General features: G+C 47.1%; 2 protein-coding genes across 5 annotated transcripts; both read left to right on the forward strand.

Moving 5' to 3' along the window:
- Positions 1-15,854: 15,854 nt before the first annotated feature.
- Positions 15,855-47,629, forward strand: LIPA (lipase A, lysosomal acid type). 4 transcript variants are annotated; one of them, XM_013050125.2, is made up of 11 exons: positions 15,855-16,010; positions 19,288-19,396; positions 21,994-22,111; positions 35,588-35,786; positions 36,861-36,970; positions 38,437-38,573; positions 41,260-41,361; positions 42,129-42,275; positions 43,258-43,329; positions 45,460-45,531; positions 46,166-47,629. In XM_013050125.2, exons 2-11 carry the CDS (start codon positions 19,295-19,297, stop codon positions 46,397-46,399), a joined length of 1,293 nt encoding a protein of 430 aa, XP_012905579.2. In that variant the 5' UTR covers positions 15,855-16,010; positions 19,288-19,294; the 3' UTR covers positions 46,400-47,629. The 4 variants fall into 4 exon arrangements, with proteins under 4 accessions (XP_012905579.2, XP_012905580.2, XP_044929779.1 ...); XM_013050126.2 differs by lacking the exon at positions 15,855-16,010 and adding an exon at positions 16,127-16,388; XM_045073844.1 differs by lacking the exon at positions 15,855-16,010 and adding an exon at positions 19,010-19,035.
- A 6,816-nt stretch (positions 47,630-54,445) lies between these two features.
- On the forward strand, positions 54,446-56,471 carry CH25H (cholesterol 25-hydroxylase). The gene has a single exon (XM_045073847.1). The coding sequence runs from the start codon at positions 55,443-55,445 to the stop codon at positions 56,253-56,255; it is 813 nt and encodes a 270-aa protein (XP_044929782.1). The 5' UTR covers positions 54,446-55,442; the 3' UTR covers positions 56,256-56,471.
- The last annotated feature ends 14,290 nt before the right edge of the window (positions 56,472-70,761 follow it).

Genomic DNA, 70,761 nt, shown 5'->3' on the forward strand with positions numbered 1-70,761 from the left:
AACATTGCCATGATCAAAATAAAGATATTCACTCCCTCAAAAGTTCATTTATGCCCCCTTGGGAATCCAGCCTGCTCAATTCTCCAAAAAAAATTCCCTTCCTAAGCAAACAGTAATATTCTTTTAGTCAATGTGGATTAATTTACATTTTCTAGAATTTTCTACAAAAGGAAATCATATAGTGTGTATACTGTTTTCGTCTTGTCTCAACATAGTTATTTAAAGAACCATGTGTGTTGCTGTGTGCAAAAGTAGTTCACTTTTTTTTTTTAATTGCTGAGTAATATTCCACCATATAGATACAAATTTGTTTCTCCTTTTACCTGTTGGCGGACGCTGTGAGGACCTATTTTACTGTCCCTGCTCCCCTCCCCCAGGGGACTTAAAAACAAGTCCCAGAAACCAGCTCCAGGTGTGGAGGCCAAGAAAAACAAGGCTGTACCCACCTGGAGTCTAGCCCTGACATAAGTACAGCCATCTTGGCAAAGCAAAAGTTGGCACCTTGAACTGTAAGAGTGGGTTAGCATAAGAATGGCCATCCTGAAGGCTGGGAAGCCATTTTACTGAGCGTCCCTAACCAGCCCACAGGGCACACATAACTTGAGATAAGAGAAAGTAGCTAAAACCTGAAAAAACAATTTTATCCTATACCACCAGGGAGGTTAGGTGATGGTGCCATAGGGACCAAATGTTAAAGAAAAACAAATAGTTAACTTGCAGAGACCACAATCCTGCAAGACAGGAGTCTCCCTTGGTTTGCATATGTTCTGGTGATTTACAACAAAAAGGGCTATCTCTTCAATGGCCCAGTTTCCAGAGACAAAGGGCTCAGTTCCTCAAGGCCTAAGGTCACACCATAAAAGGGAAGGGGGCGGAGGCAGAAGGAAATGTAAATAAAGTTAAATTTCCTTTAAACCTAAATCTCCCTTAACCACCAGATGGCTCCAGGGTGACGCTGGGGTGGCAAAAGGTTAAACAAAGTTAAACTGTCAAAGTGGGGTACGTGATATGTATGTAGCTATGAAAAAGTGCCTTGAAAATGCTATATAAACCCTGGGCTTTGAGTGCTTGGGGTCCTTGTTGAAACCCGCTGTGCCAGGTGGATACTTGGACCCCAGCTTGCTGGAAATAAACCTCTCTGTGTGACTTGCATTATTGAGAGTGTTCTCTGTCTAATTGAGGGGTGGTCGACTCCGTACCCTAATATTTGGAGGTCCCACTGAGATTTAAGACCCTCCTCAGAGAGACAGACAACTCCCCTATACCGAGTTTTAACTAAAGGAAGGAGGATTGGCCACCTCCATCTGGAGAACTTAAAAGTTCTCACCTGGAGGGACTTAAGGTCCCTATCTGGATCTGGTAGAGAATTCTCATCTGGGGGCCAAAGGGTTATGAGCCTGGAGCTCCAATCTGGAAGTTGTGGGAGATGTCCTGTTATGCCCCAATAATGGGTCTGTGATTAAAGGAGCGAGACTGATACAAAGCGAAGGTCAAGCAAAGCTTTAGTTCGCACCAAGCATTAAGAATCTAACCAAACGTTCGAGACTGTTTTAATGACTCCAGTGTGATTTACCCCAAACCAGTATTTCTCTACTAAGGTTATGCAGAGCCCCCCTCTTCTTTTATCAGTAACAGTAGGTTAAGCCTCCCTTACCACCTGACATTGAACACATCTATCAACCATATCTTGAGCCATATGCCCTAATTTGAAACCTATAACTGCTTGCCCATAAGCTCTTTAAATTTGCGTGTCCCCAAATGAGTGCCCTGATGTATTTGGCTTACTAATTTTCTTCTAGTCTTAGACTATAAAGGAGACTGGACTAATTTAGTCCACTCTACCACAGTGAGTCCTCCCTTAGTCAGTTCATAGAGGTCACGCCATCTCCACCAACCGCGGTATCCACAGCCTGAAGTAGCCCAATGTCCCAAGAAACTCCCTCATGGAGACCAAAGCCTAAGTAAGTGGTGTGGCTCTTACAAAGCTGTGTTTTCATTGCTGACACCCAATACCTTTTTCCTGCAGAGTCTTTAAGAGAGCTCTTGTCCCCCGCAAGCATGACCCATAGTCCTCAGCGGCTATTTCTACTATTCCCACTAACTCAAGTCAGATTCTTCCTTTCAAATTCCTCAATTTTCTGAAGTTTCTCCCTTATATCTGGGGCTGACTGACTGGCAAAGGCAAGATCGCCTACACGAGTTATCGTCCAACTTCTCTGAAGTTTACCTTAAGTTATCTAGCTTAGGTAAACAAACATTTAATAACAATCTAATCTAGAATTTAACACCCATAAAGCCATGTTATTAAAACGTAATTTTTCTCTCAAAAATAACCCTCATTTCCAGAGATAACCAAATCAGGACTAACTTGTTTGAATAACAAGTCCAGTTTCAACAAACTTGGCTTAATTGTTTACATAAGCTCAGCAAGAACAGTAAGTAAATAGATCTTTTAGAATCTGCTTTACTGGAACTTTTTATAAGAAATCTCTAGGTTGAGGGCGCCTGGGTGGCTCAGTGGTTAAGCCGCTGCCTTCGGCTCAGGGTCCTGGGATCGAGTCCCGCATTGGGCTCTCTGCTCAGCAGGGAGCCTGCTTCCTCCTCTCTCTCTCTCTCTCTGCCTGCCTCTCTGCCTACTTGTGATTTCTCTCTGTCAAATAAATAAATAAAATCTTAAAAAAAAAAAAAAAGAAATCTCTAGGTTGAACTTTTAGTAGCCTCTCCAGGCCAGAAGCCAAGCCACGTACTTGCCATCAGACATGCCTGCAATACCTGTCGACTTGGGCAAACTCCTGAGGTGCCCAAGGTATCTTGAGGCCCCTGCTCCTACCAGGGAGTGACATTCTTTACTCACCTGGTGAGGCTGCTGGGAACTCTGTAAGCAAGTTTATCAGGCCAAGAGTTCCAAAGGGTTTTATGGCTCCAGGTTTTACAAAGTCAACCTTAGTTCCTTCAAGCTGGTCATATCTGAGTCTTTTCAAATATGACATTCCAGTCAAAGCCTTGGTAAAATAACCAGTGTCCAATGCTGTCCTGTTACAAGGAGAATAGATTCTTACTGAACTTATACAAATGACTGATTGCCAAGGAAGAACTTATTGAGCCCTTTTGGTTTCAGAGGCTACCATAGAAAAGCTGAATGCCTTGATTCATTTACAAATGAACACCATTACATCTCTATAAGTTACAGGTAACTTAAGAAAAAGTTTCCCTAATCTAGAGGAGCAAACATTACAGAGCCAGTAATGTTTAAAACATGAAGAGACACAACATTACAACCCTTCAGTTCATCTAGTCCCATGTTATTAATTCTGGCTTAGTCTGAATGTAGCCCTTACTTCTGTAAATCTTTACCCATTTCAGTTCCAAGATTTTAACATATCAAATCTTCCCATATGAATTTTCTTTAAGGCGGAATTCATCTTATAAGAGAACTAAAGCAATTACAAATGAAAAAAAAAAAAAACTCAGAACAGATATAGTTAAATATCAAGTGATGACCCTTATCAAGACATTAAAATTTTAGGAAATGTATAGAACCTCTAAAATAATTACAGCATTTACCCAAATGCAACCCAAGGTTTATCAGTAACTTAGCTTATCAAGGAAGCCTTATGAGCCAAAGAGATCTCATTTACAACTCTGGGCAGGCAAAGAAAACTTTGCCCTTTTAAACAGAGAGAAAACCAGCTTTTCTATACCAGTGTCTTTCCTTTTTTTATTTTTAAGTGTGCATCATTGAGAGAGGAGTTTTCTGGGTTTCCCTCCCATCATAAATGATGTCACAGACAAAGGGAGGGTCATCTTTCAGATGCTGTCCCGCTCGCATCCCTCGTGGGAACTTAGGAGCGTCTTAGGTAAGGTCTGTCCATATAAACCCCAGACCAGGCTACTCCGTGGAGTAGATGACCGTTATGCCATATGACGCCCTGTGCAGCCCACTCAGACACATTCACACAGTCAGGCACTCTTCAGATTCAAACAGGTTGGACACCTCCCTCCACCAGGTCTCCCGTTCCATTCTGTAGGAATGGATCTAGCTAATACAGTGGCCCCAGGCCCGTTTTTCTTTCTTAGTCAAACAGGATCAGGCATCTGGTATTTTTCTCTCCTTTTTTACCTATTTCCTACTTTTCTACAGTTGTTTCGCTTATTTCCATCAATCTTAATTACACTTAGCAGAATTTTGTACTCTTAGAAATAACTTAACCTCTACTGAAGATTAAATATAAACCAATTGTGACTTGTTACAACAGAATTCTTTAGATGGCAAATTTATCAATTAGTTAAAAACAAAACATGTTTACCAACAGATTTCAAAAGCACAAACCTAGTTCCAGCAACCAGCGCTCTAGCATTTTATCCCATTTGGTTGAAGTTTCAGGTTAACGACGACTTTGAAAGCTACTTTAACAATTACCCATTGAAACTCTGAGACAGACAAATAACCATCAGTTTAGTTATCTCTTTGCTAACAGATTTCAACACAGATTTTAACACAGTTTTGACCTTAAGTAAAAACTCTGAAGTTTCACATTTACTACTGTTAACTCAAAAGACATGTTTATCCTAATTAACCCAACAAGCTTAACTTAGTTCAAATACTGATTTACGTTCCACCTGGGCCCACTCCACTTCGAATGTTTACCTGAGACCCAGGTGGGAAGATCCGGAGGGGGGGGTTAGGTCCAGGGGCACTCTTCTTGTTTCTCAACAGTGAAGAACAGAACAAAGCGCCACCAGAAGGCAGAGAAAGGGTTCCCAGTTCTGGGGATCATCAGCTCCAAGAGAGGGGCACACACCATGCTTTCCCGCCAGCAAGGGAGAGGGGCTAGGCAGTCTCCCTCAGGCCCGAGAGGGCAAGGAATGTCCCCAAAACAAAGTTGTTTCAGCAGCTGCTTGGGAATATTCCTTAAAGTCTCTGCCTCAAGTTAGACTAACCCCAGTTGGCTCCAGTTATAGCCATTTGAAAGTCAGAGTTCCCTTACTCCGTTTGCCCCATTCCTTCAAACACAACAAGCAGCACAGCAGACAACAAAAAGTCAAGACAAAGACAACCGCACGCCCAGCAGATCTTACCCAGAACCTGCCACTGGTGTGGACTTTTTGATCTTCTGGCCGTCCAGGGGGGCTCGAACCCCCTGGCCACCTAGGGAAACTCGAACCTCTGGTGACCACCTGGGGGACTCGAACCCCCTGGTGATCTACCAGTGGAGGGAAGGGGCATCCCCCCATCCTCTCCAGACCTGGGGAGCATGGCCACGTCCTGCTTCACCCAGTGGGCTATACCCAGCCCTCCACCCAGAGAGACCAACCGATCTCATAGAGTACCTGGAAATCAGCGGATCCCACAGAGTAAAATCTGTGAGATCTTACCTCGAGACTTTTCCCAGAAATTCTGATGCTGGCTCAGTTCTCGTCGTTTAATCCCAGACAGAGCCCCCATATGTTATGCCCCAATAATGGGTCCGTGATTAAAGGAGCACGACTGATACAAAGCGAAGGTAAAGCAAAACTTTATTTCACGCCAAGCATTAAGAATCTAACCGAATATTCGGGGCCGCACCTCTTACAAGAGAGGGTGACCCCTCTCTGTTTCACAGAGTAGCTTTTAAGGGCAAAGGCCATGCGGTCGGGCCTGGACACGCACAGGTGGCCAATGAGATTGTAACACACACAGGAAACTCCACAGTGATGGTAGGTGACCAATTGAGTTACAATTTACCCTAGTAGACATTTGAACCAGCCTATTACACCTTGATTGGGATTGGCACCAAAAGGGCTCCCAAAGGGCGGGGCCCATACTCCTTGGTAACCACGGAGACAGTATGCATGTCCCCCACTGATCCAATGTCTCCACCTGGCCTGACCCACCTTTGTATCTGGGCTTTGTTACCTGTAAATCCCCTGGGGGAAGGGGAGCAGGGACAGTTTCTAAATAGGTCCTTACAGGGACATCGCTCAGAGGACGAGGTCCTCATTGTGAAGAGAGCCCGCAGCGGGTTTGGCCGAATTCTCCCTTAGCTTCCTTCCAGTTTTGTCTTCATGGCTGCGCCGGATCATTTGTCCTTGTGAGTGTGTTCTAGTTCATTGTTATAAGTGTATTTGTCTTGTTGTGGACTGAGGACGTGATGGGACAGACGCAGATGTCTGTCTCTGATGATTGACCACTTCTTAGACGTTAGGGAAAGAGCTCATAACCTTAGCACGGACTTACGAAAGGGAAAGTTTTGGACTTTACGCATGTCTGAATGGCCATCTTTTAATGTTGGATGGCCCCAGGAGGGCTGCTGGGTTTGTAGTTGTCTTTGTCCTGTCTCTTTGTAGTCTGTTGTGGTGTTTGTTATATTTGCAGGAATGGGGCAAACAGAGAATAGAGAGACTCTGACTTTCATCTCTCTTTTCCTCCTAAATAGATGTGGGGCTTCTCCCCCACTCATTTCGTGTGTTTAAGGCTATAACTGGGGCCAACTGGAGGTAGTCTAACTCAAGACCGAGACTTAAGGAATGTTCCCAAGCAGCTGCCAAAACAACTTTGTTTTGGGGACATTCCTTGCCCTCTCGGGCCCCATGGAGACTGCCTAGCCCCTTCCCCCTTGCTGGTGGGAAAGCATAGCGTCTGCTCCTCTGTTGGAGTTGATGAGCTCTAAAACTGGGAATCCTTTCTCTCACTCCTAGCAGCACTTTGTTCTTCTGTCTCCCCCTTTTTGTTTCTGCACCAACATGCCTGGGGCCTGCATAACTGGCCTCTAGACCATCCTTAGTGCTTCCTGCACCACAGCTCCTTCTCTCTTCGCTGTCAAGGAGCAAGAAGAGCACCCGCTGGACCTAACACCCCCCACTCCAGATCCTCTCACCTGTGTCTCAGGTAAACATTCAAAAGTTTACTGAAGGTCAAATAAGCTTGTCTTATTTGTTAAAATCTGTGTTAAAATCTGTTAGCAAAGAGACGACTAAACTGATGGTTAATTGTCTCAAAGTTTTCATGGGTAATTGCTGAAGTAGCTTTCAAAGTCTTTGGTGACCTGAAACTTTAAAGCTTTGCTTGGATGACAAATAAAATTAAGTTTGTTGGACATCTAGGTCTTTTCCAGATAGGATAAAGTGCTAAAGCATTGAGTATTGAACATAGGTTTGCGCTTTTGACTTCTTACTTCAAAGAAACTAAGAGTATTTAAATCTGTTGGTAAACATGTTTTACACTTAACTAATTCTGTTTAACAGTTCACAATTGGTTAATACTTAGTCTTCACTAAAGATTAAGGTGTTTCTAAGAGTACAAAATGCTAAGTGTAACTAAGACTGATGGAAATAAAGAAAGCAACTCTGTGGAAAAGCAGATGATATGTAAGAAAGATTTAAGGGATGGAAATGCATTTTATTAAAGATAAAAGGTAATTTTGTCCTAAATGAGATGGTTGTTTGAAGGAAAGGACTTGGGACAAAACCTGAATGCAAAAGAAAGTTGTAGAAGGTTTGTGAAGGGAAATCTTTGGAATGGAATTTAGGATGGTCAGGACAGACTAAGATTAAAATGAATGGGTTTTAACCAAATGGGATAAAATGCTAGAGTTCTGGTTGCTGGAACTAGGTTTGTGCTTTTGAAATCTGTTGGTAAACATATTTTGTGCTTAGCTGATTGATAAATTTGCCATCTAAAGAATTGTTTTAACTGTTCACAATTGGTTAATACTTAGCCATCACTAGAGGTTAAGGTATTTCTAAGAGTACAAAATTCTGTTAGGTGTAATTAAGACTGATGGAAATGAGAAAAAGCAACTCTGTATGTAAAAAGTAGGAGATATGTAAAAAGAGAGAAAAACAGCCCCGAGGCCACTGTTGGAACCAGACCCATTAGTAAAGAACGGAAGGGGAGACTGATTGCCTCCCATTATCCAGGGATACCCAAAGGGGAGGGTATCCAAACTGTTTGAATCTGAAGAGTGCCTGACTGTGTGAATGTGTCTGTGTGGCTCCACTGCTTTGGCTACGGAATCTGAGTGGGCTGCACCGTGAGTCTTGTGGGGCATCATATGGCATAATGGTCATCTACTCCATGGAGTAGCCTGGTCCGGGGTTTATATGGACAGACCTTAGCTAAAACGCTCCTAAGTTCCCGGGAGGGACCCGAGCAGGACAGCATCTGCGACATCATGCATGATGGGAGGGAAACCCAGAAAACTCATGTCTTAAGACTGCATGCTTAAAAAAGGAAAGAAAGACACTGGTATAGAAAAGCTGGTTTTCTCTCTGTTTAAAAGGGCAAAGTTTTCTTAGGTTAATTGTTCTGTTTAAATGGTTTTCTCCTTGCCTGCCCAGAAAATTCAGTTCCTATTTTTTTGTTTTATCAGGTGTTTAACATCCCTAATTATATTTAGGCATGTGTTTTAAAACTTTCTAAGGTTTTAGCAATTGTTGACAAGATTTAAACCAATGTTATACCTTGGGTTAGATTTGGATAAATACTGTAGCCACTCTAGAGGTTCAATACATTTACTAAAATTCAATGTTTTGACAAATACAGGTCTTTGATATGTTAAAATCCTGGGAACTGAAAGGGGTAAAAATTTACAGAAATAAGGGCTACATTCAGACTAAACCAGAATTAGTAACATGGGACTGGATGAACTGAAAGGTTGTAATGCTATGTCTCTTAATGTTTTAAACATTACTGGTCCTGTAATGTTTGCTCCTGCAGACTAGGGAAACTTTTTCCCAAGTTATCTGTAACTTATAGCGATGTAAATGTGCTCATTTGTAAATGAATCAAGGCATTCAACTTTTCTCTTTATCTGAACCCTCTGAAACCAAAAAGGTCTCAATAAGTATTCTTTCTTCCATGGCAATCAGTCATTTGCACAAGTTCAATAAGAATCTGTTCTCCTTGTCACAGGACAGTATTGGAAACTGGTTATTTTACCAAGGCTTTGACTGGAACGTCATATTTGAAAAGACTCAGATATGACCGGACAGCTTAAAGAAAAGAAGGTTGACTTCATGAAACCTGGAGCCCTAAAGCCCTTTGGAACTGTTGGCCTGATACCTTGCTTACAGAGTTCCCAGCAGCCTCTCCAGGTGAGTAAAGAATGTCACTCCTTGGTGCAGAGCCTCAGGAAGAGGGATTCGCCCAAGTAGACAGGTATTACAGGCATGTCTGATGGCAAGTACGTGGCTTGGCTTCTGGCCTGGAGAGGCTGCTAAAAGTTCAACCTAGAGATTTCTTATAAAAAGTTCCAGTAAAGCAGATTCTAAAAGATCTATATGATTACTTACTGTTCTTGCTGAGCTTATGTAAACAATTAGGCCAAGTTTGTTAAAACTGGACTTGTTATTCAAATGAGTTAGTCCTGATTTGGCTATCTCTGGAAGTGGTTATTTTTGAGAGAAGAATTATGTTTTAATAACCCACCTTTATGGGTGCTAAATCCTAAAGTTGATTGTTTTCAAATGGTTGTTTACCTAAACTAGACAGCCTAAGGTAAACTTCAGGGACGTTACACAGTAACTCGTGTAAGCGATCTTGCTTTTGCCAGTCAGTCAGCCCCAGATATAAGGAGGAAACTTCAGAAAATTGAAAGATTTGAAAGGAAGCATCTGACTGAATTAGTGGGAATAGTAGAAATAGCCGCTAAGGACTATGGGTCATGCTTGTGGGGAGACAAGAGCTCTCTTACAGACTCTGCAGGGAAAAGAGTATCCGATGTCAGCAATGAAAACACAGCTCTGAGGGAGCCATGCCATTTATTTAGGTTTTGATCTCCGTGAGGGAGTTTCTTGGGACGGTGGGCTACTACAGACTGTGGATACCGCAGTTCGTGGAGATGGCATGACCTCTATACGAACTGGCTAAGGGAGGACTCACTATGGTAGAGTGGATGGCTAAGGCAAAAGGACCATTTCGGGAATTACAAACAGCCTTACTGAGTGCCCCAGCACTGGCCATCCCAGATGTTACCAAGCCCATCCACTTGTATGTGGATGGGAAGACAGGGGTAACTGAAGGAGTTTTGACTCAGACTCTGGGGCCTCAGCAAAGGCCAATAGCTTATCTTTGCAAGAAGCCAGATGCAGCAGTGGCTGGGTTCCCCCTTACCTTCGCATAATTGCTGCCACAGCCCTCCTGGTCAAAGATGCAAATTAGACTATTGGGGGATTGGGCTAAGACTAGAACAGGAAAGTTAATTCTTCCTCGAAGACTAGGAAGAAAATTAGTAAGCCAAATACATCAGGGCACTCATTTGGGGATACACAAGCTTAAAGAGCTTATGGGCAAGCAGGTCCAGGTCTCTAAATTAGGGTGTATGGCTCATGATATGGTTGATAGATGTACTCAATGTCAGGTGATAAAGGCAGAAAGAACTAAAATGGAAAGAGGGAAAAGAGATAGAGGTTTGGGTTACCTGTGGCGGTCAGGTCAGACAATGACTCTGCCTTTGTGAGTTCAGTCTCACAGGTATTGGTCAAAGCTATAGGCACTAATTGGAAACTACATTGTGCCTACCTGCCCCGGAGCTCTGGGCAAATAAAAAGAATGAAACAGACTCTCAAAGAGACCTTGGCAGAGTTAATTTTGGAGACTGGCGGTGGATGGGTAGATTTCCTTCCCTTCACCGTCCTCAGGGCATGATGTACACCCTACTTAAATAAGGTGAATGTTCTGGAGACCCCCACCCCTTTGCCCTTGACTACAAGAGGTTGGTGTAGCAGAAATGACTGATCAGTCTGTACTCCAGTCCCTGCGGGCATTCAGGGATCCGGACTGCCCATACTGGGACGGAGACGGAGGTGGAGCCACATCCTTACCAACCTGGAGATTTGATTTGGATACCAAGTGGGAATCCTGGAGTCCCGCTGGAAGGGACTGTTTACTGTCATCCTGACCACCCCCATGGCAATAAAAGTAGAAGGCGTCAGGACCTGGATTCACGCGGGTCATGTCAAATGAGCCGAGGATGAGAACGCCCCCCAGAGGTGGATGCCACTGCTGATGGACCCTGCTGATCCTGGACTGAAACTAAGACTCAAAAAACAATAAGTTCATTAAATTCATTGTTCCCCTGTTGTTAAGATATAGGCGGGAAGTATAAGCAAGTGCGAAATAACAAAGGGGGGGGGCTTAACATACTGTTTCTGGGTAAATCACACTGGAGTCATTAAAACAGCCTAGCAGCCATTAAAACGGGGTACAGAACTGGCTGAAGAGTCTAAGATTTGACTAATGCCCAAAGAAAAGGGGGGAATGTAAGGACCTATTTTACTGTCCCTGCCCCCCCCCCCCCAGGGGACTTAAAAACAAGTCCCAGAAACCAGCTCCAGGTGTTAAGGCCACGAAAAACAAGGCTGTACCCACCTGGAGTCTAGCCCTGACAAAAGTACAGCCATCTTGGCAAAGCAAAAGCTGGCACCTTGAACTGTAAGAGTGGGTTAGTATAAGAATGGCCATCCTGAAGGCTGGGAAGCCATTTTACTGAGCGTCCCTAACCAGCCCACAGGGCACACATAACTTGAGATAAGAGAAAGTAGCTAAAACCTGAAAAAACAATTTTATCCTATACCACCAGGGAGGTTAGGTGATGGTGCCATAGGGACCAAATGTTAAAGAAAAAAGTTAACTTGCAGAGACCACAATCCTGCAAGACAGGAGTCTCCATTGGATTGCAAATGGTCTGGTGATTTACAACAAAAAGGGCTATCTCTTCAATGGCCCAGTTTCCAGAGACAAAGGGCTCAGTTCCTCAAGGCCTAAAGTCGCACCATAAAAGGGAAGGAGACTGAGGCAGAAGGAAATGTAAATAAAGTTAAATTTCCTCTAAACTTAAATCTCCCTTAACCACCAGATGTCTCCAGTGTGGCAAAAAGTTAAACAAAGTTAAACTGTCAAAGTGGGGTACGTGATATGTATGTAGCCTTGAAAATGCTACATAAACCCTTGGCTTTGAGTGCCTGGGGTCCTTGTTGAAACCCGCTGCGCCCAGCTAGCTGGAAATAAACGTCGCTGTGTGACTTGCATTATCGAGAGTGCTCTCTGTCTAATTGAGGGGTGGTTGACTCCGTACCCTAACAACACATGTGCCATCACCAGTTTCTTCTTATTACGAAGAAGCTGCTATGGTCACTTGTGCACAAATACTCTTCATTTCTCTTGGGTAAGCACTCAGAAGTACAGTAGTTGGGTCAGACGGGAAGCCTGTGTAGAGCCTTCTAAGAAGGTGTCAAACGGCTTCTAAAGTTGTACCATTTTTCATTCCCACCAGCAACGTGAGAGATTTTACTACTTCTCCCCATCATCAACACTTATTAATTTTAGCCACTGCTGGGTAGAATAGTGGTTTCTCATTGTGGGTTTAGTTAGCATTTCCCCAATGACTAATGATGGTGAACTTATTTTCATTCGCCATCTACTTCCTTTTGCCCTTTTTTGACTGGGTTTTGAGTCTTGTTATTAAATTGTAAGGTGTATACTTATCACTTTCATGAGATCTAAACAAACAGCCCATTGAGGTATATAATTCACATTCCAAACGATTCACTCATTTGCTGCGTGCAATTAAATGTGTTTCATTTTATCCACAGAGTTGTGCAATGAATACCACAATTAATTTGTAACCCTTCCATCAGGGCAAAAAGTAACCCACAACCTTTAGTGGTCAACTTACATTGTCCCAACCCCACCTCACTCCCATCTACAGGAAACCACTAATCTACTTTCGGTCTGTATAGATTTGCATATTCTGGACGTTTCATGTCTGTGGAATTATTTCCCTTTATTTTTTTGTGACTGGCTTTTATCACTTAGCATGTGTTTAAGGCTTGTTCATATTGTAGCACGCATCAGTCCTTCATTTGTCTTTAATTATGCAATAATATTCACAATACAGACATACTGCATTTTATTTATCCAATTCATCAGCTCACATTGAGCTGTCTCTGCTTTTCAGGTCTTACAAATAATAACCCTGTGAACATTTGTGTACGAGTTGTTTTATGTGAATGTGAATTTTCATTTCTCTCAGGTGTATACACAGCAGGGGAGGTGCTGGGCCATATGGCAACTGTATGTTTCACCTTTTGAGGAACGGCAGACTGTCATCTAAAGCAGCTGTATCATCTCACGTCCCCCTAACCCCCACCCCCACCCCCTGGCCCCTGGGTTCCCTTCATGTCCCAACATTCTCATCCACATGTGCTAATATCCACCTTTTTAAATTATCATCACCCTTGGGGATATGAAATGGAATCTCATTACGGTTATAAAGTGCCTTTTGAAGGACGAATTTTTTTATTATTATTATTTTGACGAAGTCCAGTTTGTTAATCATTTTTCCTCTCATGGGCTGCACTTTTTATGTTCTGTTTAAGAAATCCTTTTGGCAAATCCATTATTTTCTCTTATTTCCACTCCCCCCACCCCCAAGAAAGTCCTATAGTTTTAGCTTTCAGATGCATGTCTATCTATGATCCATTTTGAGTTAATTTTTGCATAAGGTTGAAGTTTACCATTTTGCATTTAACTAGCCAATCGCTCCAGCTCTGTTTGTTAAAAAGATTATTCTTTCCCCAAGGCATTGTCTTATGAAAATCAACTGGCAGTCTATTTTCAAAGACTACTTTGAAGTAGTCTTACTCAGGGATAATTTTGCTTCATGCTAAGGCAATAATATCCTTGTGAGTCTTTTACCTTGTGCCTTTTCTCTAACAAGGTTTTTCCATTCTGGCCCGTGCCACCTGAACTATTCCCAATCCTGTGTAAACTTGGGAGATTTTCCCATTTGCTCCTTTCAGGTGTTTTTTCTCCTGGTCTAGTATAGTTTCATCATATGCGAACTCCAGTTACTTCTCCATGCCAGACTTGAGGGGAACCCTCGGCAGACCCCGAGAGCTCTTTCTCTCTGCAACTCTTAACACCTCACTCCTCTGCCCTGCAAACTTGATTGCCTTAGCCTTCATGAATTCTCATCTGAGTCCACCAGAGAAACTGCCAGATTTTTTTTAAAAAAAAGATTTTATTTATTCATTTGAGAAAGAGAATGCCTGAGCAGAGGGAAGGGACAGAGGAAGACACAAACTCCCAGCCGAGCTGGGAGCCTGGTGTGGGGCTGGATCCCAGGACTCGGGGCTTTTGACCTGAGCTGAAAGCAGATGTCCAACTGACTGAGCCACCTAGGTGTCCCAAAACTGCTGAATTTTTTTTTTTTTTTTTAACCTACCTTCCCCTCTCCCTGAACTGCAGCCTTGAAATTCTCCCCAGACTGTTATCTGGGGCAACTGCACGGCTCACTTTATTTAGTTTCCTCTGTGTGTGTTCTTTGTTTCTTATGTTTCTTTCCAGGAGACTTTACCCAGTCTTGGGGCTTTGAGCTCTATCTCTGTCTCCAGGCTGGGATTTGACTTTGAACACTAGCTGTGTATGTGCCAGCGCTGATCTTTGCCATTTTGTCTCTAGATCCATTCCCTACCCATCCTCTGCTCTGTGTCATTGAGGGTGTAGGGGTCTGGGCCCTGTCGCTTGCATTTCTTAGGCTCCTCTGTTAGCCAGAGTCAGGTTGTAATTGACCCAGAGGAGGTACTGGTGGGACACGGGAGGGCAGGAGGCAGGAAAGGCCACAACATGTCTAATCCTCCTCTCTTGGCCTTAGGAGCGTCTCTGGAAGAGGCTGCTCAACACAACACAACCACCTCTGGTGTCTGGTGACCCTCTCTTCCCCTAACACCACCTCTGCCCTTCCTGCTGTTGCTGGCTCTCTTTGGGGTTTGCCTACATCCTATTTGGCTTCCCAACAATTCTGCCACCTGTGCAGCCATTCCCTGTTTGGAATACAGTGGGTTCTGTCTGCTGACAGGGCCTTAGCTAGACAGCTCCCTAACGAGTATCTCAAAATAAACACATCTAAAACCAACTCTTGATTCCCCTCCCAAGCTGCTCTTCTTGATGCTTTCTTCATTTGAATTCGAGTATTTGTCTTCACCTCCACTGCTCTCACTGCCCCATTCTAAGCCATCATTAACTCTCGCTTGGACTATTGCAGTAGACTTGCAACTTGTCTCCCTGCTTCCCTAGTTGATCCTAGCAGACAGAGTGATCTTTCTAAACTGTAAACCAGAGAATGTTGTCTTTCTGTTGAAAACCTCTCACCGGCTTCTTGGTCAGAAGAGAAAGCAAAGTCTGTACAATTGCCCCTCCAAAGCACCCAAGTACCTCCAGGATTTCATGTTCTAGTACTCTCCACCATCACATTCTGTTCTAGTGACACCAACCTCACTGGTCTTCCTAAAACCTACCAGGACATTCCTGCTTTGGGGCCTTTGCACATGCTACTTTTCTCACCCCAGAATGGTCTTTCTCCAGTATCCACGTGGTTCTCAATCAGCTTCCTGTTTGTGTTCATCAGAGTCCTTTTCTGATTACCTCACTCATAACACAATGCCCTCCTTCATTGTCCCTTTACTGTTTCATCGTACTTCACAGCACTTTCTACGACTTTATGTTATATATTTGTTCATGGTGTGCCTGTTCCCACTGGAATGTAAGCAGAACAGGGACATTGGTTGGCTGCTATAGCCCCAGTCTCTTAATACTGGGTATTTTAGAAATAAAAATAAAATGTATATCAAGATCGCTTTGCATCAGGCACAACGCTAAGCGCTTTATACGAACACAGAATTTCTTTTCACTTACAGAGCCCAGAGCTCTATGCCAGGTGCAGAGGATGCGGATCATGCGGGAGAACGCCTCAGCAACAGCGAGCAGGTGCCCCTGGGGATCAGCTCTGCAGGGAGAGGGAGCCTCAGCCCCGCCGGGGCCCGCCCACGGCGCATGCTCCGTGGAGGCGCTGGGTAGGGCGGGGTCTCGGCGACACTTCCCGGTGGCCCGCAGTGCCGATTGGCGGCGCACGCAGCCTGAGCCGGGAGGGGCACCTGCCCCCGCGTCCGACGGTCCCCGCCCCTGCAGGTGTCCAGCTCAAATAGCGGGCACTGCGGCTCTGCACAGTGGCCCGGGAGGACCGGTGCGGGTGAGTGTCGCCGGACTGCGCCGCTGGGTGCGGGTACAACAGCTCGGCCCTCCGCGCCCCCCCCCAGCCCCCCACGCCCGAGCCTCTGCGTCCGGGCGGGACCCCCTGCGCTCGGCTGCGCTCGTTCCTGACGGAACCCGCCTGGAGCACCTGCGGGCGCCTCTCCTGCGGGCCGCGTGGTCCAGGTTTCGCGGGGCTCCCCGAAGTTGCCCTTCCTTCCGTGAGAGCTCTCTGATTTCCTGGACGGGAGCGGTCGCCGATCCGCGAAGCCGCCCAGAGCCCTTGGATCGCGGTGACCTCTGGGATTCCTAATTCCCAGCCACCTTCTTCCCCTGGTTAAGCTCCCCCTTACCAGTTGGCTTCCCGTGCTCGACCTGGGTGAGCTCAGCTTCGCGGAACAAGGCTTTAACGGTATTGCACCGGTATGCCACGGGAGTTAACATAGGTCGGAAGTGCTGCCGGGTGTCTGGAGCGTAGGAGAGTTTCCTGGGAGCCCCAATTATTGTTGGTGGTGTTGACACTCATTACTAGGAAGCAAAATGGGAGACTGCTTTGGGGCTTTGCTTTTCTTCAACCACCCAACTTTTGGACCGACTCCTGTCTCATTTTTCAAAATCTGTCCCGTGCATCTCCTAGGTGAGGGCTCCTCTAGAGATCCTTAAGGATGCAAAGCTGAGTCAGACTCCTGCTCTGCCCTCAGGCTGGGGCGAAAGGAGAGCCAGCGCAGCACCTTCTTGCATTGTTACACTGTAGGGAGAACTGAGCTAGAAGTGGCTAAGAGAGCCCAGAAAACCAGACTCCAGCCCGGAACGGGGCTTTTTCTCCGTGTACACTTCTCAGTCATCATCCTTCCGAGAATCACTTGACTAGTTGGTTGGAAGGAAACATGAACAGGGTGACATATGTGGGTAAGGATCTTCTGCTACTAGTCTCTTGGAGCTTCTCTGCAGACAGCTGGTCCAGGTGCTGTGGGATCCGTACCCAGTGAGAAGCATCTGCTGCCGGAAGATTCTTTGTTTTAAATTTGGGCACCACCTTTCTTTTTCCCTTGTCAATCCACTCCCTGTTTCCTAGTAAAAAAGGACTCTGGGGTGGTTGAATTATGATAAAAGGCAGGCTGGGAGTATACAGCCCTCCCCAACCACCACGGAGAGATAAAAGCTTGTGAGCAAAGGCCAGGGGAGCTGGCTTTGACAGTGCAGGTCAAGGTTACATTCCTTTCTGCCTACATGTTCAGGGTTCCTCATGGCTTTGGAGAAGCCCAAGGGACTTGCACTGGCAGAATTCACTATGGTAATCTCCTGAGAACCTATCTCTTAAGATTTGTGGAATACTCAGGCACAAGTCTGAAAAGCAGCCGTATTGTATTGACATACAAGAACAAGACTTATATTAAATGAAAACTTGTATAAATTTTGATGTCTGTATACTCCCACGAAACCATCGATACTTTCCATATAGTGAACCTGTCCATCACTCTCAAAAGATTCATTGTGCATATCCTCTTGTAATCCTTTCCTCTTGCCCTTTTTCTTAGGCAGCCAGGGATCTGCTTTACTGTCCATAGAGATTAGGTTGCATTTTCCAGAGTATTATATAAATGGAATCCTATATTTTATTCTTTTGTTGGGGGGTCTGGCTTTCATTCACTGTAATTATTTTAATATTCATCCATGTTATTGTGTGTTCATTCCTTTTTATTTCTGAGATATATATAGATATATATATATCTATATATATCTCTCCATTTGCCCACTTGGGGTATTCAGGTTTTTCCAGTTTTTGTTTATTACACACAAACCTGTTATAAACATTTTTATACAAGTCTTTGTATGGGTATACATGCATGTATCTTTTTTTAAGTGATTATATTTTTCAAGAATGCAGGATGCCTGTGCTGTAGCTCCAGTCTTGCCTCTAACCATCCAGATTCCTTGGGAGACTCACTTTGCTTTGCCTTTAACATTCAGCCCCAAGGTCTGTGCTGTGCTGTGATTTTGCACATCACTTGTGGAAGCTAGATCATCTTTGTTGGTGGTTGGAGGGTCTCAGAAGGGGAAATGGGTGGTCTTCTATCTTGTTTCTCTTTCAGTCTCTCTTTCATTTCACTCTTTTCCTTGGATGACATATTTATTTGTTTTATTTATTTAAAAAATTTATTATTACTCTTTTTTAACTGAAATACAGTTGACACATGTTATGATAGTTTCAAGTGTGCAACATAGTGGTTCAACGTCTTTGTGTATTATCTTGTGTTCCCCACAAGTGTAGCTACCCTCTGTTCCAACACCATTGACTCTATTCCCTATGCTGTGCCTTTCATCCCTGTGACTTACTCATTTCACAACTGGAAGCCTGTACCTCCCACTCCCCTTCACCCATTTTGCCCTTTCCCCTACTTACTTCCCTCTGGCAGCCATCAGTTGTCTGTATTTATGGGTTTGTTTCTGCTTTTTGTTTATGTATTAATTTTTAATTTTTTATTATTTTTTATTTTTAAAAAATATTTTATTTATTTATTTGACAGAGAGAGAGATCACAAGTAGGCAGAGAGGCAGGCAGAGAGAGAGGGGAAAGCAGGATCCTTGCTGAGCAGACAGCCTGATGTGGGGCTCAATCCCAGGACCCTGAGATCATGACCTGAGCAGAAGGCAGAGGCTTCACCCACTGAGCCACCCAGGCGCCCCTGTTTATTCATTTTTTAGATCGCACATACATATGGAATCATATGGCATTTGTCTTCTCAGTCTGGCTTACTTCACTTAGTCTAATATTTAGGTGACAAATATGAATCCTGATGTGTAATTCTGGACAAGAACAGAAATAGACAGTGGGAGGCAAGAACTAATACTCAGCTTAAAAATGAGAACTTAAAAGTGTTTAAATCGCAGTGAGAGGGGAAAAGGTGGGTGGCTCACAGGATCTGGAATTTTGTGGATCTTCCTCTTTTCTTCAGGCTATTGTCTTCTAAGTCCTCTTCTCCATTTTTTCTCCAGAACAGTTTGGTGAACCTCATGGTGAGAGGGTTAGTGGGTATGCTGGGCTCCAGAGGTCACATGAAAACTGGTGGTGGCAAGTGGGGGCATTTCCTAGTAAAAGAATAACTTTTTTGTTTGTTTGTTTCTGATGTGGCTGGAGTCCTCTGTTTCCTATTTGCCCATGACCTGAGGTTTACTTGCCCTAAACCTGGTTCAGAACTTTTTATGGGAGCATTCATATACCAACATCATCTGTGTAGTGAAATTCAGACCAAATAACACTAGGCTATTTTCTACAGAAGGAAAATGCAGCTCCTGGGATTGGTGGTCTGTTTGGTCCTTGGGACCCTGCGTTCTGAGGTGTCCGGAGACAGTCTGGATCTGGATCCGGAGACAAATATGAATGTGGTAAGTTTCTCAAAGTCTCAAGGATGCTTTTAAAATGCTTCTGTGATGGGGCGCCTGGGTGGCTCAGTGGGTTAAGGCCTCTGCCCTCGGCTCAGGTCATGATCTCAGGGTACTGGGATCAAGCCCCGTGTGTGTGTCTTGGGCTCTCTTCTCAGTGGGGAGCCTGCTTCCTGTCCTTTCTCTCTGCCTGCCTCTTTGCCTACTTGTGATCTCTCTGTCTCTGTCAGATAAATAAATAAAGTCTTTAAAATGCTTCTGTGACAGATGTCGAGGATTTTTTGCAACTCTATTACGTGGGTTACATGAAGCCACAAACTAATCTCTTTATATAGTATTGCACTTTTCACGTTCTCTGAATCTTAGATTCAGTTTGCTGACTTACCCCCAGGTAATGTGTATTTTTTTAATTTTTAAATTTTTTATTTTTTATAAACATATGATATATTTTTATCCCTAGGGGTACAGGTCTGTGAATCGCCAGGTGTATACATTTCACAGCACTCACCAAAGCACATACCCTCCCCAATGTCCATAACCCCACCCCCCTTCTCCCAACCCCCCTCCCCCCAGCAACTCTCAGTTTGTTTTGTGAGATTAAGAGTTACTTATGGTTTGTCTCCCTCCCAATCCCATCTTGTTTCATTTATTCTTCTCCTACCCACTTAAGCCCCCATGTTGCATCACCACTTCCTCATATCAGGGAGATCATATGATAGTTGTCTTTCTCCACTTGACTTATTTCGCTAAGCATGATATGCTGTAGTTCCATCCACGTTGTTGCAAATGGCAAAATTTCATTTCTTTTGATGGCTGCATAGTATTCCATTGCGAGGATGTGGAGAAGGGGAACCCTCCTACACTGTTGGTGGGAATGCAAGCTGGTGCAACCACTCTGGAAAACAGCATGGAGGTTCCTCAAAATGTTGAAAATAGAACTGCCCTATGACCCAGCAATTGCACTACTGGGTATTTACCCTAAGGATACAAACGTAGTGATCCGAAGGGGCACGTGCACCTGAATGTTTATAGCAGCAATGTCCACAATAGCCAAACTATGGAAAGAACCTAGATGTCCATCAACAGATGAATGGATAAAGAAGATGTGGTATATATACACAATGGTAATGTGTTTTTTATGAACTGCACTTAACTGTTAAAACTACATATTTCTTAATGCAGGAAAAGAAAATTTTATAAGTTCATTTCATTTTTAAGTTAACTGAATTTGTTGAAAGAATGATAAAAATGTAGCAAGACTTGCCAAGAGTGTTACTACCAACTGCTGCTTTTATAATACCTTGAACAAGGAGTGTGATAGCAATGTCCAGGGAATACAGTTCGATACAAAAACCAAAATAATCTGAAAATTTTTTTTGTTAGAACCAATAAACAATATAATTTGTTGAGTAATTGTTGAGTAATTTCAAAGTTACTAATCGTAGGTAAACTATAAAACCGGGAAATACCTCGTTTAGGCATAAAATATTGGGAAAATGCAAATGACTAAAGAAAGTAACTATTTTTTAGAATTGTTACTTCCTTTAGAGAGAGAGTGAGAAAGTGAGCATGGTGGGGAGGAGCACAGGGAGAGGGAGAGAAAGAATCTTAAGCAGATTCCACGCCCGGTGAGGAGCCGGATGCTGGCCTCGATCTCCCCACCCTGAGGTCATGACCTGAACTGAAATCAAGAGTTGGGCACTTAACTAACTGAGCACCCAGATGCCCCCAAAATAGCTACTTTGAAGCAGATGATGGCAGTGGCCCCACTGAAGAATCAAGCCCCTCTTAGAGGCAGATAAATCCATAGTGAGTCGAGAATTTAATCAGGGTCTTAAGGTCAAGGTTTACTTCTCGTCCCCAATTTTTTTCTTTTATTCCTCCCCCTCCTTTGAAGTTTTTTTTTTTTTTTTTTTTTAAACTATAAGAATGATACAATTAAATTCTTCCAAATACTTGGGCTAGAGAGGATAGTGAGCATTCACTTACATTAAATCTAGATAATCGAATTCTCCATATCCCACCGAACTCCCGATTAACCCTTGCTCCTTGGACTGGAGAAGTGATTTTGATCATACTTTCCTGTTTCTCTTCTCTTCTCATTCTTCAGCTCTTCCTTGCCATTGTGCATTCTAGTAGTGTCCTCTGTTAGCATTTGCTTATTAGTTCATTGATGAAAATGGATTAGTGCTATGCTCTGTTTCCCAGGACAGGACCTCTTAAAATGAAGATAGTGGTAGATTGTGATAGCTGGCATATTTAGAAAATAAAGAAAGAAAGAACTGTGTTTATTTGTGAAGCCAGGATGGAAACAGAGAGGCCCAAAGCAGTGGTGAAATCAGACACATTTGGTGTCTAACATGCTTGAATGTCGAAACCAAGGGTAAGCACACGCCTGTCAGTGGGACAGACGGATAAAACAGGTGGGGATTTATTCTTGGATGGAATGTGCTGCTTGACGGAGCACACTAAAATTTCAGTAACAACTTTTCTTAAAGCCTGGAGAATGTCTGCTGACATCTTGTCTTCTTTGCCTGCTAATGTGGGAAGAACTTGTCCCATTCTGTCCAGAGATTTTCCAATATTCTTTCTCTCCATAGAGTGAAATTATCATTCACTGGGGTTTCCCTAGTGAGGAGCACTTCATCGAGACAGAAGACGGATATATTCTTTGCCTTCACCGTATCCCTCATGGGAGAAAGAACAATTCTGCCAAAGGTATGGGTGTTTCCGTGGTGAGGCAGGCACACTCGGAGAAGTACCGGTGTGGCTGGAATTTGGCTGGTTTTCATGTCTGTGACCAGGTTGAGATTTAACCTGGAAGCATTGAAATGGGGTTCTTTTTTAGGCCAAAGTACTAAAAGTGTCACACGTACGCAAGGTCTATAAAAATACTTCTTGGAAAGAACCAAGGACTAGTTGTCTTAGTTCAGGTTTTGCTTAAGGATTCAGAGGTCAGTTTTATTTGAGGATATGCTGAAATCACTTTCTTTGTTATAAGAAAGCATCTTATTCCTGAAATGTTTTGAGCATTAAGGAGATAGCTTTTGGTGGTTGAAAATTAATCGATTGAATAGGCAAGGTATTCACATGGTTCAAAACTTTAAAGGAAATAAAAAGCCGTACGGTGAAATCTTCCCCCCTATCTCGCTGTTCACCTCCCCGGGTCTGTGTGCATCCTTCTAAAATCTCTTGAATTTCTTTAGAAACAAATATAAACATAGTGATTCTTTTCCCCTGCTTCCGTTTTAATGCAAAAGCTGGAGTATAATGCATATTCTTTTGTTCATTGAATTTTTTACTTAATATTTTGGAGATCTTTCCATATAGTACATAGAAGACTTCACCGTTCAGTTCTGCAGACACAGGGTGTTCTGTCGCACAAGTTGTACCGTGACTTATTTAACAGAGATCCTAGGGATGGGCATTTGGGCTGTTTATAGTCTTCTGGTAGAAGACAGATCTTGCTGCTGAAAATTACCTTGTATGGGTACAAGTTTGTTTATAAGATCCACTTCCAGAAATGAAATTTTTGAGCCAGAGGATGTTGTTTACATTTGTGATTTTGATAGATACTGGTAAATTGCTTTCCACGTGGTCTTGTTCTAGTAGTTGCTCTCACCTCGCTAGCAATATATGAAAGTTCGTAAAGCTTTGGAGATGTGCATTTATCTTCCCATAGCAAAACTGCAGTTTCCAGTTCAGATTAATGAATTTCTAGACAGACTACTTGAAATTGTTAAACATATGTCCGAATAAGGATCTCATCCCCATTCAATCATCTTTCCAGACTTACCTTATTCTTTACCATTTGCTCTTTCTGGAGCTTTTCCTTGGAAAACTGAGATGGACATGAAGGAAATTTGATGACGAGCTGTTCTTCAACTAACATTGTATGTGAGCAGAAGGGCCTTTTTGCCTCAATTTCTTCTCTAATTATTATTCAAAGCAAACTAAAAGCCTATGGTTAACATGAGCTTTGTAGTGTTATTCTTTATTTTTTTTTAAGATTTTATTTATTTATTTGACAGACAGAGATCACAAGTAGACAGAGAGGCAGGCAGAGAGAGAGGGAGAAGCAGGCTCCCTGCTGAAGCAGAAAGCACGACACAGGACTTGATCCAAGGAACCTGAAATCATGACCTGAGCTGAAGGCAGACACTTAACCCACTGAGCCATCCAGGGACCCCTATTCTTTTTTTTTCTTAATATAGTCTGCTTTGTCTATTTTTTCTCCAAAAAATTCTGACTATAAGAAGGCATTTCATAATGCTGAAGAAGCTGAGATAACCAGTGCTCTTCTTGAAATTTCCTTCCTCATTCTTGAGATGTTTATGGTTTCACATATGTTATTAAGCTCCTTCTTGAGTGTTGTAAAAATGAGTAGTGAGCTGTAGTGAGGGCTTCTATCTTTTTTTCCTACTCAAACACATATAATGTATACTTTATTCCAGTGTGAACATCTGATCTTCCCTTTTTTTTAGTAAAAAAAAAAGGGGGGGGGGAGATTATCTTTGATTTCAGATTCTATATATAGAAGAATATGTACAGATGTCATTTTTCTTAAAAGTGGTTCATTGGCTCATAGAATTAGTAACGTGAGTCACTGTTAAAAGAAGCCCTGCTTGTGTTCCCTCTCTTGCTGTGTCTCTCTCTGTCAAATAAATACATAAAATCTTAAAAAAAAAAAAAAGTTTGGTAAAAACATGCTTAGAGAACACCACCCCCATCCCAGTCCCCAGGCTTCTCTCTCCCAACGGTTAGAGCAGAGGATGCCGCCTGCCAAACGTACGTGGGGACAAACGTCTGTACTCCTGCAGGGGAAGCACTGTGCTCCCCAAGGTGGGGGAAGTGAGCCCGAGTCTGGATGTGCTCCCGGTGGCAGGAAGGAACCAAGAGGGCTCAACGTGAGATCTGCCTCCGCGGCCACCGACGCCCACGTGATTTCGCCTCTGTGTGTCTTGGGATCTTCACCTGTAGCAAGGTTGATTGGCTGGGATGATCCCCAAGGTCCCTTTTAGTCTTGGTCCCTCTGGTTCTATGGTTTCTAGTCCCTCCTCTGTTGTTGTCATTGGCAGGCATGCACGCTGCTGGGTCGGGGATACCCTTGGTCTCCAGAATGCGGAGCACAGGCAGAAAGCTCTCTGACTCTGGTGGCCACGAGAGGTCCCCACCTGCTCCCTGTGCCCTGCGGAGGTCTCCTTGTCAGCGCTGTTACTTTGGCTCACGGAAGCTGAACAGACAAAAAGAATTCCCAAGAGTCCCTGACACCCAACGTGGAGCTCCTCCTCTCGTTCGTGCTCCTCCCCTGACTTCCTCCTTTCCTAAGAACACCGTAGTCCTCCCAGTGATCCTGCCCTGGACGCTGCAGAATCGGTCTCGCCTCGGGGCCTCGAGCAGCCCCTGGGTCCTCGCTCGGCCGCGCCGGGTCGTGGGTCACGCGGCCCCAGTGCCTCTCTGCGCACGCGCACTCGGCAGGGCCGCCGCCCGGCTTGCGCACTCGGGACCATTTCACCAGACGCGCGGAGTCAGCTCACCACCCCGGAGAGGAGGCTTCAGCCACTTTCGTTTTGGAGGTTTGCCGTGTATCAGAAAAGGGAAGAATTTCAACACAAAAATTGTTCTTTAAGACACTAATGCTTTTGCTACACCCACATATGATGCCCTGCATCTCTGCTGGTTACAGGGCATTGCAGGGTACCTTGAACTGTTTCCTTATTTACTGGGGAGACTTACCCCTTTTCAGTAGTTTTCTCCATTTCTGTGCTCTCCGGCGATGCGGCGCGACCTGAGTTGAAGCCGTGGGGTAGTGTCTTCGAGGCTGTCGCCCTGGTCCTCGGATCGTACTGAGCACCTCACTTAGAGATCACCTTTGGCCTTTATGGTCCCAGGGTTTGGCCACGTGGTTCCTCCTCCTCTCCCCGGTCTCCTCAGTCTTCTGTAGTTTTGCAAGAGGAAGCTTCTTCGAGCCCAGAGGTCGTTATAGGGTAGGACCACTCAGCCATCCTCAGGGCCCTCACACACGAAGTGACCTTCCTTTACTGAACCTTCTGTTTCTCCGTTGTCTGGACCGTTTGCACCACAGAACCCTGAGGCTCCCCTGGGGATGGGCAGGGTCTGTGTCTGCTCGTGGCAGAGGAGACCTCAGGCCTGTCGGTGGCCAGCCGGGTGGACTCATTAGCGACAGAGCCTTCATCACTTATGGTCTGTCCGGGTTTAAGCTGACACGTCAGCCCAGCTACGAGTACCTGAAGTCGTGTCTGCTGTAGGAGTGAGTCTCAAAGAGTGAGTCTCGGGCACTCGGAAATCCGAGTGAGGCGTTCCCGCTCTGCAGAGCCGCCTGGACTTCAGCGGACGACAGCTGCCTCTCGGATGCCGCGCACCCTGCCCACCACCCTCATAAAAACCGTTCTTTCCCTCCCACCAGGTCCACCCTAACTGGCGGCTCTCCTGGATTGCTTGAGCGGGAAGGAGACGTTGTTCCTCTGAACTCCCCAGACCCTCACTAACACCGCTCTGGACGCGCTTTCCTTCTTCTGCCTTGGGAGGGTCTCACTTCTGTCCTTCCTCTCAGTCTGTCATCTACGTGTCCCTCAGCACAGTTGGCAGCTCCGTGCCCTCTGCCTGACTAGGCTGACTGAGAGAGTTCAGAATCGGGGTTCTTAATGGCATGAAAGCAAGCACCATCTCTCGGGCGAAATGGCACCAAACCCTATGCACACACATGTATTCCCTACGTGTGTAGAGTGTGTATGGATCCGGTAAAGGATACGCTGATTTAGACGATCATTTGACTGTCTGGTCAGACCCCTGCCAACTGGTCAGCTTGGAACACCTCTTCAGAAAGCTCTTAGCGGCCCGTGGAACCTGTGTGTGTGCTTCTCGGGGTTACGCCAACGTCTGTCAAGTGTTGAGTTACCCCCGCTCTGTACTGACTCCAAAAGGGAATTGAAATTCAGAAATTCATCCTTAATAGGGAAGTGGTACTCTTTTCACATGCTCAGCCTTATTCCAGAAAGTCATGGGATGTTAGTGGCACTAGAAGGATTGCAAGGCCCCATGTGAGCCGAGGGTTCGGAGAGTTTTGCATTTTTAACATACCTCCTTATGCATTCCAAGGTATAGTCCTTGGGTTCTGGAGCCTGTGTGCTAAATGAACACCCTCGTTTTACTGTGTGAGAGAGAAAGACTTTGGCTTTAAGGCAAAGAATAGTAGCCCAGCCAGTCTAACCCCAGAGCCAGTGTTCTTTGGACTAGAGGATGCGACCTTATGTAACAAGTATTGAGCAAGTTGATCCCATGATAATTAGATTTTTATTTTAGTTAAGTAAAACAAGGAAATGCATATTGTCTTGCCTAAAATAGAACAGCGACTACAACAAGGCAGACTTCTTGCCTAACTGGGAAATGTATTGTTCATAAAAATTGTCAAAGCATCTACAGTGGGTTATTTATATCATATTGTGGATATACATACATGCATGCATACATGCAGATATGATACATACGAAGTCTGATAGGATCTATGGTAGGTATCTGGTGGCCTAATGAGTGAAATGGTGTTCTGGGACATGAGTAATCATCTTCAGGCAGTTTGAACTTCACCTTGCAAAGACACCCTAAAGACGATTTGCCCCTTGAGCTCTTTAGGTCATAACTGAAAATTCACGGTCTGGCTTATGAATTAGATCTTTGGACAGAAAGGCCATTGACTTGTATTCTCCTTTGATTGTTACAGGATTCTGACTATTTATGGATTTTCTGTTCTTCTCTTCTATGTAGTTCCTGAAGGAAACGTCTCTCTGAGTAAATACTGTGTTCCAACAGACTTCCCAGAGCCCTGGGTGGGCCGACACGTAATTCCTTGCCTCCCAGCAACACTGGCCAGATGTAGGGTCATGACTGGGTGCCCTGGCTTGTGGACTCTGACCAACTGAACTCCCATCGAGCTGTGCTTGGCTCTGATGGCTCGCCAGGTAGTGGATTCCGTTCATACCTTTGCCTCCCAGAGCGGCATGAGCCAGTGAGACCTCCAGCTATCTCCTCCCCTGTGCTGGTTGGGACAGGAGCAGAGGGTCAGGCTAGAAGGGGAAGAGAGTGTCCTTTTAGCATCTTGCTCTCCTGTACCCTCCCCGTCTTGCTCCCGGTTAACTGGTCTCACCTACCAGTTCTCAATCCCCACCCTCCTCAGCCTCTTGGTCACTTCTTCAGGGAGCACTCCCCAGGCACTCGTTCTCGTGGCTCCCTGGGTATGTCCTTCCCAGCACCGAGGGCAGGAAGACCATAGGTCATGACAGATTATGTAGGTGACGGTGTACGTGATTTCTACTTCACTAGTCTGGAAGCTCTTTGAGGCCGAAGCGGCTTCTGATGTTTGATCGTCACTGCAGCCAAGGCTTCGGTGTCTCCTAGAGCTCCTCTGGGGCCGGGCCCTCCTGGGACGCGGCAGAGCAGGGCATCCATGGCCAAGCCGTGCTGGTGGAGGACTCGGTCCTGCTAGCTCAGAGCCAGCCACAGGTGCAGGTGGGGGCATCCTGCACTGGGCGTGGAATCTGAGGCCGGACCCCTTGTGTGTGTGCAGACGGTGAGGGAGCGTGTTTGCGTCCCCGGCCTGGGGTTTATGTTCCTGCTCTACTACCATAACCAGGTGTGTGACCTTGGCAGTTTACATAATTAACCTCTTCATCTACTAACCAGGAAGAATAACACATATTTCATGGGGTCCTGTGAAAATTAGGTGCAAGGAGACCCATAAAACATCTTGTGTGGTACACTTGAAGCTCTAGTTTCTGTTTTTAATGGGAAAAGAAAAGACACTTGCCAGTCATCTCCTTTGTCTGCTTCCTCAGTAGCGAGCACCTCCGACAGGGAAGGTGTGATCATGGAATGTTTATATCCCCCTGAATTCCTGTGTTGAACTCTAGCACCCAATGTGGTGGGGTTCAGAGGTGGGGCCTCTGGGAAGTGACTCTGGGTGAATGGGATTCATGCCCTTCTAGGAAAGAGACCCCAGGGAGCTCCCCTGCCCCTTTTGTGAGGACACAGTGAAAAGACAACTGTCTGTGAGCCAGGAGGGGGTCCCCAGAAGACACCAGATCAGCCAGAGCCTCCATCTTGGACTTCGCAGCCTCCGAAAGCATGGATAGAATTTCTCTTGTTCCGAAGCCGTGCGGCCTGTGGTTTTCTGTCGTAGCAGCCCGAATGTGTGGATGCGGAATGTAGTCTACACTGTAAGAAAAGGAGAAAGATGTCTGTGTCAGGATTTGTGGGCTGCACACAGACGGCACTGAAGGGAGAGGGAGTGAGAGAGGAGTGACTGTGTCTGGGGCTGAGAGTCCCCGTGCCTGGCCACTGCCTCGTGGCGCACGTGCATCTCTGGGCCTCTCCATTCCTTCTGCTCACGGAGTGTTCGGATGTAGCTGGGTAATTCCCGGCATCCGACCAACGGTGAGACTGCGTGAACGCAAGGTACCACAGCGCGAAGCCCCCCAGAGGCAGGCGGTGGCCTGGCGAGGGACAGACAGAGCCCAAAGGCAGCTTTGTGTGCACCTGAGTTTGGTTCCCAGCACCACGGCGTGCCGGCTGTGTGTGCGCTGGGGTGAGAGCTTCTCTCTGGGCTCGGAGTCTCCATCTGTCAGGCGGGGGGAGTGGGTCAGAGGCCCTGGGCCCTCTGAGTACACAGTAGGCTAATAAGGTGGCACCCCGGAGAGTGCGAACAGTGGGGTGTGCTTTCTTTCTTGACTTCACCCATTCCTTCGCTATGGCATTAGTTCCACAGTCTCCCTGAGCCAGCAGCACATGCCGGACTCCGCATGGGGTGCTGGGGACGCTGCCGGGGTTCACTTGGCCCAGATCTCTGGCCTCACATTGTTCAGTGACCACGGAGGCTGTGGCTGGTTGGGGGAGGTTGGGTGGTTTTGCAGCCTGCCCTGAGATCTGAGCACGGTTGTGTCCCCTCCTGCAGAGGGTCACCCCTCTTCAGCAGGGCGACCTCAGAATGGGAGCGATCAGGCTTTCTGAGCACTTCCTGGGGAGGGGCCTTGGTGGGGAAGTGAGTTCACACACACCTCTATCCCTGTTACAGGTGAGGAAACCAGGGCTGTAGGGCGTGGTGAGCTTGCCGGTGCTAGGGCAGCGGGCTTAGGACCAGGCTCCTACCCACGCAGCCCTGGGGATGCTGGCAGTGCCCCAATAAAGCCACGGTGTGGGAGGTGCCCTGTGTAGGTGACCTGTGCATGGCTTCTGTCGTGGAAATTCCTGGCAACACCTGCTTTGGAGATGAGCTCCTCCTCCTCATTCTCTCCAGTGACTCTAAGCATTATGACCAAGGCTTGTGGCTGTGTTTGGAGGCCAACGCCTCAAGCCATCGTTAAGGGCAGGAATTCACTCCATTGTCCCTTGCTTTGAATAAACAGAGGTCTGCTCTTCATAATCCTGGAGAAGGAGCTCTGCAACAACCTCCAGGGCCTGTCCCATGTCAGCCAGGGATCTCCTGGTCTGGCCTCTCTCTGGCCAATTTAGGCAGCGTGTTCTCGGGGCCAGGCTGGTGGAGCTGAGGGCGGCCGTGCTTCCCTTTGGATGAAGCCGCCTTGAACCCAGCTGTGCGTGGGCTGCCTCAGAAGAGCAGATGGAACCTGCCGAGAATACATCCTTGCCGGCTCCGCCCCTGGAGTTCCTGGTCCCCCAGGTCGGGAGCTGGGCCAGAAACGTGTGGTGTTGAAGTGCTCCGGGTGAGTCTGGCAAGCAGCCAGTTCTAGAGAAGGGTGCTTGGCTTGCTTCGAAGTGGCTGGGTTCACACAGAATACTTGTAAGCACACCTCTTTCCCCTGCCACATTATTCTTTAACGACACGGGTGTTTTTTGGAGTAGGGGTTAAAGCAGTGACTTTGGGATGAGAAGAGCTTGGGTGAGTGTGTAGGTCACTTAAGCGCCCTCTCCCTGCAGGCATCGGTTCCCTTATGGGTAGCACAGGGGTGGGTGTTCGCGTCTCTGCTGTGACAGCATAATCCACGTGGAACGCAGCACCAGATCCGTGATCGGGAGCCATTGTGACAAATATCGGTAATCGCTGAAATTAACCCGATGCTAGAAGGCTGGCTGCAGTCTAGCGTGAGTAGCTGGGGAAGGTTCAGAAGTCTCTGGTGACCTGAATTCTGTCTCAGGGATGGTCGGTGCTGGCCCCGGACTTCGGGCTTGTGCACAGTTGGGGGCTGACTTTGCTGGGTCAGAAGCTCGCTCCAATTGTCCGGTCCCGTGGATGGTTGCAGGGGCTCTGAAACCAGGGGCGATTCTGACTCTGCATTCCTCCATGCGACACGGCAGCAGTGTGTGTGCGCTGTAAGCATGTCCTCGTGGCCCCTCTGTCTCTAATCTGCCGTGGCACAGGAGCAGGAGTAGGGGGAGCCCATAGGTGACTCGTAGCCTACCTTCTAGGCTATTCTGGAAGGTTTTAGGTCATGCAGGCTCCTTCCAAAGCAGCAAGGAGCCCAGCCTCTCTCTTCCTTAGGCCCGAAGACATACTCCCACCTGTCTGTTCTGGTTCGGGGTTGCTGTCTATAGGGAGATTCCTTAGCCATACTGTGGATCAAAACACTATAGCTCTATTGTCTTACAGTTCTGGAGGTCAGAGGTCCTAAGACAAAGACACTGGTAGGGCTGCATTCCCTCTGGAGGTTCTAGGGGAAAATCTGTTTTCTTGCTTTTCCCAGCATCGTGAAGCTGCCCACACGCCTTGGCTTCTGACCCCATGCCCCACCTTCAAAGCCAGCAGCAAAGCATCTTCCACCAGTCTTTCTCTCTCTTGTTCTCTCTGGCTCTCCTGGCTCCCACTTAGAAGGACCCCTGCTAATCCAGGGTGCTCGCTCCGTCTCACAATCTTTAATCACATCTGCAAAGCCCCTTTTACAATGTAAGCTGATACAGTTACAGGTTCTGGGAATTAGGATGTGGACACATCTGGGGGTCCAGTATTTTAGCCCACCACCCAGTTGTTTGGTGATAATGCATGCAAGGTGCTTGGCATGGCGCCTAACACAGTCTGCACTTAGTATGTTCCTGCTGTAACTGTGATTATGTTATCCTGGCTAAGGGATGCCCTTGATTGTATCTTTCTTCACAGTGCTTGTGTTCTGATAATATTTTATGACCTTTGTGTATTTATTATGATTATGAGCGACTATTATTCGTTGACCTTTACTGTGTATCAACTGTGGCACGATTCCTGCTTTGGAAAGTAGCACTTAGACTTTAAGAGGTTGAGTAAATTTTACAAGCGTTCACAACTAGTGAGAACCAAGGTTTGTTTTATGCCAACACCTGACCTTGGTGACCTCATTTTGTTGTCCTTATGCTTCTTGGACTCAGCTGATTTCACCCTGTTGGAGCACAGTGGACGCCTGACCACACAGCGCCCTGGTGGAGAAGGCCAGGGCCTTGGTAGGCAGGAGGGTCTTTCCCACGCACAGTCTGCTTCCTCCTGCGAGACTGTGGGCTCAGCACATCTGTTTTCAGAGCCTGAAATCCCCTCCTTGCTTCCACCCACATTTGGACCAAGTCATGCAGCACACTCCTCGCACCGGCTCTGAGCTATTGAGGTGACTTTTGGCCCTCTCTGGGGGGGTGGGCTTCTAGGCCCTCTCCTCAGCCCCCAGCTCTCCCAGAGCTAGAGACCAACAGGCCAGCTCGGGGCACAACCAAGGAGCCAGCCCTTGTCCCATTGTGTTAGTTTGTCACTCAGACAGAGCAGACCGTAGGTGCTGGAGTGTGTGGCCTGGGCCAGGGCTTAGGCACCCTCCCTGAGCCGGGGAGACTGGCTACCGCGTCCCTATCTCCTTCTCTGTGCCTCCATCCACCCGAGATTACTTTCTTCCGAGCACCCAGTCTAGCTGCCTCCCAGATAAGTTTCCCTCTTCAGCCTGTCCTTCTCCAGGGGCCTCTGTATGCTACAGAATGACTTCTCTCTTGGTAACCTTCTTTTTATGGCAAAGCGGTGAAGAGCATGGACCCTGGCATCAGACACTCCCGGTTCGAATCCCATCTCCCCCTTTTAGCAGCTCTCGCTCAACCTTGGGTACAGTACTTGACTTCTCTCAGGCGCTGGGCCCTGTTCTGTTTTCGGCATGGTCCTGAGAGCCTACGAGTGCACAGTAATGGCGAGTTGCTCCTAAGTCTGCTTCTCTCAGCCAGGTGAGAAGAAATTGAATATGACTAATTCACTGAAAGATATGGATGGCGGTAGGACTGAGACTCCTGGAGAGAAACTTCTTGTCCAGCAAGTGCTTAAGTTCTTGCCTGGTTGCGGGAAGGGAAGGAATGACTTGATACCTTCCTTCCTTTCCCCTGGTGGGAGCAGGTGAGGGAAGCCACAGGCGTGTGGGCAGACCTGTCTGCAGTGTCCTTCTGTAGTCACTGATCGTAAGAGGGAAGGCACTAACCTTCTCACACCACTTTGCCACCCCAGGCCGGGCTTTGTTAATGTTTTGTCTGTCTGATGGAATCATGGCTGCTGGAAGCCCAGTGGGGCTCTTTGGTTCTAGAAGGAAAGGAAGCTGGCCCAGACTGGAAGGGTGTGGTCTGCACAGCGTTCCTCACGTCTCCAGGTCAGACAAGGCCCTGACCTTTACCAGTGGTCCCTGACCCCGCATGGTATCCAGCTGCTGCAGGGGGCTGTTGGTGTGTGCTTTGGGGTCCTGTCCATCTGTGCCCTGGGCAGCCTGTTTTGCCCAGATGTGGCCAGAGGGTTGCCTGGATTGGCCTGTCTTGCTGGTCTTTTGAGACCAAGTCTTATTCCTCCTGGCACGGCCCCAAAGCACAGTTGAGGAGAGACAGGGTCTTACCATGCCGAGGGGGTTTTGAACACCACCGTGGGGCTCCCCGGCGCCCTTCCCATGGCGTTGCCCAGTTACCCTGAGCCATCATGCCTCTAGTCACTGTCCCCACAGGACAGCTCTGCTGAGGAGCCCCCAATCCTTAAAACACATCTCATGAACTACGATTTCAAGATGAATTAATCTCAGTCACTGTTACTGCATCACTGAAGTGTACCTGAACTTTCTATGATGACTCTTATCCCCCCACTGGAGTACGGTCTTCGCTGAGCCAGTCTCAGATGCCGTGGGTCCCCCAGGGCCTCATCTGAGGAACTCTCTCACCAGGTGGTCCTGGTCACGTAGCACCAGAATGGGTACTGAAGACAACAGTGTGCTCACCAAGCTGCCCCAGTCTTGATCGATTTTGCTTTCTATTCTCTCTCCCCTGGGGGAAGGTGGAGACGTGGCCCGGCCGTGCAGGGGGCTGCTGGATGTCATTACAAAATCACGAGTCATGATTTTGCCTGGCAGGCTGTCCTGCTGCTCTATAGACATGGGGAGCAGCGTCCACACAGCATGACTGGGGGTGGTGTTCATGCTGTGAAGTGTTTGGACGGAGCCTCCTGGGGTTGTGGGGAGAGCCCACGGGCTTCAGAGGGACAGTCCCTTGAAAAGCAATCCATTGGTTACCAAATCCATCGTAGGACAGAAACAGGAGGAAACATGGGTCGGTTCACTTCCCATCTGTCCGCATGGATCTTTCTTCCCATTTCTCCGTGGTATTTCTACACCCCTTCTTGATTGTGCAACTCGTCACTGTCCAGCTGCTGTCGAGAGTAGTCTGTTGCTTTGTGCTTTGCTTTTTTTCCCCTTCCAGGCTGGGTTATGAACTTTTCTGGGCTGCCACAGGCCTTGTTGTTGTCGATGGCTGAATTACTGCAGTGAATTATTTGACCACTCAGCAGTCAGCTTCCCCAGCCCCCAGCGTCTCCCTGTCCTAACTAACGGGTGGAGGGCAAAGGGAGCTCTTACTTTGTGATCTGTGTGTCTGTCCCTTCATTACCTCATTTATTTCTGTTGACAGTCATTGATGGAACGGAGACTCAGCTGGCTGGGTGACGATAACGAGCTAATGTATACTGAGTTCTTACTGTGTATCAGGCACTTAGCTAAGAACTTTTCATGTCGTATCTCCTAGCTCGTTACTCCTTATAAAGTGCGCATGACATTTCCCTGCTACAGCGGATGACCAGTCTCAGAGGGTGTTGAAGTGTTTTGCACGTGTCTAAAGTTGGAGAGGACAGGTTCACACCAGGTGTGTCTGTCTCTAACACTCGTGGTCAGTCTAACAGCTCCGGGACAGGGAATGGTTTTCTTCCTGTGTTTGTTCTAGGCCATGTCCCCAGTTCTGGAAATGCCTGGCACATAGTTGGTGTTTAGTAAATGCTTGTTTAACAAATGACTAAATGGTCTTAACATAATGTAAACAGGCAGAGGTCATGTCTCTGACCTCTGGTCAAGAGTCTCTGGCTCCTGATTCTTTTTTGTTTTTCTACTACATCACCGTATAGGTGAGTAGAAGAATAAAAAGTAAAAAGTAAATAAAAGAATACATATGTAAATAAAAGAATATGTGATAATCTTTTTTAAAAAGATTTTTTTTTTTATTGAGAGAGTGAGCATGAGTGGGGGGAGGGGCAGAGGGACAGGGAGAGGCAGACTCTAGGCTGAGCAGGGAGCTGGTGGTGAGACTGACTCCAGGACCCTAGGATCATGACCTGAGCTGAAGGCAGACGCTCATCCAACTGAGCCTCCCAAGTGCCCCTGTGTATAATCTTTTCCTGTCTTTTGATTTATTTTGTTAGGATACATGGTAAGAAATGTAATTTCTGGAGCAAATACATTATAGAAACATTTCATCAGGTTTTAAGAATATAGTAACAATTTTTTTTTAAAGATTTTATTTATTTATTTGAGAGAGAGAGAGTGAAAGAGCATGAGAAGGGAGAAGGGAGAAGGTCAGAGAGAGAAACGGACTCCCCAGGGAGCTGGGAGCCCAGTGCTCCCAATCTTGGGACTCCAGGATCATGACCTGAGCCAAAGGCAGTCGCTTAACCAACTGAGCCACCCAGGCGCCCTATGGTAACAATTTTCTAGGTTAAGTCAATGCTTCTGGTTATTAGTTATGCAGAATGGTCTGTTTTTGCTACTACTTTGCCAGCACTGTTTAGAAAGATACTCTTGACCGATGTTATATGAGAGTACATTGCTACCTCGACATTTTGATTTGTTTTTGTCTCATTATGTGCTTTGCGATCTTTTATGAGTTATCTGCTCAGCAAGATCTCACTTACAGTGAGGTGCTGCAAACATGGCTGTTTTCCAGGTCTTAAGCCAGTGGTGTTCCTGCAGCACGGCCTTCTGGCAGACTCTAGTAACTGGATCACAAACCTGCCCAACAGCAGCCTGGGCTTCATTCTGGCAGACGCTGGTTTTGACGTGTGGATGGGGAACAGCAGAGGGAACACTTGGTCTCGGAAACACAAGACTCTTTCAGCTTCCCAGACTGAATTCTGGGCTTTCAGGTACGTTTGAATTGATGATGACCAGGTCTGTTTCTTTAGCACCCTTAACACAGACACCTCCGGGGTTGGGGGCAGATCGATGGGCAACTCAAGATTGTAGGAGAGGAGAAGCTGATGGCTTGTGAAAGGTTTTAAACCTGGTGAGAAATTTAGTAAATCGCAGTCAGGTAAATTATCAGTAAATAATTGCATTTTAAGAATCAGATTCATTTATGGATTTTTAGTTATTTTGGCATTCCAGGTTGTGTGGGACCAGCTGGATAAATCGTGTCCTAGGACCTTCTTCCTTCCTCCATCAACACGCACTGTTTTCGGTTTCCAGAAATTGTCCTCTCCTCTCTGTTGCTTCTGGCTCTGCCTCTTACTCCCCGAGTGACCTTGCACTTGTTGCACAAGCCTTCTGTGTGTCAGTATTCTTTTTTGTAAAAGGGGCAAACAAACACCTGTCTCATGAGGTCGGTGGGAGAATCAGAGGCAAGGGTGCAGGGAGAGAGCCTGGAGTGTTGCACGTGGCGGTAACAGTCTGCTCGCGCATCTCCTAATGACAAGCAGCCCCCAGTGCATGGGTGCAGGGTGGGGTCTTGGTACCTGGTATCAGAGAAAGTCAGAGCTGTGGACTCCTTCAGGCTTGTTTCCGAACCACAGCTTCCCTAAGGACAGGATATGCAAGAACAGGAGCTTTTCCCAAGGCATGTGCGACGACATGTGTGTTGTCTCACCATTTGTAATAGTGAAGGTCCGAAACTACCAAGTCCCATCAGCACTGAATGGACAGATGGAGTGCTGTGTGTTTACAGAATGAATGGCCAGTGGCCACACAACAGTGTGGGCATAGCCTACCGTTGGACCTCACTTACAGAAACGTTCGAGAATGGGTAAAACTAACTGATGCTTTTAAAGAGGAGGATGGTGGTGAGGGGTCTACACAGTCCTGTTTATGTCTCCTGTGCTCAGTGCTGCTTTTCCCCGTGGGGCCCCTCTTTCGGGCACTTGTCCCACCGCACCCTTCCCATTTGCGTACAGTTGTGTTTGTGTGTGACGTCTTAATGAAAGCCTTCCTTTTGTGGATTCCAGTTTTGATGAAATGGCAAATTATGACCTACCAGCTTCGATTAACTTCATTGTGAATAAAACTGGCCAAGAACAAGTGTATTATGTGGGTCACTCTCAAGGCACCACGATAGGTATGTATGTGATAAAGACTAGAGCTTGACCGAATGTGTCAGTACGTAATACAGAGTCTGCGTCTGTTCTTAGAAGTAGAATGTGAAAAAGTAATGTTAGTTTGCATAGAGGTGTTTGAATACTGAATAGGGAAGGGCAGGGAATTTGGGGTAATAATTCACCTTCTCTGGAAATTCAGACTTTTGTATCAATGGCTGGATGACGTGTATGGTACTCTTGACACAGAAGGAATTGATGGGAGTCACAACCTAGTACGAATTTTCCTGGGTTATCTGTGGGGATGTGAGAGGCCAGAAAACAAGGGGGTTCTAAGTGCAGAGACTTTTAAACAGAAAATAAGAAAATACACTGACTCTTAAGGGGAATCAGACTAACCGCAAACATGCCATGTTATGCTTCATTTCTAAATAGTTGCTAAAAGTCGTACGCATTTTTTATTTATACTGATTATAAAAGGAAAGTGTGTTCGTTTTATGCAAAAATAAAACTGACCCAGGTGGCTCAGTCAGCTAGGCGTCCAGCTCAGTTTAGGTCTTGATGTCAGGGTCGTGAGTTCAAGCCCCGTGTTGGGCTCCATGCTCAGTGTGGCGCCTACTTAAAAATTTTTTTCCTCAAAGTTTAAAGAAAATAAAAATTACCTGTAATTCTAGCAAATAAGAGTTCCACTGATTAGGCCTAGGGACCTGTCCCATAATTTATTTAATTCCTTCTTTTAGTATGTGCTAAGATTAGTGTCTGTGTTTCTAGCACACAACCTCCATACATTCCTAAAAGCACAGTCAGTCAGTGAAAGGTAGGTGTGCTCCTAAGAGTCCTAATGTGTTTGGTTCCATGTCTGCACCCCTATTGCCTTGGAACACTTAGCCGGTTTGAGAGGCTACAGACAGAAGGCAACACCCATGGGTGTATCTTCCTTATGAGTGGAGTTAAGGATTTTTCTTCATTTGTAATCCTTGTCCCATTACTTGTCTACTTGTGGCCTTTGCCCCAATGCGTTCTACAGGGACACTCTAGGGCCAAGTTCAAGGCAAGGAGTGACCCAAGAGGAGGCTAAAAAATATTTTAGCACTAGAGCATTCTCAGTGTGTAAGTCCCTTTTGAGTCACTGGCAACTGATCTGAAGGCCTCTGACGTTGTTCCTGGGGTGGTGGGGCTGGGTGGGCAGCCCCCTTAGGGAGAGACTTTCCTTCGCTCAGCTAACATGACTAAGGGAACAGGGACAGCTTCTGGCTCTTTTCCAGTGTACATGTAGGTTGAAGAGTGAATGGAGCACTTAACAAGTACTTGATTTACTAGTTTAATCACACTCTGTGCAAACAAAGTTCAGAGGCCCCGGTGTCTCCTGGTTGCGGGGACATTGCTTGCATGGTCCTTAGGCTGCCACTAGAGGGCAAAACGCACGACCGCCTTTCCTGAGAGAGTCCTACAGGAGGAAATTCCTATTATCTTCCTTTTGTTCCCACAGGTTTTATAGCATTTTCACAGATTCCCGAGCTGGCCAAGAAGGTTAAAATGTTTTTTGCCCTGGCTCCTGTGGCTTCAGTCGAGTTCTCTACGAGCCCACTAACTAAATTAGGAAAATTGCCAGAATTTCTCTTGAAGGTACTTGGACTCCCCCCCCGCCCCGACCCCTCTCTTGCCCATGAAGAGGCCAGATTCTTTCAGATCTGAAGAATTGGCCTCTAGAGGGTTCTTCCTCCTCTATGGTTCACTATTGATGGCATGGTGGGGCTGCTTTTCCCCAGGGTGTATTTAAGCCCTTCATCCCTACTTCCAGGTCCTGGGGAGTCAGGGAAGGTGTATCACTAATTCTACAAGAGAGACCATCTCCTTGTTAACTTGGCAGCACTCTTCACCCACCATGCAAAGGGAGCACAAGGAAGTCCGGGAGAAGCGGCTTAAACTCCTGGAGTTGCCCTTTCTCACACAGTGAGCCGGCAGGTGGGAGCAAGCAGGGCATGGCGGAGGGAGGGCTTGCTGTTCCCGCATGCCTGACCCTGGCCACAGTGAAGGCTATCGGAAGACACTGTTCCTATTACATTTAATAACGTGGCCCCTAACACAAGCCGGTAACCTCCTTGAGACTCAACCTTAGAACGGCGTAGCCCCCAAGCTCTGCTGAAGGAGGAAGCAGTTTTCAGGAGGACGAGTTGAGAACCAGCTGAGGCCAGATGGTCCGTCATGCACACACTATCTGTGTTTGATGTATGGTACATTGATATGCACTCATGAATTCCCATACAGGAGCATCAACATATCGGCCATTTAAGACAAGTTCACAGGGAATACAGACCATCCTGTGACCTCAGTATCTGACCCTCCCGTAAGGTGGGTTCTCCACACTGGGGTCCAGACACACAGATGAGATGTGGCCCTCTCTGACCGAACTTACCTTTAATGTCTCGGGTCATAGAAGCTTCAGCTTTCATTATAAACCATTCAGAGATTGCAAGTAACGTCCCCTTCCATTACCAGGGTCGCTCTCACTCCTTCCTCAGAGTTGAACACAGGGCTCAGGGTGGGTCTTTTCCTCTAGACCTTGCGTGTGAATTTAAACAGGTTCTGCAGATGCATTTTTCAGGGTGGGAGAGCTATCACGTTATTGCATAAAACACCGTCACATTCTAGAAGGCCGTGTAGCGAGTACTTCATTAATTCGGGACTATCACTTCCCTAGGTCGTTGCTCCTTTGCCCTTGCCATGTCCCTGTGCCCTTCCTCCCGAAGACCTGCATGGCTGTGTCATAGGAGGGTTTCTGATGTAATTTAATCCTTGGAGATTGTGCTTTAGTAGCTGTGTAGTTACAGACACCCCCCCCCCCCCGCCAACAACTCCCCACCTTCGAGATGGTAGCTCACTGAATCTGGAGATGGGCCCAACACCTGCATTTTCACAAAGCACAACACCGAATCCTAGTGTCCACAAACAGACTGGTCTTTGGGAGTCACTGTCCCCGATGGTGGTATTTTCTAATATCCTAGGACAGTGACTGAGGGAAAAAGTAAATGCTCTGGGAAATCCACGTGGCCTCCACAAAAGCTTAGTGCCCTCACTCTTGGAAAACAAAGATTATAAATTAGAAAGGCGTCAAGATTGATCTGAGCGGGCCTGTAAGTGCGTAAGGTGAATTTTACTTTCCCTGCATGTACTGTCCTGCTCACATGGAGTTCCCAGGAGAAGGTCACAGTGGCATTCAGGTCACTTTGGGGAAGCTCGAGGTCAACTTCACGTCCGTGGTCAGTCAGGAGGAAAGGGTGGCTTATTGCCCTCTAAGTCGGTGATGCAGTGTCCTCTTGTTTTTAGGAGAGAACCTCACAAATATCTGCATTTATCACATGTGACCGTTACCTAGACTCAAAGCCAGGAGTTTTAAATAACGATGCCGTTTCCCACAGTATGACCCTCTCTGCACTCGGTATTCCTCAGTTCTGCCCAGCTACCCATCCTGTGATTAGTTAGGAGAAGACAGTCAGGGGACCCAGGGTCTGTCTTCAGGTACTGGTTGGCTGTCTTGTAGTCGAAAGACTCGACAGAGGACAGGCTGTGTGTATGTGGACGGAATTTTCCCGAAGAAGTGCTGAATATGGCCCACACAGTGTTACAACTTCAGATTAGTCACACCCTTTATAAAGCATGTCTGGTGCTGAAAACTTGATGTTTATTTTGGGCGGGGTGGTGGGGATAAAGGACGCTGTGTACCACAAAGCAGTTGTGCCCTTAGGCTAGGCATGTGAGTTACAGTTCCTGTGGTTCTCAGCAGCTCCCGAAACCTCACTCTGGGCAGGAGGCCCGTTTTACACATTCACAGTTTCCTGCCTGCCCACGAGTCTGCTGGGGCTACAAGGAGGCGTCTGCCCCGCGCCTTGTCCCTGGCTTCTGGTGCCTGGGTTGGCATTCCTTGGCTTGTGAGAACATCACTCCCATTTCTGCCTTCATCTCCACGTGTGTGTGTGCCCCTGTGTGTGTCTGTCTCTGCCCAGATTTCTCCTTTCTTTAAGGACCCCCGCCCTACTGCGTGGGGCCCACCCTGATCACCACATCTTTCCGTGATGACCCCTGTAAAGACCCTGTCTCCAAATAAGGTCCCATGATGAGATACTGGGAATTAGGATCTCAATGGATCTTTGTTTTTTCCTGGGGTGGGGGGACACTGCCTTGGGAGGCATTTTAATTTTTCACTCCTGCTTGTCCCTCCACAGGGGAGGCATCAGCAGAAGTGCGACTTATAGGGGGACCCATTTGGGTTCAATATACGGAAAATCTTTTTTTCTGTTTCCCATTGCACCAGTGTGTGAAGAACTTCGCAGGCATCGTGATTGCCTCAAAATACTGGAACACATTGGTCACGGCTTCACGTACCCCAGGAGTCAGCAGACTTCTTCCCTTAAAGGCCCGTAGAGTAAATACTCTTGGCTTTGTGGATCGTACGGTCTCTGTTGGAACTACTGAACTCTGCCACTGTCGTGTGAAAAGAGCCAGAGACAAAGCAGAGGAAAAGGAGTGTGTCTGTGTCAATAAAACTTTATAAGACTAGGCAATGCTGGTGGGGGAGGAATGAGGAGTTCTTGTTTAATGGGAACAGAGTCTCAGCTTGAGGTGTTGGAAGAGCTCTGGAGATGGGTAGTGATGCCGGTTGCACAGGAATTTGAGTGTCCTAATGCCCCTGAATAGAATACTTTAAAAAAGGGTCAAAAGGGTAAATTTTGTGTTATGCACGCACTAGCTCAAGAAAAAAAGTGTCAGAAGAAAAAGACAAGAGCAGGGGGCAGGACAGGCCGCATCTGCCCCATGCAGACACGTGGTGGAGCAGGCTTGGCTGTGACTCGTTCTTGGAAGTCACAACCCACCCAGCAGTCTGTGGCACTCTTTGGGGATGGCCCAGGACGGAGTGGTCTTTAATGCCCTTTCCCACGGTGGAAAGTCTGCTGTGAACGGATGTGACTTTCTGCCTCTTCTCACGGGAGACTTTCGACCACTGCTCTAACATCAGCTTTGGCCTGCGTGTCCTAGTGCAACGGTCTGCCTCACGTTGCCATTTCTTTTCTGGGGTCACATGTGGAGACGCTTGGCGTGTGTCTCTGCTTCAGGGGTGGGTCAGGGAAGCCTTCTGCCAGAATGAAGTGCTGAGATACTCTTGGGTTCCCTTTTATGTTTTAGGACTTGTTTGGGGTCAAAGAATTTCTTCCACAGAGTACGCTTTTGAAGTGGCTGGGCACACACATTTGCAACCACGTCATTCTGAAGGAGCTCTGTGGAAATGCCTTTTTTGTTCTCTGTGGATTTAACGAGAAGAACTTAAACATGGTATGTTGAGACCTGCTCTCCTTTTCAGTGCGTTTGTCGGGGGAGCTGCTTGTTTGTGCTCGGCGGTGTGAGAGAGAAGCAGGGACGACCTCCTCAGACAGCTCACGGGTCTCTCAGTGAGGAGGCACAGACGGATCTCCAGCAGGTGCCCGGGGAGCTGTCTGCTGCTCTCCTCAGGCCTGCCGTTAGCAACTTCCTACTGAACGAGGAGACTTGTCATAATTTAAGTCCTGGTATTTGTAATCGTTCTAGTGATCTGTTTCTTTTAAGAGGTGACTATGAGTGTATTTAAATGTGTGTGCGTGTGTGTATGTGTGTATACTTTTATTTACCTTTTTTATAAAATGTAGACTCTCGGCCAGCAGTATGCCCGTGTTTCTAATGCTTCCCCCACCCCCCAATTCTTATTTGAGAGAGAGAGAGTGACCATGAGCAAGGGGGAGTGACCGAAGGAGAGGGAGAAACAGGCTCCCCGCTAAGCAGAGAGCCCATCTCGGGCTGGATCCCAGGACCCTGAGATCATGACCTGAGTGAAAGGCAGAGGCTTAACCTACTAAGCCACCCAGGCGTCCCTTTGCTGGAATCTCTAAATATATTTGTTGTTTGTCTGTTGCATTTTGAAAGCAGGCTTTAAAATTCTAGAATGAAGGCTCTAGGGAGTTTTTTACAGTAGTGTTAATTTTTCTGATTGTTACATGAAATGTTGGAAATTCAGAAAAGTTTGAAGAACAAAGTCAGAATGACCTGTCAGCTCAGCCCTACAGTCAGTTACCGTGTTGCTCTGCGTCCTTCGTCCGTGTTCTGTGTGTGTGCGGCTCTATGGGTTTTTATAGGGCGTATGTGTCATCAGAGAACTAGAACTCTTTCCCCTGCTTGTAGTCTCCTGTATTTGAGATTGTGGCTCTGAAGTGCAAAAGAGGTTTAGTGTCAATGCCTCCTTAATGCTGTGTCCATTCTTTATTTCACCGTGTTTCTTTTGCAGTCCAGAGTGCCTGTGTATGTAGCACACTCTCCTGCCGGAACCTCTGTGCAAAATATGCTTCACTGGGGCCAGGTAGGCGTACTTCTCTGCCAGCCCCTCCCAAGCCCTTCCTGTCCTGCACAAAGCCAGGCTGCTCACCCATGGGAGCTGGTTTCCTTCTCCAGAGTCCTGGGTTCCTCCCATTGTGCCCTTGCACTCTGGGCAAGTTCATCCAGCTTTGGGAGGGAGGTTGCGACGTCCTCACGAAGCCATGAACACGATAGGACTGAACCCATCGGGACACGCCAGAGCCAAACCAGCCGTGGGAGTAAATGGGAGCCACTTGCTTTTAAAATGATGTTTTGATTGTTTTCGTCACATCGCCACAAAAGCAATGCCTGCTTGTTCATTCTAGAAAATGTAGAAATTACGTATAAGAAAAAGGTAATAATTCTCTCATTATGAAAAACAAGACTCAGCAACCAGACCCAGAGATAGAAAATGTGTACCCAGAACTGTGAAGTGTCTCTGCATCCCACTGTCTGCCTCTTGCCACAGATCATTTCAGAAAGAGCTCCTTGAACATGCAGGTAGAAAGAACTGTTGTAGAAATAGATTAAGTAAATTGTTTTCTTCTGATTATTCTAACTTGCTTTCCCCCACCTAACAGTGTATAAGGGACTTATTTCTACCTCAGGACGTATTTTTACAGGAACTTCCTTCCTACAATTTTTTTTTCTTTCTTTAAGGTTCTATTTATTTGAGAGAGGGAGTGAGAGACAGCAAGAGAGAGCACAAGCAGGGGGAGTGGCAGAGGGAGAAGCAGACTCCCCACTGAGCAGAGAGCTTGATGGTGCCTCAGTCCCAGGGCCCTGGGATCATGACCTGAGCTGAAGGCAGAGGCTTAACCAGTTGAGCCACCCTGGCGCCCCCTGACTTGTTTTGAAACGTGAAATAACTCACCATTTAAGTTCCAAACCAAGATGCTGTGGGTGTCTTGGAGAACAGTTGCCAAATGAGGGACAGTCACTGTCTGCATCTGAATCAGGGGTTCCCTGTAAAATGACACCTTTTAAAAAATATTGTTTCAAAAAAGTAAGGGGAGTTGGGCTCTCATTAGAGCTGTTGGGTTGGCTGGATGTGTGGATATGTGGAAACTGATGGGGATGATAAACAAATATATTAATTCAAAGATTAACATAAGTATAATTTGGTGTTTTTGTTAGTCCATATACACATATTAATATATAATCAATATTTTTCATACAGACATCAATATATTAATTAATATAAATACATATTAATCCATGTCTTTTTTCAGCCACAGAGTTTATGAATTTTAATACTCTTTGTAGGACAGTATAAAAATATGAATATTTTTAAATCTAAATCCAATCAGTTAACATACAGAATGTTACTAGTTTCAGAGGTAGAACTTAGCGATTCTTCAGTTGTGTTCGACTCCCAGTGCTCCTGCCATCACAAGCCCTCCTACATCTAAGTCTTAGTCCGTACATCGTATGTAGTATGTATTTCTTTCCCAAATAAGATAGTTAACTCTTTGAAAAAGCTGAAGATTCAGATTTCAGTAAAAGTCAGCATGAAGTTGAACAAGTACAGTCATGTGTGTAGCTTCTTTATTGTGTCATATGGTAGCTACGTTCCAGTTGAAGTAAAATTCGTATTTATTTTCTTGCAGTCTGGTTGACACACTGTGTTACACTGGTTTCGGGTGTACAACACAGTGATTTCATGAGTCTTCACGTTACACGGTGCTTCCCGCAAGTGTGCCTACCCTCTGTCACCAGACATCACTATCACGATTGCAGTGCCATATAAAAAATTTATTTATTGATTTGAAGATTTTATTTTTCACTTATTGAGAGAGAGAGAGAGAGAGAGAGTGGGGAGAGGGAGAGAAGGAGAGAGGGAATCTCAAGCAGGCTCCCCACTGAACACGGAGCCCAACGTGGGGCTCGATCTCAGGATCCTGAGATCATGACCCAAGCCGACGTCAAGCGTTGGATGCTTGACAGACTGAGCCGCCCAGGTGCTACCCACCCCCCCTAATGCCATTTTATTTTAAGTTACACTTTGGAAATAGTAAGTCTGGGTACAGTGTAAAATGGGCTTCTGAGGATACAGCTAACTAAGAAGCCCCTGAGAGGCTCTTTCAAACTTCTGTATCAGATAACATGTTCTCCCAAATTATCTTCTTTGTAGTTTATTAAATCCCTGAAGTTCCAAGCCTTTGACTGGGGAAGCGGCGCCAGGAATTATTTCCATTACAACCAGGTAAAGGCTTTGAAAGTCTTTAGAATGCAACTGCGTTCTGAAAAGCCACCAAGGAAGCCTGCTCGAGCCATAGGGCTGCTGGGGGGCTTGGGTGCTGCGGTAAATGCTGGGGAGGGTCAAACAGATGGTGTTGGTTTCCCTCTGTCTTCCAGAACAACCCAAGCTTTGTGGTTGGTGTTGAGGCCTGGGCCGTCCCTCTTGGTCCTTTTCCTTGACTCTGTAACAACTGTTACAGTCCCACATCCTTCGTCATGGCTGGGAACACAGACCTGAGTCAGACTAGCCTCGGTCTGCTCTCCAGCAGCTGGGGGGGCTGGGCCAGACTCCATCACCTTAAGCCTTGCCTTCCACGTACAAAGAAATGGACCATATTCTGAGTGCCTGGGTGCTCTCAAGTGTGAGGCAGTTTTTGTTTTGTTTCATCTCGTGACGCTCATGTGACCGGTGCAATGCTTATTGTCATTCTTACTGTTTCGGTTCTGGTTCACGGTAACTTGAAAGGTAAACTGAGAACGGTTTTCAAAACTTGGGTCTCCCGCTGTCACATTTAGGAACCAGCATCTAACGAGGGATTATTTGGCTGTGTTTCTGTAAATCAAAACACCAACGAAGCCATCTGTTGGTTTTATTACAGACTTATCCCCCGCTGTACAGTGTGAAGGACATGCCGGTGCCCACGGCCGTCTGGAGCGGGGGCCAGGACTCGCTGGCGGACGTCAAGGATATCAGCGTCTTACTGTTGCAGATCACCAACTTGGTGCACAACAAGTTCATCCCGGAGTGGGAGCACCTGGACTTTATCTGGGGTTTGGATGCCCCGTGGTGGCTCTATAATGACATAGTGGATCTGATGAGGAAATACCCGTGAGAGGCCACGGGAGGGGACTATGCATTACAGTGCATGCGCTTCCCTTCTTGGAAAGGGCTGTCTGTCTTTCCCAGGCTGTCTGCATTTTTGTCTCTGATCAAATTATGATTGATGTTTTTCAAGTGCCTCCAGGATTAGAAATGCACGTTTTTGGTTTAATCATGGCCTCATCGAGGGTGGCCTCTTGAAGGCTTTTTAAAAATACCACTGACTTGTAAAAGGTCCTAACCCTTCTGGGGTTAGAATTTAACATACACAACGTTGCCTTTTTACCGTCACACAGGCCATGCCAGGCAGGTGTCGGAGTTTCCATTGTTTCGGAAACTGTGTTCCATTGGTAAATGACCTGACACTGATTTGAAAAAGCTCCCCGTGCACTCAGTTTTTACCTCTTTGCCTTAAAGGGCTCTGCAGTCCACTGGCCTTGTGGTCACTAGGGAGCTACGTGACAAGTTCTCATGCTTTCATGTGCTAGGCACGGAGTCTAATCCTGTGACACCCTAGCTGGGCCAGTTGGAAAGATTCTAGAATGAATTTTATGAAACCTAACCACGATAAGTCATTTTTTAGCAAGTGTTTAAATTGTTCAGACGAAGCCAAGTAGTTTGCTGGAATCTTCAGAAAATAAATGACATTCATTTAGAAAAACCCCAAACCCTATATTTTAAATAGCTCAAAGACCAATGCAGGCAACCACCTAAATTCATAAACTTATAATTGGGTGGTGGGCTGTCAGTCCATGTGGGTGAGAACACAAGTACCCCTCTTTTCTGCAAAATCAGTGCATTCTCTTAGCAGCCGTAGCTCACTGCTGCCTTAGGTCGGTGCTCCCGTGGGGGAAGCAGAAGCCCAGGGGCTGTCTGGGAGGAGTGTCCTAACCATTTTCACATGGAAGAAATGTGAGTGTGAATGTTTTCAGACGAATGCTCAGGGATTCTTTCTGTTTTTTGGTTTTGTACGTGTCCATATTTTCAATACTGTTGATTCATGTCCCAATTCAGGAAGCCCTTATTCATGAACCTGCTTTTCTTGATGCACGATTTCTTTGCAGTGCTGATGGATGGACAGAATGACAATTGATGTGATTCTGACAGAGCTCTTTTAGCTGCGGTAATAAACGATACTGGGGACTGGCTAATGTATGCAGACAGCGTGATACTACTTTGTAACATTTAAAGAGTCTTATTTGAGTAACTTTTCAATAAAACGCAGTAGCCTCCTAGGCCTGAAGGACTGTGTGTATGTTGTGTTCTCCTTTATTGCCCGTGACCCTTTGGTCCCCTCCTATAGTGAGGAGAGAGGGGTCACAAACTAAGGGGTTTGGGGGATCGGTTGGAAACACTGGTCCTAGGAGCTCGTGATGCTGCTGTGTGGAAAGCAAGCAGAGACTGACCCATCCGCAGGTGGGACCATGGATTCAGAGACTGTCCCTCTAACTCCCTCCTTGAAGAAGGCAGAGACAAGTCATTCATGCCGCAGGGTCCTCAAAGCATAGATCTTGGTGGGCAGTGGGGCTTGTCCAATGAGATCTCTCCCACTACTCTCTGAGATTGAGGGGAGAAGATATACCTTCCTCCCTTTCTGTATGCCCCAAATTGAACACAAAGCCTGGAATGTAGTGAGTCAGTCAATACATGCGGACCCACAAGCTGTGTGAACAGTGAGAGACCTTCCCAGTTAGCTGAATGCAGTGAGATGCACGCGGAACATCCGGGAGGGTCCAAGGACTGAAGCAGAGTCTCTTTTCTCACGGCTCCCTCAGACAAGGGGGTCCCGAGTGCTGGACGCAAAGGATGGGTATCCATGCCGGGAAGGTGCCACTCTCCTCACGGGCTTTAGGTCCTCCCACCGTACCCTGAAGCCGCCTTTCTTTGACCAAAGCAAACTGGGTTGGCCAACCAGGTAAAAGATTCTTGGGTAGGAGAAGACAGTGAGTAGGTGTTTTCGTTTGCTGTTTTCTGGCACTAGGGGAGAGAGCAGCCCCACCGAGAATGCCTTCAGCACCTCAGGTGCCCTGCTGTCTCTAGCTTGGGCTGATGCCACAGTGGCACCCCCCAGACTCCCCTGAGAATGAGTCAGTCCATCTTTCACACACGAGGTGACACAGATGAGCAGTGGGACAGGGGTCCATTCTACAGAGTCCGCCTCTTACTGGCATATGTCTCTCTTCCCTCCTTTCTGGACTTTTCTCTGGGGAGTTTTCTTCAGTGTGATGCCAGTCTAGAGGTGAAGATGTTATGTGGCTGTTCCTGGTACAGTCCAGTTCCCTTGCGCATTTGCCTTTGTTGGTGGCCTCTTGTTCCTGACATTGCCACGTAGGTCCTTTAAATCCTTGTAACCCTAGGCTGTGTTAATATTTCATCATTGTTTTATTTCATTGTTTTTTTAAAGATTTTATTTATTAGCGAGAAAGAGCATGCATGCGAGAGAGAACACGAGCCGGGGTAGGAAGAAGGGCAGAGGGAGAGAGCAAGCTGACTCCTGCTGAGCGGGGAGCCCGATGCAGGGCTCGATCCCAGGACCCCGGGATCATGACCCGAGCCGAAGGCAGACGCTTAACCCACTGAACCACCCAGGCACCCGTTTTATTGTTTAACAAAACAATCTTGTTTTGTCTTTGCCTTAAGGAGCTTGTGCCTTTCATTAGAAGTCCGGTTGTGAGTTGGTAGGACTTCTGATTCTTCAGCTTGGTTTGATATAAATTCCTTTGAGCAGCCCACAAAGATGTCCACAGATCCCTAGGACAAAAAGACTAATTAATACACTGCCAACTTGGCACTCTAAGACCTTGCAGTCCCTGGGTTGGGGGGCGGGGCACAAAGTTGCCAAGTGAGGTTACAGTTGAGAACAAAGTCATTTCTCCATTCGCCACCAGAGGGCACTCTTGGCTTTGCCTCCAAAGCTTCTCTTTCTCTCTCTTTTTTTTTTTTTAATTTGACAGACAGAGATTACAAGTAGGCAGAGAGGCAGACAGAGAGAGGGGAGGAAGCAGGCTCCCTGCTGAGCAAAGAGCCCGATGCGGAACTCGATCCCAGGACCCTGGGATCCTGACCTGAGCCAAAGGCAGAGGCTTTAACCCACTGAGCCACCCAGGCGCCCCCAAAGCTTCTCTTTCTCTAAAAGGAGGCTTTCTCTGGTCTCTTCTGGGAAAGACAGAGAATTTTGTTGATTCTTGAGTGTTGGATGGTAATTTGAGGACCAGTGAGGCCAATCATGTTTCTGGTCATTTCTATCCAGGATTATGACCAATTCTGGCCTAATTCATAATATCTAAAAAATGTCCTCAAAGAATAGCTGTGCCCCAGCTGTGACGTGAAGATAAAAATTTGCCTAATGGGTAAAAGGGTGGTCAGAACCTCAGCATGGAAGGGGCTGCAGGGGAGGCTTTAAATGAGGCCTCATGCTTATGAAGGACCAAAACTATTGATACGATCTCCAAATGATGAAAATTATTTTATGTTTGTGTTAGAGGTGTTACTGTGTTATTAAATGTAAACTTTCAAAATATACTGTAGGTTGTTTTTTTTTAACATTTTATTTATTTATTTGACAGAGAAATCACAAGTAGACAGAGAGGCAGTCAGAAAGAGGGGGAGGGGAAGCCGGCTCCCTGCTGAGCAGAGAGCCTGATCTGGGGCTCAATCCATCCCAGGACCCTGAGACCATGACCGGAGCCAAAGGCAATGGCTTAACCCACTGAGCCACTCAGGCGCCCCGATATACTGTAGTTTTAACTTTTGTCATTTAGTTTTTAATATAGGAAGATATTTACAAAATGCGCCCCCCCCCGAAAGGCAGCATTAGATGACAATAATTCTGATTTTTACTTATTTTTATTAATTTATTTTTTAAAGATTTTATTTGTTTATTTGAGAGAGAACAAGGGCAAGCGCAGCTGGGGACGGGACAGAAGGAAAGGGAGATACAGACCCCCGCTGATCCAGGAGCCCAACACAGGGCTTTTGTGCCTTTTCCCAGATTTTAATTATCCATTTGACAGACAGACAGCAAGAGAGGGAGTAGAAGCAGGGGGAATGGGAGAGGGAGAAGCAGGCTTCCCGCTGAGCAGGGACCTCCACCCCCATGCGGGGCTCAGTCCTGAGATCTCAAAGAGCCAAAGGCAGACACTTAATAACTAAGCCACCCAGGTTCCCCTCTGATTTTTAAACAGCTTGTCAATAATTCATTCAAGAGTATTTATGATATCACATAGTGCTAGGTGCAGATTTTACGTTCAATTCCCAACTAAGCAAGCCAAACTCATTCTGCCGACTTGTTTTAGTGGTACTAAAATATATTGTGCATTTTACACTGTGCCTTCTGACTTTCAAAACCTTCTTACAAGGCCTGTTTTTTTTACAGCAAATCCTTTGGTGAGGTGCAGTATTTTCTCTTTACAGGCACTTGGGTGCCTTTTAGTGGAGATGATTTTTACCATCTCCACTGTTAAAGTCCACTCCATGGGCCAGTGGCACAAAGCCCAGTGCAGCCAGACCCAGAAGCCTCTGCTGTCCCCTGCTCAGACCAGGCTCTCTCCTCCTGCTCACAGCACTCTGCAGAACAGCTACTGGCTTCCCTGCCTTGCTTGCCCGCCCATCAGCTGCCTCCGGGGGACAGAAGTCTGTGTTCCATATATGAATGCAACCATCTCGGGGAAAGTAGTGAAAAATCTTGTTGTCTGCTCCCTGTCACAGGGAAGAAGCGTCGAGGAGTCTGCTGGGACAGCTAACATCTCCCACATTCTTCACCAGCGTCTTCTGTTTTGGTATGGGTAAGGCATGTCTTCTGACTTTTTTGGAAACTTCCCTCTAAGTGAAACTTCAGTCCCTCACAGCAGTACCAAAGTCCTCCACAGGTATCTACCTTGAAACTGACAAAAGCTTCTGCTTTCACCTTGGCTGTAACTTTCTATTCAACCCTAGTTAGTCCTGACTTTTCTGACAAGAAGGTTTCATTTTTACAAAAAGGCATTAAATATTTTTAGACATTTTATTTATTTATCTGACAGAGAGAGAGAGAGAGAGTACAAGCAGGGGGAGCAGCAGGCAGAGAGAGAGAGAGAGACAGGAGCAGATTCCCACTGAGCAGGAAGCCGATCCCAGGACCCTGGGGTCATGACCTGAGCAGAAGACAGACACCCAACCTACTGAACCACCCAGGCGTTCAAGGGATTCTGTTTCAGTCTTTGGAATTATTCTATCCTCTACCAGTCTTACGTGTTACAGCTGTAAGGCATCATAACACTTCTCATGTCTGTTATCTGGCAGTATCTGTTTCAGTTAGATAGCTCCAAGAACATCTTGCCTAATTTGGGAAAGAAAAAACCCCGTCAAGTTCACATCGGGAAAGAGAGGATATCCCTGGTAATGCAAATACATCAAGTACATGCTCTGTTGGTGGGTGCTGGGGTAGTATCCAGAGTCTTCAGTGCAGAGTCCCGAGTCACTGCAAGATGGTGTTAAAAGCACGGACTCAATGGCTGCGCTCATAAAAACGGTCTCAACTCTGGGGTAGCTGGAGAAGCCAAGAATCCTGTCCTCCAGCCCTGTCAGAAAGCACGCCAGGTAAAAAGCATATACAGGAAGTCAAAGTCAACTGGAGAAGCACAAGAAATAGTCCTAGCACCACCAGAGCTCAGGAAATAACCTCGTCTGTGGAAAGCCATCCCCATGGGTAAGGAGCTAAACCAGCCAGGGCTCGGGGGGGGGGGGTGGGATTCTACTTTGTTAGCTTCAGTTTAGAGCTGCTAGTATCTTCAGAAACAAGCATCGAGTCCACAGATACCTTTGATGCCCCCTCTTTTTTTTTTTTTTTTTTTTTTAGATTTTATTTACTTATTTGACAGAGGGACACACAGAGAGGGAGCACAAGCAGGGGGAGTGAGAGAGGGAGAAGCAGACTTCCCACAGAGCAGGGAGTCCTATGCGGGGCTCAATCCCAGGACCCCTGGGATCATGACCTGAGCCGAAGGCAGACGCTTAACACACTGAGCCACCCAGGTGCCCCCCAGATATCTTTTGAACACTCACTACGTGCAAGGTATGATGGTTGGCACTGTGGGGAAAAAAATCCTAAAAGATAGTACCTGTGCCCTAAAAAGAACTCTTCATCTTGCAAGCTGTTAAACGTATGTTGTGTACATGAAGTGCTTAAAGGTGCACCTTTGCCAGTTCAGGAAATGATATCACTTTACTCAAGACTAAACAGGGTTCAGTCTCATTCAGGTCCACCAAGTGATGCTGTCTTTGTTCCACGTGACATTGTGTTTCCTTTTTCGGCTTCTTCCCTGTGACATGGAGCAGACAATAAGAGTTTAACTACTTTCCCTGAGATGGTTGTATTGGTACATGGGACACAGACTTCTGTCCCCCGGGGCAGCTGATGGGCGGGCAAGCAAGGCAGGGAAGCCAGTAGCTGTTCTGCAGAGTGCTGTGAGCAGGAGGAGAGAGCCTGGGCTGAGCAGGGGACAGCAGAGGCTTCTGGGTCTGGCTGCACTGGGCTTTGTGCCACCGGCCCACGGAGAGGACTTTAACAGGCTTTGTGATCGAGGATGCAAGAACCAAAGAAGGCAAAAATGGGTTGGTTGGGGCTGGGGGCTCAAAGGGGGCGGTCCTGACAGCAACCTCAGAGCCAAATCCAAGTGCGGCAAGTCTGCCCGTGCCACCCACTTCAGAAATCCACACGAGTGTCCCAAGCACCCAAGCATGTAGCCGAGACCACAAGGGAGAGCACAGCGTGTGCTGAATGGAAATGTGAAGGTTGACTTCCTTTCTTTCGAGGGCAAATCTGAGTGATAACTTCACCTCTGAGCAGAGTTCATTTGTAAGTCCGAGAACGTGAGCTCTGACGGTCCCTTTGGAGCACTGAGGGGTCCAAGAGCGAAGGAGACCAAGCCCTTCCTCTTCTCTTAAAGCCGGGCAAAGTTCAAGGGCAGGCCTTGTGTACAAGGAATGGGAAAGGAGGCAGTTCCTGGATTGCCCTAAAGGTGAATTGGGAAGAGTCTTGGGGGAGGGCAAGGCTGAAGAAGAGCCTAGAACCCACAGGGTGTCCGTGTGCTAGAAACTCACGGCAAGGGAGGCTAGGGGCCTGCATCGTACCCAGCTCCATTACCATCTAGATGTCCAAGCAACTAGAAAATCCTACTCTTTCCCTGCCTGCATTCCTGTCAAGAAACTCAGCTGTTTCTGCACCTCTGTCTCATCAGTACACAAACAAAATATCATAATATCCTTATAATCATAATATACTTAGCACACTTAGCGCTCTATTTCTGTCATATTTTTTCTCTCCTCCTAATATGTGGTGTTCCATCTTTTATTTCTCTTTACACGATTTCACTGGATTTTAGTTGTAAATTTCCTCGGTTCTTTAGGTAAAATGTGGAGCACAAAGCTAAAATAATATGCGTCTTCCTTTGCAAGTTGGTGGTGTGCGGAGTACCGGGCTTTTCTGTTTCTTTGAGGCCACAGGGCTAACAGCTTGGGGTTCCCAACCCAGGAGGAAATCACTTCAAGTGAAACGCTTAGTTCATGCCTGGCAGACGTTGTTGTTGTTGTTATGTTCCCATTTTAATGCTTGAAATAACTTTCCGCGGTGGCTACTCTTCTTTTCCTTCGGCGGGGTAAGGGGTGAGGAGGGGTGGCAGTTGGGCGACAACATGCAAAGCCTCGGGGAGTGAGTGAACCCCAACTTCACAGACACAGGACGCAAAGCTAGAATTAGTTCCGCGTGGTCCCGCCTTCCAAGTGCTCGTCCCCAACTTTTTATCCTCTAGGGGACTCATAAGTCGCGTATCAGCCACCCGGGTCAAGGGCGGAGGTGGTTTTCTACGCGGTCCCGGGTGGCCCCAGAGCTCGCACAGTACCGACCTTCTCCGGCCCGGTGCCCCCGGAGAGCCGCTGAGGTGGGGCCGGCCGCGCAGTGCCACTCGGGGCGCCAGGGGCTGTCGGAGGTTCGCAGGTTGAGACCAGCGGCAGCCGGGTCCAGCGAAGCCGGCGGAGAGGAGCGCAGCGCAGCGCAGCGCAGGCGCGCCCTCCTCCGCTCTTGGCCCAGCGTCCCGCCTGGCTGCAGGCGCGCACCGGGGCGCCGCCAAGGAACAAAGCGGGTGGTTTACTGCCTTCATCGCTTCCATTCCAAATGAGGACGCCGCGGCTTTGCAGCCAGATGTGGGCAGGCTCTAGATGGTAAAACCCAGCACTTTTTTTTCTTTCTTTTTTTTTTAATTGAAGCCTCCCAGCCGCGGTCTGCGGTCCCAGCTCTTTCGCCGTGCCTCCTCGTCGGGGTCGCTGCTCTGGGCCCCGCGGGCGCAGCAGACAAAGAAACGAGCGGCCGCCTTCGGGGGGAGTCCGCGCTCGGTGGGATCCCGAGCCGGCGGCGATCGGCGGGGAGAGCTGCGCGCGGAGACGCTGGAACCGTGCGTGTAGCCGCGCGCGCCCGGGCGCCCCGAGGTTCCCCCTGCGGGATGTTGCGTGTGCAGCCCGCAGCGCATTAGATCGAGAGGAGGTGTGCCGACAGAAAGGATCCGAAATACAGGAAGGTACGTCGCTTTAAAAAGTTTTTAAAAATGCAGTGATGGTTGCTTCTTTAGGAAAGCACATGGACGCAATTCTCCGTACGCACTTAAAAATACAAGCGATTGCGCCCTGATTGCCGAGGAGCTCTTCAGCGCGGTGGCGGGAATATTCTCTACCTTGTCTGGGGGTGAAGATGACAGAGGAACTAAGTTGTCAAAATTGGTAGAAACTACACTGAAGATCTGCGTATTGTATCGAGTGTACCCGGCACGTCAGTTGAAAAAAAAAAATCGCACATACATCTGCTCGCATAGAAAAAGCTAATAAGTAAGCCTGTTGCGCCCGGAAAAAGCCGCTGCAGCGCAGCTGTAGATACGCCTTTTGGCAACTGAGCGCGACTCCGTGGGGTTATTTTTGCAAGATGGGCCCGGCCGGGAAAGGGGAGCGAGAGGGCTGCTGACATCACTCGGGGCGGGGCGCAGCGCAGAGAAAAGTCGGAGGGACCCGAGCCGCCCCGGCACAGCCTCAGCATGAGCAGCCACAACGCGTCCGAGCTCCCCATCCTCTGCAGCTCCGGCCAGCTGCTCCTGCAGCCGCTCTGGGACCGAGTGCGGGCCCGGGAGGCGCTCACGCAGTCGCCCTTGTTCGCGGTCCTATTTTCCATCACCACGTACGTGGGCTTCTGCCTGCCCTTCGTGGTGCTGGACGTCCTGTGCCCCTGGGTGCCCGCGCTGCGGCGCTACAAGATCCACCCGGACTTCTCGCCAACGGCGCGGCAGCTGCTGCCCTGCTTGGGGCAGACCCTCTACCAGCACGTGGTGTTTGTGTTCCCCTTGACGCTGCTGTACTGGGCCCGCGGCCCGGCGCCCTGGCCCCGAGAAGCCCCAGAGCTGCTACAGCTGGCGCGCCACGTCGTGGGCTGCCTGCTGCTCTTCGATGCTGAGTTCTTCGCGTGGCACGTGCTGCACCACAAGGTGCCATGGCTCTACCGCACCTTCCACAAGATGCACCACCAGAACACAGCCTCGTTCGCGTTGGCCACGCAGTACATGAGCGCCTGGGAGCTCCTCTCCTTGGGCTTCTTCGACATGGTGAACGTCACGCTGCTCCAGTGCCACCCGCTTACCGTCCTGGTGTTCCACGTGTTCAACATCTGGCTGTCGGTGGAGGACCACTCCGGCTACGACTTCCCCTGGTCCACGCACAGACTCGTGCCTTTTGGTTGGTACGGTGGCGTGAGGCACCACGACCTACACCACTCGCAGTTCAACTGCAACTTTGCCCCTTACTTCACGCACTGGGACAAACTCCTGGGGACTCTGAGGTCAGCTCATGCCAAGTGACTCACAGCCTCCCTCCCAGCCTGCGGTGGGGTGGCGCAGGGGGTGCCTCCCCCCACTCGGACCCAGGACTGCCTCAGGGCACTTTACACTTGAATCAGAAGAAACACACCTGAGCTGTTGTGTCTTGTTTGGGTTTTGTAAGTAATTTATTACCTGCTGGAGATCTAAAGTCTGATGTATTTTTAGTCTGATTAAGTAATTTATATGGTTTCTGTATCTGGCAATTGTATTCTTGGAGTCAAAGTCTAGCTCACTTCAATAGCCTTGGTTCCCAGATATGTTAGCCGCTCATCACTGGCATATTTAAATCATCTCAAAAAGGACTTGATTGTAGGACAAGGAAGGTCCTGTGTTTCAAAGTGTCATAGAAATGGGCTAAAATAACGTCTTCTTACAGAGTGTAGGATTTCTGACTCTATTAGCAACAAACATGTTCCTGCTGGACAGTGATCACAATTGTTATGCTTTTTTCTATTTTTTCATGTAACAATATATTTATATTGAAAGAAATATTATTTTTACTTAAAAAAGAAAGAAAGAAAGAAAGAACAGAATGTAAACCAAACAAGTTCTGCCTGCTGTTTCCTGGGCGTTTAGACTGATCAGTACTAAAATAGAAAGAGGGAGCTGGGGCGGCAGGTGACCTCCATCTTCTGTGGCTACAGAAGAAGAGGAGTCTGGTGGTGGGGTGTTTTGTGGGGCCTTTGTAGGAGAGACAAGACAGAGGCGGCAGAAGGGGTCAGTTAGTTTGTCTGTTTGGGTCTAGCCATTGCACAGAGGGAGAATCACTATTGTTCTGAATGGTTTTCAGCTGATTTCTGCATAACAAGCAACTCAAAGAATTACCTTCTAAAGTTTTAGAGAGATTAACCCTGCTCCACCATTTGATTAACTGGAGGGCAGTGGTGTTGGGGGAGGACTAGAATTAGCGGAGTGCCTTGCTTTGCAAAGCCAGCGAGTCCAGGGTGTGCATGAGAAGGGCTGATAGATACAGAAAGAGATTCTGAGTCAGCTCTGATTTCTTACGTATCCATGTAGTGACCATCATGCACACAGCTCTGCAATTGGGGATTTTGGGGTTTTCACTTTTCTTAAGCAAAGACATACATGCAAATTGCATACCCCTTTGTTAAATGGAGAAAAAGTGACATTTGGCCCCAGGTCCCTGGTTCCTCATTTGTAAAAGGAGACTGTGTTCCAGATGTTCTCCCAGATTACTTAGTGCCCTCAATGTCCCTATGACCCACCACACACCTGTCACCTGTCACGTACCCCATCCTAAGCGGCTGCTGCCTGTTTGTTTTCACTTTATCTTTGGAACAGAGCTATATAGGGTAAAATAAAACATCAAGACAATTTAGGCAGACAAGTATGAAGAAGGGCAACTTTGCATGTAGTTTTAGGCTCATATGTGAACCGAATTATCCTGTTTAAAGGTGAAGCATTTGCCTAAGGACCTGGGTTTCTGCCCCGTGAGATTCCCGGGAAGGGTGTCCAGCTCTCCCAATCTCTGACAAATTGCAGTCACAATGCCCAGCTCCTCTGCAGATGGTCTCCCGTTCCCTCCCAAATCATGTGCTCCTTGGGTTTATTCACAAAGGCCCCTGCCTCCTCGGTGGGCAGAGGCTCCAAGCAGGGTCTTATGGATTACACTGACCTGACTTGCGAATGTGCAAAAAGGCCATCAGAGGCAAGTGGAACTTGCTGCCTTGGAGTGGACGGGTGACATACTGCGCAGAAGGAGGACAGGAGAAGTGACGGGCGGGGACGGACAGGTATGAAGTACGGGGTGCAAGTGTTACTTGTCCTGAGCAGCTCTGGGCTGCCGACAGATCTGCCACAATGACCGTTTGTCACAGCTCGCTCTCAGAGATGTTGTAAAATGTCTCCCGTGGCCTCAGTGTGTAAGGGAATTTTGCATTTTGGCCAATTGTACTCATGGAAATTATTTGGGCCCAGAAACCCTTTCTCTCAGTTGATGTTTGATTACTTTTTAATACCTTGGTAGCCGAGGGTAGGGGAGTGGAGAGGAAGAGAGGTTTTTCAGAAGAGCTCGAAACAATGAGAGTGAAATACTTCACTTTTGCATGCACTCTGATGCTTTTATACATTGTTCCTCTTGCTCCTTAAGCTCAAAGGGAGGTCGGGTGGTTGCTATTATTACCATTACGATGACCATCCTGTATTACAGAGGGAGAATTGGTACCCATACAGGTGAGGTGACTTGCTCTCCATTATTAGAATGTTAGAAGGAGGAGCCAGTTCTTGAACTCAGGTCTTTGGATGCTTTTGAAACTCTCCACAATTGCTGGAGATTTGGCTTCTGTCTGCTCCTCCTCCCCAGCCACTGCCGCTGCCCTCAGGCACCGACCGAGGCTACCCCCCACCCCCACCTGTCATTACCTGGATGTGAACTTTCCTGGATTCAAAGGCAGGCTGCAGGAAAGCACAACCCAGGTCAAGATCTCTGTTTTCCGTCTCCCTCACTGGACACTGGCGGGGACATATAGCCAGACTGCCCTGGGGGGAAGCTTGACTCTGGGCCTTACCTAGTTGAGTGACTCTGGAAAAGTGACTTAGTCTCTCTGCCTTGGCGTCCTCTCTGTGAATGTGGATCATCCCAGACCCCAGGTCCCGGAGTCCCCGTGGGAGAGTCTGCGTGACCACAGTTGGCTGCTGCGAGTGCTTTGGGCTTCAGGATGTCCCAGGGGGACCTGAGCCTCCCGTCTACACTCTTGAGCTCTCCCACCTCCCCAGGGACCCAAATATAGCCCCGGTTTTGAATTTTTGATCCTGCCTGACCTGGAACGCTGCTTCCTTGTCCTTTCAAGGCTAAGGTGTTGGAAAGAGAGAAGTCTGTGTTTGTTGGGCTCTCCCTCCTCACCCCGAGACATCCTACCCCTGCCTCTTCCTGAAGCTGAACCTCTGTGAACCTCTCCTGGTTCACTGCTCTCCTCCCAATGATCAATTCCAGTGATTTCCCTCCGCCCGGCTTTTTTCTTTTTAAAGGGTAATCATTTTTGCTAACCAGTCTCTTCACTCTTGTTTGATCTTAGTGCTTTTTCTCCAAACTGCTTTCCTTCCTAAGTCTCCAGCTTCTTTCCCAGGGCGCCCCCCCCACCCCCACTTTGCCCAGCAGGGAGCCCAGCCTCAGGGTATTTCTCTTGTTACAAAGTGTCTATGCTGTGTGCTAGGAGTGACCTTTGTAGCAGCAAATCCTGAGATCTCTGCTTGCATGGCATTCCGGCACACACACAGGGCATGATGTATACGTCCACACACACTCTGTGTGAATACACATTATGTGGCCACACACAAATCTGCACACTATTATATGTCCACAGGCATACATTTACACACATACTATATACATACACACAAAGACACATATGCATACACATACATATATATTACACACACATACACACATATACACACACAGAGTATAGATCTATTCCTCTTCTGTCTGTCTCTACACACACACACACACAACCATTTCCTTTTTGAAAAATATTTATTTATGTATTTATTTATTTGAGAGAGTGAGAGGGGTGAGGGGCAGAGGGAGAGAATCTTCCAGTAAACTCCCCACCCGGCACAGAGCTGGACACGGGGCTCCATCCCATGACCCATGAGATCACGCCCAGAGCCTGAACCAAGAGTCGGACACTTACCCTATTGAGCCACTCAGTGCCCCCCCGCACCCCCCACCACCACACACTACCGTTTCTGCCCTGCTCACCGTTTCTCTTTGCCCTTACTCATACTGTAGTCGTTCTTGGTGAAGGCTGGTTCAGTGTTGCATGAATCCTGGGAGCACAGAAACACAGCTTTGCCCTGAATCCCGTCTTTCTTCAGCGGTCCCATCATCCATCACTAGTCCATCCTGGCTTCCTAACTAAGGTCACATAATCTCACAACACATAATCTCTGCTCTAGAGGAGGTCCTAGTCTGCCGAGAAAGATCATCCGGCCAGCAAATCCATCTAACAATGTAGTCAGTTCTCCAGTGGTGGGTATTTTCAGGTCGTTAAGGGAGGCCCAGGAAAGGTGGGTCATTTGAGTAATAGAAACCACAAAGTGTTTGGATGCCTGGGTGGCTCAGTCGGTTAAGTGCCTGCCTTCGGCTCAGGTCATGATCCCGGGGTCCTGGGATCAAGTCCCCCATCAGGCTCCCTGCTCAGTGGGGAGTTTGTTTCTCCTTCTGCCCCTGCTCGTGCTCTCTCTTTCAAATAAATCTCTGACAGAGATCTCAAGTAGGCAGAGAGGCAGGCAGAGAGAGAGAGAGAGAGAGGAGGAAGCAGGCTTCCTGCCGAGAAGAGAGCCCGATGCAGGGCTCGACCCCAGGACCCTGGGATCATGACCCGAGCCGAAGGCAGAGGCTTTAACCCACTGAGCCACCGAGGACCCCCAAGGAATAAAATCTTAAAAAAAGAAAGAAAGAAAGGAACCCAGAAGGGTTTGGATATGTTCCCCAGGCAGGGTAAGGGGTATCCCTGGGAGAAGCAACAGCAGGGCCAGGCGGAGAGGAATGAAGGAACCTGGCAGCTCCCGAGGAGGAAGGAAGCATGGAGTTCTCGAGAACAAGGGAGGAATGTCTGGCCACTTGACAAACCTCGGTCCCTGCTTAACCCTGTTTGCTCACCTGCCGCTGCTCAGGGCTTTTGGGAGATGGTATGTAAAAGTGCTTCCAAGCCAATATCAGGGCTTGCTATTATTTGTTGATTTATAATGACTCACAGATGAATGAATAGAAAACTCGATGGGAAACGATATTCTGAGAAGCTCGGCTCGTATTCTCCAGGAAGCCTGTCCCTTAGGGTGAGGGGAGAGCACCACAGACTTTAGGCAAAGGAGTGATGCTATTAGAAACCATGGAAGAAGGTAATTGGCAGCAGAGAGCGGTGGTCCTGGTTCCAATGAGGGACCAATCCAGGTTCTCCTCAACTTCCATCCGGCTCCCTGGCATAGCAACACTGTGAATGTAAACCAGTTACTTAACCTACGACTCAGTTTTCTCATCTGGAAAACCAGGGTGGTAGAATTGTGAGCCATAAGAAAGATGTTTGGAGAATTTAGCACTCCGCTAAATGTGAGTAGTAGCACTTTTGTTACAAGTGGTTCGAAAAGCATTGTGATTGCAGACGGGATATAATAAGCTCGCTCCAAAACAAGTGTGGGTGAAGGTGGACAGGAAGAAATGGGCCTCTCTTTTGTCAGAAAAGCAACACAGGCTCTTCTCCATTGCAGAGATCATCAGAGTTAACCCTTTCCTGGGCTACCAGACCAAAAAGTCAGTCATTCAGACTCTCTCCGTCTCTCATTAGGATGCATTAAATGGTGTTTGAAAGTTTTTAAAAAAAAAAAAAAAAAAAGCAAAGTTAGTGTGAACAGAAATTTTTAGACAAAAGCCCAAGGGCATTTCCTCCCTCTAAATATCTTTTGCTTATTTCCTTTTTCTGTACTTTTTGATCATGACTCAAAACAAGAAGAGAAACTTAAGCTGTCTGTCTTACCCGGCTTTCAAGGGCGGCTTGCTCGGTGGGGTGGCAGGAAGGGCAGCACCAAGGAAAAGCGAGTTTCTCCCCACTCTCTGCAGCTGGGAGCCTCCTTGCTCCTCTTCTCATGCCTACAGCCCTTCCTCGACCCCTCTCTTGGAAACACCACTCTACTCCTTTGCTACGGTACAGAGGTCCCTGAAGAAGAGGCCACGTCTTGCAGATCTTTGACTCCTTGAAAAGTGCTCAATCAGTGTCTCTGGCATGCAGGCTTTGGGGTTTGGAGCCCAAACAGGCTCTGGTTGAGCTCCCTGATTTTCCATTTTGCGGGAAACCATCCACTCCCTTGGGACATCAGTTTCCCTCTCTGTGAAATGAGTGGGGGTTGGGGGTTGCTGTGGTCCTCAGGCTGCTGGGGAGACCTAAGGAAGCAGATCAGCAGGATGCTGAGGGAGGAGTGGATGTTCTGTGTGCAGAGTGTGATGACATGGACCTTGGGTGTGTCAGGAAGGTACTGAGGTGACGTGGCTCCTGTCTCCCTCCATCTCCACACAGCAATTCTGCCTCACCGTTTCCTCCATCAGCCCTGCCGCAGGGCTCGTGCTGACCTCCTTTCCTGGGAATCCTCCCCTCTCCTGGGAATCCTTTCCTCTTCATTCCCTGGTTTTTGCCTCCCTGCTAAGTCTCGGGAGAATACAGGAGGGGAGGTGCCGTCAGAGTGCCCAGAGATGGAGGAAGCTGGCCCCCAGACAGCGAGTTTGCAGAAGGAGCCCGGGCAGGCGTGTTTGTGCCAGCCAGAAGCAATGTAGATCTGAGATGCTCTTCCTTTCCTCCGTGCCAAGGACGAATGCCAAGCCCAGAGCTGCAGCTGGCTACACAAGCCGAATTTGGCAGCACAGGGCTTTTGAAAGAAGAAGCCTGGTGTAATTGGACACTAAGTGGAAAAAAACGCACCCCCTACCAGGCATGTTGAGTTCCCAGTGAAATGGACAAGAGTGGCTCCACCTTGGCCTTGGGTTGATCTGCCTGGGATGCAGCAGAGCCCAGGGAAGGGAGCTCACGTGCCGACACTGTCAAGCCAAGGAGATTCCACAACTGCTAAGGCTGAGACAGCATTGTCCAGTTTCCCTATTTGGTGAATAAGGAAACTGAGGCTCAGGCATGGGAAGTCACTTCTCCTGGGTCACACAGCTGGGTGAAAACTAAGACCAGTGCTCCCACCCCCACCCCCGCCTCCCCGCAGATTCCCTCCCACCCTCGGGTTTTCAGAGCCTCCTGCTGAATAGCCTAGAAATCATTCAAACCACAGTCTTCGTTAATCACTCACATAAACGCAACATAATCAGCTCTGCTGATTTTTAGCAACTTGAGTGAAGCCTTTATTCCACACTTGGCTCAGATCTATCTTGCCACATACCCTTGCCGGTAATCAGTGTAAACTTTTATTGTATCCCTGTGAACCCTGACAGTCTCCGTGTTGAGAATGTTGAAGAAAGGCCTCAACATCATGGGGTACAATGAACCCAACAACAAGGAATGGGGCTCTTTGTACATCAACAACGAGGACGAATCTAACAATTGTGATAAATGGGGAAGCCAGACAAAAATGTGGTTCTATTTACACAAAACTTCAGAAAATGCAAGTGAATCCATTGTGACAGAAAGTGGATCAGTAGTTGTTTAAGGGAGGGAGTGGGCCTCAAAGATGCGTCTCCAGGGGGCGCAAGGAAACTTCTAGGGAAGATGGATATGTTCGCCATCTTGATTGTAGTACTGGTTTCATATATATATATATATATATATATATCAAACTGTATACTCTAAATGCCTGTAGTTTATTGTACATCAGTTATGCTGAGTAATGATGATGATCGTGTCAATGATGATTAATCATTTATGAATTTTAGCTTTAGAGCCAACTTACCGTGAGAAAAATATGGCAGGAGGGAACGTCACAATAACATCATAAGGACACACATCTACACAGAATCCAAGATCTATCCTTTGTACATTTGTACCCCTGACCTATCGGAAACAGACACCCTCACAAGGAAGAGAACCCATTTGAGAGCCTACAAGATCGAAACCCCCCTCTCTGAGGATCTCCCCTCCCCCACCATCATGTACATGGCTAGGTCAGGCTATACTATTTGATCCCCTTATTGTGGCTATAGCTTTCTGGACCTGGGTCGGACATCACTTTCACAGAGGAATACATAGACCCTCACTAAGGAATTTACGATATGTAGACAAGGGGGTCGAGATGACCATGTTGGCCTACCATCTTGTGCCATGTGAATAGAGAGGCATGGAAGCTGGTCTACGGAATAAAGGAAGGATGAGCAGATTTTCAGCGAGGAGAGATGAGATGCACACCTCCCTGGAAAGAGAGTGAGGGGAGGGAGAGAGAAGAAGAGAGGTGTCAGCTGATTTGGATCCTGAGGGATATGCGCACCAGGTTCCACGTGTTAAGCCTGCTATCGTTCCTGCCTTTGCATTTCATGACTTTCCATTAAATGTCTCTTATTGGCTGTTGAGATGCCACTGTGGTTCTTATATGCAAAGAGAACATGGTTAAAACACAAGGGTTCTGGGGCGCCTGGGTGGCTCAGTCGGTTAAGCGTCTGGCTTCAGCTTAGGTCATGATCCCAGGGTCCTGGAATCGAGCCCCACATCAGGCTCGCTGCTCAGTGGGGAGCCTGCTTCTCCCTCTCCTCCGTGCTCATGCTCTCTCTTGCTACCTCTGTCTCTCTCTCTTTCAAACAAATCTTAAAAAACAACAACAACAACTAATAAAACAAAACCACAAGTGTTCTGTGATACCTTTCTACCTTTAGGTGGAAGGAGGAAATCCCTTTGATGCCAACCAGTCTAGGAGTTACGAGTGGTTGTCACCACCGGACATCCAATAAACATATCTTAGGTGGTTGCCACAGGCTATGTGGGTGTAACCGCACAATGTGTAGCTTTTTTCAACTGGCTTTTTTCAAGTAAAATAACATGTCCAAGGTTCATCTATGTTGTAGCACGGATCAGTACCTGTTTCTTTTTATTGTCAAATAATATTTCATTGCATGGGATATACTACGTTTTGTTTATCCACTTACCAGTTGGTGGACACTTGCACCGATTCACCCTTTTGGCTGCTGTTGTGAATAATGCTGCTATAAACATTCATGTAGATTTTTTCGTGGGGACATATTTTCTCATTTCTCTTGGGTATAAATGGGAATGGGATTACTGGGCCATACCGTAACATTTGAACTATTGAGAAATCGCCATAGTGTTCCAAAATATTATTTCTCATTCCCACCAGAAATGCATGGGTGTTCCAATTTCTTCACATCCTCCCATTATCTGTTGTTTTCATTTCTAAAAAATTATAGCCATTATTGTGGGTGTAAAGTGGTCTTTTACTGTGGTTTGATTTGTATTTCCTTAATGACTAAAGATGTCAAGCATTTGCTCCTGTGCTTACTGGTCATTTATATATCTTCTTTGAAGAAATGCCTATTTACGCCCTTTGCCTACAGAATGGAAGGAAATCAGAGAGGGAGACAGATCATGAGAGACTCTGGACTCTGGGAAATGAACTGAGGGTTACAGAAGGGAATGGGGGGGGTTAGGTAATGGGGTTATGGGTACTAAGGGGGCCATGAATGGTGATAGCCTGGAGCCTGGAGTATTATACACAACTAATGAATTGTTGAACACTGTATCAAAAACTAGTGATGTACTATATGTTGGCTAACTGAACATAATAATAAAAAATTTTAAAAAATGAATTAAGATTTTCCACTGGAAAAAAATAATAAAATGTTTTTGCTCAAAAAAAAAAAAAAAAAACAAAAAAAACAAAGCCAAAACCAAAATAAAGTCCTTTGCCATTTTATTTGTGGTCTTTGTTATTGAGTTGTAAGAGTTCTTTATATATTCTGGACACTAAACCCTTAACCAGACATGTGATATACAAATATTTAAGCATATTAAAGATGGTTGACTTAAAGTTTTTATTGGGACATCTGGGTGGCTCAGTCAGTTAAGCATCTGACTCTTGGTTTCCGCTCGAGTCACAATCTCAGGGTCGTGAGATTGAGCCCCATGCAGGGCTCCGTGCTCAGCTCGGAGTCTACTTGGGATTCTCTCTTCCCCTCTCCCTCTGTGCTCCACACCCTGCTTGCTCTCTTTCTCTCTCAAATAAATAAGTAAATCTTTAAAAAATAAATAAAGTCTCTGTCTCCTCAGTCCACAGACTGTGTTGCCTTAGGAAGAGCATCTTTTTGTTGTTTTTGCTGCCTGTGAATGAGCCATGCTTGATTGTTTCTTTGCCTGGCTCGTAATTTTTGTGAAAAGCAGCCATTTAGCATATTATAGGATGACAGCTCCGTCAAGGAGCCTCCCTGTCCTCCCCAGATCTTGTTGTTCCTGCTGACTCTCGTTGTTGAGTTTGTTTCATGGCTCTTCCAAAGCCCAAAATGCCTGGAAGTAGACAAATGCCTGGGGCATTGGAGCAGACCCTGTGAGGACACCCCGAGAGCCTCGAGCCTACAACCCAGCCTTCACCTTCATTTCCCGCTTGCCGGAGCCTGAAGGTGAGTCAGAGGTGAATGCTTAGGGCCTCCTCCCAAGCTTCTTGAGCACACATCCAGCCCTGGGCTGCTTCTGCATGACCTTTAGGTTCCCGGGAAAATTTCAGAACTTTTCAGAGCCTTTATTCTCTAGAGCATCTATTCCCCAGAGTATCTTTCTTTTCTGACTGTTCCTAATTCTAGTGAGCTGACGTCCATGCTTTTGGTTAGTCGATGGCTTGCTGGACTCCGTGAGCAGCAGTGACAGATACATGTACCTTAAACGTGAGCGACAAATCCCACCCCTCACTCACCCAAGGGCCATTGGCTCAGTGCTGCCATGAGCTCTGAGTTAGGCTAGAAAAAGGCTAGTCTGTGGGGCCCATCCTCAAGGCTGGCCGAAACAAAATAACAGTGATCTTTGTGAGTGAAGTCCATTCTTTGTCTGGACCTGGATTCCCTGCACCGGGGGACCTGGGCTATTCCTTCCAAGGCCACTGCCATGCTCGGGAGTAGGTGTTGGCACTAAGGTCGGTTAAAATGGCATAAATTCTCTGTTCTGCCCTTTATCGTTCTTCTTCCTTCCGCTTGTTCTATTAATTACTGAAAATGGGTTTTGAAATCTCTGCTTATAATTGCAGGCGTGTCTCTTCTCTTGCTTCTATCAGGTTTTGCCTCGTGTGTTTGAACTCTGCTGCATGAGGTATAGTAGAGAAACATCTAGGATTATTACACACTCCTAATTTATGGACAACCTACTCTGTGGCAAACGTTCTCCTACTTGCTTTCTCTATGCAACCTCCTTCCCTTGTTAAAAGCATATCAGAGGGTACCTGGGTAGCTCAGGTGGTTTAAAAAAAAAAAAAAAGAAAAAGGTGTGCAGTCACCACAATCTCAATTTTAGGCAGGAAAGGAAAATCAACATACAAAGCTTTACACAGCAGGAGAAAAACCCAAGCACTTAGATGTCCGAGTCCTTGGTTTCCACAAGCGTGTTATTTTCGGTGTGGAGTGGTAATTCCAGCTCTGGCCAGGCCAGGGGGAAGGGATCGTAACCTCCCTGGGAAATCTGGCTTTTTGTTTGTAATTGAACTGGTTCCAGTTTTGGCACATCACCCACACCTCTCATCGAGAGGAGAAAACAACACAAGTTTCCTGGCAAAATAGAATGAAGGCTGGAGCCAACTTTTGGATTCCACATTTCTGTTCTTCTCTTCTTGTAATGTCCACATGGCCTGGGAGAGCTGAGCTCTGTCTTCTTGTCCCCAGGTTGCAAAAAGCAGTCCCAAGGTGGCGGATGGAAAAAGGAGGCATCTGAAATAGCTCTCTGTCAGTGAGTTCATAAAACCCGCTGCCTAACCAACTCAGGGGCTAACCCTACTCTGCTCACGAAGCCTCCTTCAAAATGCTCCCCCCCCCCGCCCCCCGCCCCAGCCCATTTGTTTCTTGCTGAATCACTTGGAGACGGGGGTGTTGACTTTTTAGTTAAAAAAAAAAAAAAAAAAAAAGAAGTTTTGTCTTTTCACTTCCTGACTTGGTGACTTTGGGAAAGTGACTTACAGTGATCTATAAAGTGGATCTATTCATAGTGCCTACAAAAAAAAAAAAGGCTATTTTGATAGTAATATGTCAAACACTACTTAAATACTCAGTGCTGTTATTATAATTATCTCTCCTTAAAACAGAGGGTGTCTGTTTCCTTCAATGTCTGCTTGGCGGTCGGGGACAATACTGATAATTGTCATTTCTGAGTCCCTTCCATGGGACAGGCACTTTTATCTACATGGTCCTCATTTAACCCATCAACCTTGTAGGATCCTTTTATTGTCACTTTTTTACAGAGGAAATCAAGACTCAGAGTGGTTATGTGACTCACCCGTCTGTAATCGTGCCAAGTGAGGGGCACCTGGGTGGCTCCATCGGTTGGGCGTCTGCCTTTAGCTCAGGTCATGGTCCCAGGGTCTTGGAATTAAGCCCAACTCAGGGAGCCTGCTTCTCCTCCCTCTGCTGCTGCTGCTGCTTGTGCCCGCTCACTTTCTCTGTGTCAAATGAATAAATAAAATCTAAAAAAAAAAAAAAAAGTACCCAGAGTGTATACAGGAACCAAGATATAAAGTCAATTTTAAGCAAAGCCTCTGTCTTCCTCACACCTCCCTTCTACTCTATCCCTGAAATGATGGAGAGGCTCTTCTGAGCCTGCTCCTCACCACCATGCAGGCTCCTACACTGAACAGCTCCAGGGAGTGTCCTTTTCATCAGCATCAATGTGAACAGTGCCCCCTGGATGTGTGCAGTGCACAACCTGCGGACATGTACGGGGAGACTCAGGAGCAGTTAATGGGTTTTGTTCGAGCAGAGATTTGCTGCCACCATATCTTCAACCCTGCTGCATTCCTTCTTTTAATTGTTCTTGGAGGTACTTTCCACACTTTCAAAATTCTGAGTAAATGACCTGAAGGGGCCTGACCACAATACATCTTAGGGTGTGGTGTGGTTTTCTCAATGTGATGGTGAAGGACGTACCTGTGTTTGTACTATTCTTTGGGTGTTTACCTTCCACGTGTGCCTACATGCCTGCCACCGTCCGGGGACTGTGAAAGAACTACCTCGCTGCACGGGACAGTCTGATGTCAGAACACAGACAAACACGGCTTATCTTCTTGGAGGTCATCTTCAAAGATTTCTTTCATGTCCTTGTGTGTACGTAAACCACTCCCGAGTCTTAGAGGCAATCTTCTGTGAAATATATCCTTCCTGTCTCATTTCCAGAAAACGCAGTGCAGCGCTGCTCTATGCCTTTGGCTGAGGGAGGAGCCTTTATTCGGACAGGAGAGGAAATGTGAGCTTAGGCATCAGATAGAGGACGTGAGCAGTTTCCACTGGGGCGTGTTTCCTTTTTTCTCCAGCCGCACTTCCTAGATGCCCTGGTTTACCGAGGTCTTTCCCGAGGAGCCAAGCTCTAATAATGCTGTTACTAACTTTCAGGGGATCTGAGCAAGTTCTGCAGTCTGGGCTAGGCACACTTAGTGGTTTTATTTAATGATCTCAGGAATGGTAACAAGATGATTATTGTACTCTCCTCACATGTATTGGAGTTGTAGAGAATGTATTCGCAATCGGGAACTTGGATCTATATTACAACCTTGTTGGATGGACAGATAGTTCTATGTCTTGCAAAAGACAGATCTGGAACACGAGTCTGGCGATGTCCAACACAATGTCTGAGCGCACAAAGCAGACGAGAGTCTGGGCCTTGTTTGAGCTTTCCTTTCTGGAATTCCCATAGTGACCACTGTATCTTTTTGGAGGTCATGGAGACTGAAAACCTTTGCTTTTTTTCAACTCCTAAGTGAAAAGATTCCCCTATGGCAATGTGGGGAACACTTAAAGCCTCTCCAAATTATCGCAGAGATGTTGGCTAAGTCCAGAGAGAATTCTGGAAGGATAAATCCATGTCTCTGTAAACTGCCTCATCCAGAAATAGCCCTTTCTGTAATTCTCTACCCCGTTTGCCTCATTTACAAGAGGAGAGGTAAATAATAGGGGCAGATCTCCAACTGTTATCTGCTAAGAATTACATCAACAGGAACTACTCCAAGACCAAGCAGGTGTTCATAACCTGCTGTGACCTACAGAGCATTGCAGGGGTGGAGCACAAACAAGGCCAGCTAGATTATTATTATTTTTTAAGATTTTATTGATTTAGTTGGCAGAGAGAAAGAGAGCCCAAGCAGGGAGAGCAGCAGGATGAGGGAGAGGGAGAAGAAGACTCCTCACTGAGCAGAGAGCCTGATGTGGGGCTCGATCCCAGGACCCTGGGATCCTGACCTGAACCGAAGGCAGACACTTAACCAACTGAGCCACCCAGGCGCCCCACTCAGCCAGATTATGATGCTATACTGTTTCTCAGGGATGTGGAAATCACTTTATCCCCTCAGAAAACTGTGCTTCCATCCCCACATGGTTCCCTCTCCTATTTCTGTCTTAAAATGTGGTCTTCAGGGGGGCTTGAGTCTTTTGCCTCTAAATGTGTACGTTGATAGAACCATATGCATTAAAGCCCATCCTGAATGGATGACAAAGAGGGATGTCTTGTTCTCTTTCAACCTCTAAGTGGTTGTGAACAATCGGATGAACTTGAAGTAGGCTGCACTTGATGGGGAAGGTAAATAGTATCGTTGAAAACAGATACGTCTTTTAATTCAGGGGAAGCTGGTGCGGACCCACAGCTCGAGGAATTGTTGAGCACAGACATCAGCCTGGGATAGGTTGAAATGAAAGAGAGAATTCAGGAGGTGGAGAGTTAAGTTTTGAGGTTTTCAAGTAAGTTCCTTGTTTGACTTGACATGGTTCCAAAATTGTCTTCCAAGTGAAATACAAAGGCAGTAGTTCTGCTGAATATTAGTGTTTCTGACTGCCTCTGGGTCCCTTGAGGGCATT

Source organism: Mustela putorius, unplaced genomic scaffold, assembly GCF_011764305.1.
Source record: "Mustela putorius furo isolate JIRA1106 unplaced genomic scaffold, ASM1176430v1.1 tig00537291_pilon_pilon_pilon, whole genome shotgun sequence".
In the NCBI taxonomy this organism is placed as follows: domain Eukaryota; kingdom Metazoa; phylum Chordata; class Mammalia; order Carnivora; family Mustelidae; genus Mustela; species Mustela putorius.

What these genes read in the sequence shown, in the direction of transcription:
- LIPA (XM_045073844.1), top strand. An exon ending in AAAGAACAATTCTGCCAAAG is followed by an intron (nt 22,112 to 35,587) that starts GTATGGGTGTTT and finishes GCTGTTTTCCAG; the next exon opens with GTCTTAAGCCAGTGGTGTTC. An exon ending in ATTATTTCCATTACAACCAG is followed by an intron (nt 45,532 to 46,165) that starts GTAAAGGCTTTG and finishes GTTTTATTACAG; the next exon opens with ACTTATCCCCCGCTGTACAG.
- CH25H (XM_045073847.1), top strand. Translation starts at nt 55,443, where the DNA reads ATGAGCAGCCACAACGCGTCCGAGCTCCCCATCCTCTGCAGCTCCGGC.